The sequence below is a fragment of the Natrix helvetica genome (assembly GCF_964273705.1).
Source record: "Natrix helvetica genome assembly, chromosome: 4".
In the NCBI taxonomy this organism is placed as follows: Eukaryota; Metazoa; Chordata; class Lepidosauria; order Squamata; family Natricidae; genus Natrix; species Natrix helvetica.
The window spans coordinates 8,557,336-8,615,106 of NC_138550.1; the positions used below are offsets into that span (position 1 = coordinate 8,557,336).

General features: G+C 45.9%; 1 protein-coding gene across 3 annotated transcripts; it reads left to right on the forward strand.

The window, feature by feature from the left end:
* The first annotated feature begins 17,138 nt into the window (after nucleotides 1-17,138).
* Nucleotides 17,139-46,957, forward strand: PRSS23 (serine protease 23). 3 transcript variants are annotated; one of them, XM_081950005.1, is made up of 3 exons: nucleotides 17,139-17,893; nucleotides 20,813-20,945; nucleotides 45,165-46,957. In XM_081950005.1, exon 3 carries the CDS (start codon nucleotides 45,178-45,180, stop codon nucleotides 46,294-46,296), a length of 1,119 nt encoding a protein of 372 aa, XP_081806131.1. In that variant the 5' UTR covers nucleotides 17,139-17,893; nucleotides 20,813-20,945; nucleotides 45,165-45,177; the 3' UTR covers nucleotides 46,297-46,957. The 3 variants fall into 3 exon arrangements, with proteins under 3 accessions (XP_081806131.1, XP_081806132.1, XP_081806130.1); XM_081950006.1 differs by having other exon boundaries at nucleotides 20,813-20,941; XM_081950004.1 differs by lacking the exon at nucleotides 20,813-20,945 and having other exon boundaries at nucleotides 17,144-17,893; nucleotides 45,165-46,956.
* Nucleotides 46,958-57,771: the final 10,814 nt, after the last annotated feature.

A 57,771-nucleotide genomic window follows, 5' to 3' on the forward strand; every position in this document is an offset into this window, starting at 1 on the left:
TCTCATCATGCCCAGGGAGAGAAATATCTGCCTCTACCTAGGATCGAACTGCTTGTGAAGGGGATCCTATACTATTTCAGACAAATTGTTATCCACTCTCTTCTTGAAAACTCCCAGTGTTGTAGCACCCTTCTGGAAGCAAGCCGTTCCACTGGTCAATGGTTCTACCCAGAAATCCCTCCTTAGTTCTAGGTTGCTTCTCTCCTTGATTAGCTTCCACCCGTTGCTTCTTGTCCTGCCTTCAGGTGCTTTGGAGAATAGCTTGACTCCCTCTTCTTTGTGGCTTTTGTTCATGGGATTGTGTGTTAGGCATTTTCCACATTTGCAACACGGAGAGCCCCAAAGGTCCCCCCCCCATCCCTGTGCTGGACATTCTGACATATATTCAGTCAGAGTGACTGAAAGGCCATCACGCAATAGAGGTCATCTACTGCTTCCAACACCATTGAGTTGACAGTTCTGCATCGTAAGTAGACACAAGTCCAGGGCTACTCAGTTCTCAACCTTGAAGGGGGAAAAGTGCCTTTGAACTTGTGAAGCATCTCAAAGTAGTATCTATTGGCATCTCCAGAAGGAAAGAAGGAAAAGAGGGAGAAAACTGTTCGGATTTCTCCAGGTCTCACAATGCAAATTTAATATATTATTATTTATTTTAGGACTATTGTTTTCCCTTCTCCTTCCTCCCATGAAATATAATCTCACTCAATGATTTGGCTCTTCAGATCCAGATTATCCCTTCTCAGAGTCTTTTGTTTGCCTCGACTCTTGGATCAACTTCATAACTGGCTTGGCTGTGAAAGTTGCATGGCCCCAAAATTAATGCTTAACCCAAAACACCTCTTAAAACACAAGTGGAAATGGGTCAGTAACTTCTCCACCCCCACGCCTGTATCCCACTTCTTCTGAAGATTTCAGCAAACCTCCAAGCAGCTCTCATCTTCCCAGGAATGATTTAAATAATCTTGTTCTGACCGAGGCTTCCCAAGAGCATGAAGCAAACTCCTTGTCCCGACAAAAACCCCTTTTATTAATTCATTGTGAATTCTGCTCATTTACATCCAGCAAAGTCTTTCCAGGGAGGATTTATAGTCACAGACCTTATCTGGCCTGGAGAGCTGACAGGGCGATATCTGCAAAACTTGGCAAGGAACCTTGGAGAGTCATGAACCAATTAAGCGAACTAATTGTCTCCTGCAAACTCCATTCCCCTTTTGCTCCTCTTTTATTTCCTCTGGGAGGGGCCATTCATCGTCCACCTGTGGCCTTACTCCCAAGTTGACCCCTGTGCTTTAGCTGTTCCCTTCGTCTGGCAATTCTGCGCATGTGCACACTGGGAACAGGCTCCAGCTGTTCGTCTCCCTCACTGATCTCCGACTCCGAAGGTAGTTGATAACTGTCAGACAGTCCTAGCCCCCTCTCTGCCTCCGACACAGAGCTCTCATCAGAGCCTTCCCCAGACTCCAGGACTGGCCCATGTTCCTCCCCAACTTCCTCACTGTCCGAATATGCTGCCAGCTCTGCTGGCTGCTGGCGGGCTACAACAACTCTTGACAATTGTCCTTGTCATCTAGAGGGGTATTATAACATGTTGGCTGAATTTGGGGGTCCCCCAACTCAAACCAACTCCTAATGGCTTGAGTTGGGGGACAGAATGAGCAATAAATGGTGGAGTTTTGCTTTAGTTAGTAATGAAAGAAACGCTTGTTCCAATATTCTGGTTGTTTTCGTTCCAGACAGACTTAGGTGGGGGAATTCCGCATAACACATTTGGCACCAGCCTCGGAAAATTTGTGAGTGATTAATCAGGAATCTCCTTGAAACTCTCACTTCAAACTGGCAGCCAATGAAGGAACTTGAGTGCTTTGACATAAGCAGGTAAACTTCATTTATTTAGAATAATGAGCTGTTTATATCGACAGAGACAGTCCCGGCTTCTAATGATCCAAGCATAAAGGCAGGAAAGTTTTATAAATGCGTTGATAGAATATATAATTCGAATGAAGAAAAATGGGGAAAGATCGCACCGATGCTGACCACAAACGCTTCACGATTCCGGTAATTAAGGAATTTACAGTTACCTAAAGAGACAAATCTAGCAGTCCCAGAAAGATCTGGGGAACATATGGTGGCACTTTACTTTGTGGTGTAAAGTCCACATATTATAAGTGAACTTTGAGAAAATCTAAGTCATACCACAGGGGATTCTCGACTTACAACACTTCATTTAGTGATGGCTCAAAGTTGCAACAGCCCCGAAAAAAGTGACTTATGACCATTTTTTCGCACTTATGACCAGGGGTGAGCTTCAAAATTTTTAGCAAAGGGGTTCTCTGCCTGGTGGCTGGGTGGGCATGGCCTACTCAGCCGCCTGCACCACGGTGGGTAAGGGAGCATTTTTGTCCTCCCTGAGTTCCAGAGGCTTTCCTTGAGCCTTTGGGAGGGCAAAAAAGGGCTCCCCAGGGCCCTCTGGGGCCCATTTCCGCCCTTCCCAAACTTCTGGTAGGCTCATTTTTTGCCCTCCCCAAGCCTCTGTGTGTGCCCTGCACTTACCTGCATCCAAAACGGGCCGTGTGGGACTTGGGTGGGTGGCTCCCGGCATTACTGCTGGTTCAGCATTTGCACGCTTTGCTCGCATTCACGGCACTTGCACAAAAATAGGACTGTGCATGCACAAAGCGTTAAAAAATTAAATTTGTGCAATCACAATTGTTCTGAGCGTGAGCAGAACCCAAAACCAAAATGGTGGCCCCATAGGAGAACCGGTTCAGGGGCATCACAGGCTTGGGTCGAACCGGTCTGAACTGGTAGGAAACCACCTCTGGCGTGGGGACTCCTGGGAGGGGAGGGGAGGGGCGGGCGTGGCCAGCCAGGAGTGGGATTTGTGGGTTCTCCAAACGGCACAGAATCTTAGTTAGAGGTTCTCCTGAACCCCTGCAAACTGCCAGCAGCCCCACCCCTGCTTATGACCGTTGTACCATATCCATGGTCATGTGACCAAGATTTAGATGCTTGGTAACTGGCTCATATTAATGACGGTTGCAGTGTCCCGGGGTCATGGGATCACCTTTTGCGGCCTTCTGACAAGCAAAGTCCATGGGGAATCCGGATTCACTTAACAACAGTGGTGGGTTGCAGGCGTACCGAAGCCAGCCCGGAGCACCGGATACCATTCCAGTATGGTGCTCCAGAGGGCCCACCTGCCCACCCTCACTCCTTACTGGTGTTTTAAGTCTTCAGTGCTTCCATGCATGCGCACGGCGCGTACAGCGCCTGCGTGATTCTCCGCTGAGCAGCTGGAGCATCGTGGAGGCTCGCAGTGGCGCTAAGACACATGCGTGCACTGCACGCGGCCATGTGGACACCGCTGGGCCCGTTCCAATCCTACCGGTTGGAACAGGATCCGGAACCCGCCACTGCTTAACAGCCACGTTACAGGGAGTCCTCAACTTACAACAGTTCATTTAGTGACTGTTCAAAGTTAGAGCAGCACTGAAAAATGGGATTTATGACCTTTTTTTACACTCATGACCATCGTATTCAGATGCTTGACAACTGATTCATATTTTTGATGGTTGCAGAGTCCCAGGGATCACGCGATCTCCTTTTGTGATCTTCTCACAAGCAAAGTCAGATTCATTCCACAACAGGGTTACTAATTTAGCAACTGCAGTGATTCACTAAACAAATGCGGCATGAAAAGTCATAAAACGGGGGCAAAACTCACTTAACAAATTTTCTCACTTAGCAACGTAGGTTCTGGGCTCAGTTGTGGGTCGTAAGTGGAGGGCTACCTGTAGTAACTTAACAACTGCAGCAATTCCCTTAACACCTGCGGCAAGAAAGGTTGCAAACAGGGGCAAAGCTCACTTAACAACTGCCTCGCTCAGCGACAGAAATTTGGGCCTCAATTGTGGTCGTATGCCCAGGAACATCTGTATATGTGCTTGGTCTTTCAAAGGCATTTGGCACTTGGACAACTGCTTCTTGGGAAGATGTCACTTTGACCGAAGAGATGACCTTGCAATAACTTCTATCTACTTTATGACGATGAATAGCTGGATGAATCTTCAGCGTTGTCTCCAGGAAATTTCTCCACCGCTAAGACCACCTCAGATCTGCAACACGGAGTCTCCTTAGGGCAGAATTTTCAACTTGCTGCTCTCCAGATGTATATTAAACTTCAAAACTCCACGTAGCCTCCAGGCGAGCTGGCTTATCCTGAGGATTACGCATTGTCCAAAACATCTGGAGAACTCCAGCTTGGAGAAAGGCTGCTTTGAGCAATGCAGGTGTTCCCATCCTGGGAAAGTATCCTCTGCCCAATCTGGCCATTCGTCTCTTTCATGGAAAAGGAGAGGGAGGGTTTATGTTGAAGTTGGAAATTTGCTGGGACGCATTGAGGTTTCTTTGGCTCTGGCACTTGGCTTTCCATAATCCTTGACTTTATTTCCTGGCTCTGCTTCCTGGCTTGGTTTTTTGGTTCTCAAAATCACCGGCTCAAATTTAGAATTATAGCATTGAAAGGGACTGATGCCTCCATCCAGTCCAAGTTCATGCTCAGTGAGAGAAATCCAGATGAAAGTATTCGTCTGAAATGGTATAGGGCAGGTCTGTCAAACTGGCGGCCCACGAACTGGATGCATCATGCGCAGGCCACACCCGCCCCGGCTCCGCAAAGGTGGAATGGTGGCCTAGTGGTGAAGCTCACGGGTGATATTCAGCAGGTTCTGACAGGTTCTGGAGAACCGGTAGTGAAAATTTTGAGTAGTTCGGAGAACCAGCAAATACCACCTCTGGCTGGCCCCAGCGTGTGGTGGTATGGAGATTTTGCAATATCCTTCCCCCAGGAGTGAGGAGGGAATGGAGATTTTACAGTATCCTTCCCCCAGGAGTGGGGAGGGAATGGAGATTTTGCAGTATCCTTCACCCAGGAGTGGGGAGGGAATGGAGATTTTACAGTATCCTTCCCCCAGGAGTGGGGAGGGAATGGAGATTTTACAGTATCCTTCCCCCAGGAGTGGGGAGGGAATGGAGATTTTGCAGTATCCTTCACCCAGAGTGGGGAGGGAATGGAGATTTTGCAGTATCCTTTCCCTGGAGTGGGGAGGGAATGGAGATTTTGCAGTATCCTTCCCCTGGAGTGGGGAGGGAATGGAGATTTTGCAGTATCCTTCCCCTGGAGTGGGGAGGGAATGGAGATTTTGCAGTATCCTTCCCCTGGAGTGGGGAGGGAATGGAGATTTTGCAGTATCCTTCCCCAGGAGTGAGGAGGGAATGGAGATTTTACAGTATCCTTCACCCAGAGTGGGGTGGGAATGGAGATTTTGCAGTATCCTTCCCCTGCCACGCCCACCAAGCCATGCCCACAGAACCGGTAATAAAAAAGTTTGAATGTCACCATTGGTGAAGATGCGCACTTCCCATTTGGAAGATTGAGATTCAATCCTAAGTAGTGGCAGGTATTTCTTTCATAGAGCATAAAGAAAAAAAAATACTGTATCTGCTGCTGCAAACTCCATGTGGTGTCAGGAAGGGCATCCGGCTGGTAAATGCTGAGCTCCATCCAGTCACCTTGACTCTACCCTGAATTAAGGGATTACAGCAGTGGTGGGATTCAAACATTTTTACTACCAGTTCTATGGGCATGGCTTGGTGGATGTGGCAGGGGAAGGATACTGTAAGATCTCCATTCCCATCCCACTCCAGAGGAAGGATACTGCAAAATCCCCATTCCCTCCTGATCAGCTGGGACTCGGGAGGTGGAGAATAGATGGGGGCAGGACCAGTCAGAGGTGGTATTTACCTGTTTTCTGAACTACTCAAAATTTCTGTTACCAGTTCTCAAGAACTAGTCAGAACCTGCTGAATTCTGCCTCTGTGGCAGACGTTTCTCTCGTAGGGCACGAAAAAAAACACAACCTGCTGCAAACTCCATGTGGTGTCAGGAAGGGCATGTGGCCAGTAAAAGCCCAGCTCCATCCAGCCGCCCAACTCTACCCCGATTTAAGGGTCACAAAAAGGGAGTTACGTTCAACTGACATTTCTAATCTATAAAGATTGTTTTTAATTTTGTGCCTTCAAGGGTATTAGCAATCTCATCAAATTTGAGGTCATCTGCAAATTTGTTAAGCATTCTTCCATTTCTTCATTGAAGTCATTAGTAAAACCAGATCCAGTCTCTGGCGCTCCACTTGAACAAATCTTTCCAGACCGATGAAGGACCAGCGATGAGTGTAATTTTTAAGCCTGCGATGTATCCACTTAATTTTTCAGCCTACCCAGCCCATGCTTATTTAATTAACTAAACGCGGTGCTCTTTACTAAAATCCCTTGATCTTAGGTCTGAAGCATTTGCAAACACACTCAGGATGTGACTCGATCGAAAAAGGAGATTCAGTAAATTGAGCGAAAAAATTTTTTCCTTGACAAATCCATGCTACCTTCTGCTTTCTAAAAAAAAAAAAAGCAGAACATGTAAAAACTCCACTCTTATGTCAAAAGGGCCAGTTTGTTGTTCTCTGCATCCTCTTTAGCTCCCTTTTTGAAGACTGAGATATACCGTATTTTTCAGAGTAGAAGATGCTCCCTTTTCCCCCTAAAAGAGAGTGGAAATGTTGGTGCGTCTTATCCACCGAATACAGCCATTTTTGGCCTCCCGAAGCCCCGCCCCCACATCCCATTTTTGCAAAAAAATTGAGGTGTTTTGCCTTCCCCCAGTCCCCAAAAGCATTCTGCAGGCTTCAGCAGGGGTGGGGGGAGGAAAAAATGTCCCCGTTTTTGTGAAAAACGGGCAAAAAATGGACCACTTTGGCAAAAATTGAAGGTTTTTTGCCTTCCCCCAGCCCTGCTAAAGCCTGCAGAATACTGCTGGGGGCTGGGGGAAGGCAAAAACGTCTCTGTTTTTGCAAAAACAGCCCATTTTCTGCCCATTTTTTGCAAAAATTAGGGCATTTTGGCCTTTCTCCAGCCCTGCTGAAGCCTGCAGAGTGCTCCTGGGGGCCAGGGAGGACAAAAACTTTTTTTCTTACCTACCTCTTCAAAATCTTGGTGCATCTTATAGTCTGAAAAATATGGTATGTCTTTCTCTAATCATTTATTGTTTCATCTGTTCTCTTTATTATATATATCTACTAATATTTAACCTATTATTGTGCTTCTCTTCTATTGACCTTTTCCTGATTATCCCTCATCTCTTACTCTTTTAAGCATCCCATTTTTAGGTGATTTTTTTTAAAAATCTGCCTTTTATCCCGCTCTCTTGAAGTCTTATTTCTCTTTTTTTATTTGTGTTTATATGTATAGCGCTTTCTCTTCTGTATCCCTTTTATCTTTTTTAGTTGTATTATTTGTACACACCCCTCAACAAAACTCCCACTTGTCTCTGCCAAGTATGTCCCTTGTTCTCAAAGATATCTCAAGATATCTCATAAAAATTCATTGCGAACATTAACAAGTTCATTCAGAGCTCTCAGATGTCATCTGACTTGGGTAGGGTAACGATTCTTCTTTTATTTTGAACATCACCAGCTGAACAAGCTCTTTTTTTATTATCCTTAGTCAACCTCTGCTCATTTCACCTCTGCTAGCAGCAGTTCCAATCTCACTGGCTCCAGGTTGACTCAGTCTTCCGTCCTTCCAAGGTCGGTGAAATGAGGACCCAGATTGTTGGGGGCAATAGGCTGACTCTGTAAACCTTAGAGTGGGCTGTAAAAGCACTATGAAGCGGTATAAAAGTCCAAGTGCTATTGCTATTGCTAAGTGCTATTTCACACTCCAAAACTTACTCTATTGTTCTATACCAGGGGTGTCCAAACTTTTTGCAAGGAGGGCCAGATTTGGTGAGGTGAAAATGTGTGGGGCCGATCATTCAGCCTGACATTCTTTGAACCCTTAACATTAAATGCGAATTAACTACCATATTTTTCAGAGTATAAGACGCACTAAGATTTTGAAGAGGCAAATTAAAAAAAAGTTTTTGCACTCTCCCAAAAATGGCTCATTTTTCACGAAAATGGGCCTTTTTTTTAAAAGAGCATGAATAGCCTTTAAGAGGCTTCTAGAGTGCTCCTGAGGGCTAGGGGGGGCAAAGTTGAGCAAAAAATGGCCTGTTTTTTGCTCATTTATGCCCTCCACAGCCCCCAGGAGCACTCTGAAAACCTCCTAAAGGCTATGCGCAGCCATTTTGGTGAAGGGGGCAGAGTTTTGGGAGGCAAAAAATGCTGTATTCAGTGTATAAGATGCACCCAGATTTTTAGCCTCTTTTTTGAGGGGAAAAAGATGCATCTTTATACTTCGAAAAATATGGTATTTTATGAAAGACTAAACATATAACTCCAGTGGGGAGAAGAGGCTGCGGGCCGCTTGAAATTTGAAAAAGGGCCACATTTGGCCCCCGGGCCACACTTTGGACATGCCTGTTCTATACTATCTGTCTGGTTCTTTCTTTTCAACATGGTCCTTTTTTGGGTTGCAACTATTTGTTTAGGGACCATCCGAAGTTACAACGGCAGTAAAACAAGTGATTTATAATCTGGGTAAAACCAGGCTTAACAGTGACGTGCGGTGAGGGTTATGGCTGGGGAGGCTGGTGACGTCATCAGGAAGGCGGGGAATGGGACCACGTGTGCAGACCACGTGTGCAGACCACGTGGTCTCGTTCTCCGCCTTCCTGAGTGAACATTAAGGGGACCGCGGCGTAGCATTACTTCCTCCACCGGCACCAGTCCCTTTCACCCCGCTCAAGCCTTGCCGCCTGCAGCCACCGCCTGCAGCCACCGCCCGCCCTCGCTGCTCCTTTCGTTGCTTGCCCGCCCGTCTCTAAGGCACGCCAAAGCCTCCTTCCCCCCCCCAGCGCGCGCCCTTTTTATTTCCCGCGACACCCCCCCCCATTTCGGGAAAGCTTTCCCCATTGCCTGGGGGGTGAGGGGGGCGGCTCCTCTCCCCCCACTCCCTCCGTCCCTGCCTCTCTCCTCAGCCCCAAAGCTCCGTCCGCGCGACTCACTTCCAAGGCGGTGGCTGCTTCATCCCGCTCCGGCTCTGGAAGCGACCGAAGATCAGGCTGCGTCGCTCGCTCACTCGCTCGCCGGACTGCTTCGGCGCCATTCTGGCTACCTTCGTCCATCCGCGCCCGGGAGATGCGGAAGCAGTCCGGTGGACGAGTGACCGAAAATCTCGCTGCCTCGCTTGCTGCCTTGCTCGCTCACTCGCCGGACTGCTTCGGCGCCATTCTGGCTACCTTCGTCCATCCGCGCCCGGGAGATGCGGAGGGAGAAATGTTGTCGGCGCCTCCAGATGATGAACCAGTCGCTTGCTTTCGTCATCGGGAGGCCGATAACATTTCTGCCGCCACGTCTCCCGGGCGCGGATGGACGAAGGTAGCCAGAATGGCGCCGAAGCAGTCCGGCGAGCGAGCGAGCGAGATCTTCGGTCACTCGTCCACCGGACTGCTTCCGCATCTCCCGGGCGCGGATGGACGAAGCTAGCCAGAATGGCGCCGAAGCAGTCCGGCGAGCGAGCGAGCGAGGCAGCGAGATCTTCGGTCACTCGTCCACCGGACTGCTTCCGCATCTCCCGGGCGCGGATGGACGAAGCTAGCCAGAATGGCGCTGAAGCAGTCCGGCGAGCGAGCGAGCGAGGCAGCGAGATCTTCGGTCACTCGTCCACCGGACTGCTTCCGCATCTCCCGGGCGCGGATGGACGAAGCTAGCCAGAATGGCGCCGAAGCAGTCCGGCGAGCGAGCGAGCGAGGCAGCGAGATCTTCGGTCACTCGTCCACCGGACTGCTTCCGCATCTCCCGGGCGCGGATGGACGAAGCTAGCCAGAATGGCGCCGAAGCAGTCCGGCGAGCGAGCGAGCGAGGCAGCGAGATCTTCGGTCACTCGTCCACCGGACTGCTTCCGCATCTCCCGGGCGCGGATGGACGAAGCTAGCCAGAATGGCGCCGAAGCAGTCCGGCGAGCGAGCGAGCGAGGCAGCGAGATCTTCGGTCACTCGTCCACCGGACTGCTTCCGCATCTCCCGGGCGCGGATGGACGAAGCTAGCCAGAATGGCGCTGAAGCAGTCCGGCGAGCGAGCGAGCGAGGCAGCAAGATCTTCGGTCACTCGTCCACCGGACTGCTTCCGCATCTCCCGGGCGCGGATGGACGAAGCTAGCCAGAATGGCGCCGAAGCAGTCCGGCGAGCGAGCGAGCGAGGCAGCGAGATCTTCGGTCACTCGTCCACCGGACTGCTTCCGCATCTCCCGGGCGCGGATGGACGAAGGTAGCCAGAATGGCGCTGAGGCAGTCCGGTGGACGAGTGACCGAAGATCTCGCTGCCCCGCTCGCTCGCTCGCCGGACTGCTTCGGCGCCATCCGCGCCCGGGAGACGCGGAGGCAGAAATGTTGTCGGCCTCCCGATGATGAAAGCAAGCGACTGGTTCGTCATCCGGAGGCGCCGACAACATTTCTCCCTCCGCGTCTCCCGGGCGCGGCCGGACGGATGTATATAATATTATATATATAGTATATAATATTATATACTATTATTCCATGAAGAGAGGTGAGGCCGTGCCTCCCTTGCCTCTAGTGACCGCACGTCACTGAGGCTTAATAGCAATAAGTGAGAGAGGGATCTTAGAGCCTTAGTTTTAAATATGAGCCAGCAGTGTGTGGCGGCAGCCAAAAAAGCCAATGCAATCCTAAGTTGCATGAACAGAGAGATACAATCAAGATCAAGTGAGGTACTAATACCCCTCGATAAAGCCTTACTAAGACCACACCTAGAATACTGCATCCAGTTTTGGTCACCACACTATAAAAAAGATGTTGAGACTCTAGAAAGAGTGCAGAGAAGAGCAACCAAGATGATTAGGGGACTGGAGACTAAAACATACAATGAACAGTTGCAGGAACTGGGCATGGCTAGTCTAGTGAAGAGAAGGATCAGGGGAGACATGATAGCAGTCTTCCAATATTTGTGGGACTACCACAGAGAGGAAGGAGTCAAATATTTTTCAAGGCACCTGAAGGCCACACAAGGGATAATGAATGGAAACTGACCAAGGAGAGATTCAACCTGGAAATAGGGGGAAATTTTCTGACAGTGAGAACAATCAAAACCATTGGAACAGAAGTTGCCTTCCAAAGTTGTGGGAGCCTCATCACTGGAGACTTTCAAGAAGAGACTGGACTGCCATTTGTCAGAAATGCTGTAGGGTCTCCTGCTTGTATGGGGGGTGGGTGTTGGACTAGTTCACCTCCAAGGTCCCCTCCAACTCTGTTAAAAATGTAATCTATTAAAATGATTTGCAACTGGTCTTCATTCCTAAAACCATTTCAGCATCCCCACAATCACATTGCTCTTAATTTTCTTTATTTTTCTGTCCTTTCTCCAATGGTTTCTACGGGGTGTTGAAAGAAATGTCCTTCTGGGTTCGGCTCCAAGTGGGGAAAAAGACACTGGAGACACGGAGGCTGCTTGGAAAGATGGTTTAATGGCGGACAGGATTACATGGCTTGAGTCCTGAACAGAAAAGGTGATCACATGCTTCAATGTTGGGGAGAAGAAGAGAAGGAAGGACTGAGATGTTGAGTCCCTGGTTTTATGCCCTCTCTGGCCTTTGATCTTGATCTTGTCTTCTGATTGGTTGTCAGACTCCTATGGGGCCATGCAGGGGCAACTCTCTGCATTAGGCTGCGTTTTGAATCCGCTGCGTTTGGTTGAGTTCTCAGATGCCATGTGGTGAGTTGGGTAAAGGGCCAATATTATCATGCCTTAATCCCATCCCTCTGGAGCTGAAAGGGAGAACTCTTTATTATGTAAAGGGCCTGGCTCAGGCTTTAATGGCTCATGGACAAAGTGGGTGGGGGCAGGAAGCTGCATGGAGATTTACTTTGTCTTTTTGAAACATGTTTCTTCCTTTTCACATCCAGGAAAGTATAATATTCTGCCTTTTCAATATTTTCTAGGATATTTCATTTTTCTAGGAGAGGGCTAGGTGATAACTTTCCACAGGGGGAAGAAAGTGTGTTCTTTCCAGGCATCAAATCTCATTGCTTGCTCAAGGGTTTTAAGATTAGTCTAAAGTCCACAAAAGACCCATGCTCTCCGTTTGTCTGTGTTAATGAGAGAGGTTTACTCCTGCTTTTTAAACTCAACTGATGGAAATCATAAGATCCAGTGTCAATGAATTCTAATTCTAAATTCTTCTATATATATTACTGTATTCTTTCAGACAGACAATTTAATAAACTGGTTTGAAGTTAACAGTTAACTTTACTAACCCCAGCAAAACTCACATTCCTGAATAAAATATTTTGGAAACATCTGAAAATCTTTAAGTTTCCTTAATTCTTCAGAAGCTATTTCAGAAACTCTGCATGTTCATTGGAGGGTGGGGACCCACAATTCTTCAAAATCTGAAGTAATCCGCTTTAAAAATAATGTTTAAAAGTAGATTTTGTGGGAATAGATTCCCGGTAAATTCTTGGAGAAGTATGGGATTGATTGAGCCAACTTTTCAATTTATATGTAAAATATGTGTGCGTTGTATTGTAGGAAGTTATCACCTAGCCCTCTCCCAGGAAAATGAAATATCTAGGAAATATTGATAAGGCAGAATATTATATTTTCCTGGATGTGAAAAAGGGAGAAACACATTTTAAAAAACTAAATTCCTGCAGCTTCCTGCCCATCCCCACTTTGTCAATGGGCCATTAAGAGGACCAAGCTAGTCCACTTTACATAATAAAGAGTTCTCCTCTTCAACTCCAGAGTGATGGGATAAGGCAGGATAATATAAGCCTTCATTCAACTGACCACATGGCATCTGAACTCAATCAAACCTGAATTCAAAACAGCCTAGAGGGTTGCCCTTGCACGGGCCCATGGGAGTCTGGCAACCAATCAGAATACATTTCTTACACAGGAACAGGAAACAGATAGGTGGGGCCGAACAGATTATAAAAATCCCTGCAAGCCCTTCTTCAGCCCTTCTCTTCCCTTCTCTTCTTCTCCACCAACATTGAAGCATGTGATCACCTTTTCTGTTCAGGACTCAAGCCATGTGGTCCTGTCCACCATTAAAACCATCTTTCCAAGCAGCCTCCATGTCTCCAGTGTCTTTTTCCCCACTTGAACCCAGAAGGACATTTCTTCCAACAGTATTTTAACTCCATTTTATGGGACATTAGCTTTTAATGATTGTTCTGCTATCTTTGATGCAGTGATTTCAAACCATTTCTGCTTTCAATGAATTTACAGATCTGCAGATTAAAATGCTTAAATAAGTAAGTGGGACCAATTCAGAGTTAATGATTAAATAACCAAAATGATATAAACATGGATTGTATAAACAAGCATTTATTAGAAGTCAGATACGTTTTTGATGGGCAGCTGGTAGTAGAATTCATATTTTAGGAAGTCAAAGGCTGCAGTGGATATAGCAATGTGATTTGTATTTGTTATTATTGTTTGGGGTGTGTGTTTACAGTATTCAACAAAAACACTTTAAGTCTAGCTTATTTTTTCAGTCTTTTGTGTGTTTCCAATCTCAAGTACTGGGAAAACTTTCAGTCTTTACGTGTTTTCAACAGTAAATAGTAGGAAAACATACTGTTTTTTAGAACAGGATATCTACAATAAAGATTTGGGGGCCATGTACAGAAATCCTTTTGTTGTATTGATTGATTAATTAATTGATTTTGTTTGTTGGTATCCTGCCTTTATTATTTTTACAGATAACTCAAAACAGCAGACAGACCTATTTCCTTCTTCTGTTTTCCTTGCAACAACAACTCTGTGAGGTAGGTTGGGCAGAGAGAGAATAACTGGCCCAAAGTCACCCAGCTGACATTTATGCCTAAGGCAGGACTAGAACTCACAGTCTCCTAGTGATTGGCTCAAAGTCACCCAGCCAGCTTTCATGCCTAGGGTGGAACTAGAATTCGCCATCTCCTGGTGATCGGCCAAAAGTTACCAGCTGGTTTTCATGACTAAGGCAGGACTAGAGCTCACAGTCTCCTGGTTTCTAGCCTGGTGCCTTTACCACTAGACTAATTTGACTCTCAATTATGTGCTGTTGAGTCATATTTGACACCTAGCAATCACATAAATAGTTTTTCTCCAGAGACTTGAATTTTCTGATCTCAGACTATATAATCTTTCAGTCAATTTCTCCATTCTGAGCAATAGCAATAGCACTTATATACCGCTTTATAGTGCTTTACAGCCCTCTCTAAGAGGTTTACAGAGTCAGCCTATTGCTCCCAACAATTTGGGTCCTCACTTTACCGACATCAGAAGGATGGAAGGCTAACCTGGAGCCTGGTGAGATTCAAACTGCCAAATTGCAGGCAGCTGGCAGTCAGCAGAAGTGGCCTGCAGTACTGCACTCTAACCACTGCGCCACCATGGCTCATATCATCCAATATTATCATCCAATAATTCCCTTTCAGAATGGTTTTTATTGTTTGGCATTTATGGGCCCTGCAATTTATAACACCAAGAAGGTGTTTGCTTAGCAAATATTGCTCTGGGTATTCAGAGGCCAGTGAGATGGAGCAATATCAGGGGTGAAATTCAGCAGGTTCTGACAGGTTCTCGAAAACCAGTAGCAGAAATTTTGAGTAGTTCGGAGAACCAGCAAATGTCACCTCTGGCTGGCCCCGGAGTGGGGTGGGAATGGAGATTTTGCGGTATCCTTCCCCTGCCATGCCCATCAAGCCTCGCCCACCAAGCCACTAAGCCATGCCCACAGAACCAGTAGTAAAAAAAAAAAGAATTTCACCACTGAGCAATATGTACTCAGTGCTCAGTTCTTAAACAGGTAGCGTTCAACATACAACCATTTGTTTCAGCAACCGTTCGAGTTACAACAGAAGTGAAAAATTGCGATTTTGACATTTTGCTGTGCTGAGCCAAATGTTATGCCTACATTTGGCAAGTTAGATTTCTCTGCTATCTTGGTGATTCAACGTGCTGCAGCTGGTACCCCCGGAACCTGGCAATCTCTGGCATGTTCATTTCCTACAATAGACGTTAGCTAACCATGGGATTTTTAAAACCTTCGTCATAGCCACATTCCGTTCCAGGTGGCAAAGATGGGATTTTGTGCCAATACTTTGACTTGGTTTGGCTGTCAAAGTTCTGTGTGCAAAAAAAATCATTTGAAGTCTTACTTGAGTTCCAGGTTTTATCTGGATCTTTGGAAACCACTTTAGAATACAATACAATACAATAGAATAGAACAACACAGTTGGAAGGGACCTTGGAGGTCTTCTAGTCCAACCCTCTGCTCAGGCAAGACATCCTATACCATTTCAGACAAATGGTTGTCCAACCTCTTCTTAAAAACTTCCAGTGTTGGAGCATTCACAACTTCTGGAGGCAAGTTGTTCCACTGGTTAATTGTTCTAACTTAGTTCTAGGTTGCTTCTCTCCTTGATTAGTTTCTACCCATTGCTTCTGCTTTCAGGTGCTTTGGAGAATAGCTTGACTTCCTCTTCTTTGTGGCAACCCCTGAGATATTGGAAGACTGCTATCATGTCTCCCCTAGTCCTTCTTTTCATTCAACTAGACATACCCAGTTCCTGCAACCGTTCTTCATATGTTTTAGTCTCCAGTTCCCTAATCCTCTTTGTTGCTCTTCTCTGCACTCTTTCTAAAGTCTCCACATCTTTTCTACATCGTGGTGACCAAAACTGAATGCAGTATTCCAAGTGTGGCCTTACCAAGGCCTTATAAAGTGGTATTAACCCTTCACGTGATCTTGATTCTATCTCTCTGTTGATGCAGCCTAGAACTGTGTTGGCTTTTTTGGCAGCTGCTGCACACGGCTGCCTCCTATTTAAATGGTTGTCCACTAGGACTCCAAGATCCCTTTCACCGTTACTACTACTGAGCAAGGCACCACCTACACTGTACCTGTGCATTTTTCTTGCCTAAATGTAGAACCTTGCTTTTTCCACATCTTCTTTCACTTCTGGAGCAAAATGGAGTCATTCCAATGTTTCTGGAGTTAGATTAGTTCAATGACCTGCTCCAAGAAACTTCCCATTGCAAAACAGGCAATAAATATATGCGTACCATAAGAAAAAACCCGGCATGCCTCTTTATGGCAATCAATGTCACCTCTGAAAAATATGATGGAGTCCTTTCTCAGCCAGCTCTGTCCACTGTTCCTTTTTTTCAGTAATATTAAATCTTTCCACCTTTCCTTTTCTCTCGTCTCCCTCCCTCCATCCCTCTCTTTTCCTGTCCTTTTCTCTCTTCCTCCCTCCTCCTCTATTTCCCCAGCCAGGCAGTTGATCCATTCACCTAATCGTTGATCAAGAGCGCGTGTCTTTCCATTAGTGGTGCTCCCCACTCCCAGGGCCAGTTTATTCCCCCCCCACCGTTTCCATGGGACTTATTTCCCAGCAAACCCGCTGCGAGGCTGGGGACCCTGATGCCCTCCTTGGGAAAGGAAGGAGACCCGAATGGCATTCCAAGCATCATTCATTCCTTTCCCTCCTCAACACCCGCCCCCCCCCCACCGCTGCTCCTGGTTGAATGTCCCCTTCAACAATCCTTAAAACAGAAACAGACAGCAAGAGGCTACTTACGACCACCTCTCTCCCTCCCTCCCTCTCTCATTCACTCCCCCACTGTCCTTCTCACCTTTCCTTTCTTTCCCGCCCTCCCTGTCACTGTCCTTCTTTCCCTTCTCTCTCTCCCTCATTCACTCCTTCCCTCTCCCTGTCCTTCTCTTTTGCTTTCTCCCTCCCTCCCTCCCTCCCTCCCTCTCATTCCTTCCCTCCCTCTGTCCTTCTCTCCCTCCCTCCCCCATCTCTCTCACTCATTCACTCTCTCCCTCTCCGTCCTTCTCTTTTCCTTTCTCCCCCCTCCCTCCCTCTCATTCCCTCCCTCCCTCTGTCCTTCTCTCTATTCCTCTCCCTCCCTCCCTCTCTCTCATCCCTCCCTACGGCAACCCTCCTGGGGTCGAGACGGAGCAGGGAAGCCTCCCCAAACGTCGCGCGCTCTTTTAAGGCAGCTCAGGCTGTCCATGGAGCGGCGGGAGGTGAAGCAGGCTGGGGAAAGCTAAGCGGCGGAGGGCTGGGATGGAGGGAGGGAGGGAGAGGAGAAAGTCGGAGAAAGTGGTCGGGGAGGGGGGGGGCTTTCCGTGGCCTTTGAGCCAGGGACCAGAGTCTTTTCCTCCATTCCTTTCATGCTGCCACCCCCGGCACGCATGGATTAGTTTTGGGGACCAGAGACAAGCGGCGACTCCGAATCCGCCTCGGGATGCGCAGGGAGGGAGGGAGGGAGGGGCGGGTGGTGCACCCAGATGGGGAGGAGAGAAGGGGGGAGGAAAACCGTGACAAAAAGGCTGGGTTAGGTCACAAGGCGCCTGCGCCAGGCTGCCGGCTGCCGAGCCGTCCCCAACTTTTCCTCCGCCTGCCCAGCGCCTCCGCCCCCCTCCCCTTGGCAAGCGGGGCTCAGCCCGGAGCTCGCAGAAGGAGCGCGGCGGAGCTCCCAGTTCGCACCTCCGCCGATCGCGTTCCCTTCTTACCTCCTCCTGCTCTTCCTCCGCGGCTCCCCTCCTTCCCTCCCTCCCACCCGCCCAGAAAAAAGAAGACCCCCCCCCGCGGGAGAAAGGCGCTCGCCCACCCCCCGCGGACTCCCTCGCGCGTGGGGAAGGGGCTCCCCCTGCGCTCCTGGGGGAAAACCCCCTCCGGAAAAAACCCTTCTGATTTTTTTGTAAATTTATTTTGGGGAGGGGGCAGCCGGGATCGGCAGTGCGGGGAAACCCCGCGCGAGATGGGCTTTCCGCGCCCACCTGCCTGATTCGTTGTTATCGTCACTTTTCAACCCAGACCAAACTTTGCTTTGAGAAGCCCAGAAAACTTTCGGCGCCCTTAAAAGCTGCGGCGGAGGTAAGTGGCGAAGGAGAGAAAGAGAGAGGGATAGGGAGGGTGAGAGGGAGGGTGAAAGAGAGAGGGAGAGAGAGGGATGATGAAAGTAGGGAGAGGGAGAGAGGGGGTGAGAGGGAAGGAGAGAGGGAGGGTGAGAGAGGGAGGGTGAAAGAGAGAGGGAGAGGGAAGGAGGGTGAAATAAGTGAGAGGGAAAGAGAGGGAGGGAGGGTGAAACAAGGGAGAGGGAGGGAGGGTGAGAGAGGGAGGATGAAAGAGAGGGAGAGGGAGGGAGGGTGAAATAAGTGAGAGGGAAAGGGAGGGAGGGTGAAACAAGGGAGAGGGAGGGAGAGAGGGAGAAAAAGAGGGAGAGGGAGGCAGAGAGGGGGAGCGGGAGGGAAGATGAAAGAGAAGGGAGAGAGGGAGGGAGAGTGAAGGAGGGACACACACACACACACACACACACACACAGAAAGAGAGAGAGAGCAGGGTGGGCAGTGGGGATCGGCGCCCCCACCCCCACCCCGCAGCTGAGGCCCTGGAAAGTCCCATCCCGTGGACGATATGGCCAGTGATCAGGGATAATGGGAGGTAGGGTCCAACCGCTATGAAAAGAGTCTCTCCCGCGCCCGCCCCCGCAGCCTGAACCACAACTGCAAAACACCCCCCACCCATCTACCCCTGTCTGGGTTTTGCATTGAAGCCTCTCGGCGCCCTGAGACTTCCCCCTGGAAGATCCCCCTTTGCATTGAAAAAGCAGCTGGAAGCCGCCAACAAGGAGGAATTTCCAGGGGTTGCATTTGAGGGCAAAATACCCCGATCGAAGGCGGTCCTTCCTTTCGGCCGCTACCGGTGATGGTTGCCGGTGAGACTTCTGGCTGAAACAAACTTCGCTTTTCCCGAAGTGGCCATATTCGGTCATTGGAAAGGCGGCTACTTGGTGGTATCAATGAAAGGAGGCCAACGAATCCAAGGAACTAGACGGAGTCAAATTTGGTGGCACAGCTAATGCTCTAGAAAACAGAAAGGGCACTTCAAAAATTTTCAGTAGGTTGGACTGAAATTAACAGGGTGAAAATGACTAGAAACAACAACAAAGTTGTTTTATCTCATAGTTGTGTACCGCCCAGAGTTCCTTTTGGTGATCTGGATGGGTGGGTGGATAGATAGATACATGATAGATAGATGATAGATAGATAGATAGATAGATAGATAGATAGATAGATAGATGATAGATAGATAGATAGATAGATAGATAGATAGATGATAGACAGACAGACAGACAGACAGACAGACAGACAGACAGATGATCGATATAATGTAGATAGATAGGATAAATAAGATAGATGATAGATAGATAGATAGATAGATAGATAGATAGAGATATAACATAAATAGATAGATATAACATATAGATAGATAGATAGATAGATAGATAGATAGATAGATAGATAGATAGATTGATGATCGATATAATGTAGATAGATAGATTGTAGATAGATAGATAGATGATAGATAGATAGATAGATAGATAGATAGATAGATAGATAGATGATAGATAGATGATAGATAGTTTGATAGATGATAGATGATAGATAGATGGATAGATAGATAGAGATAGATATAATGTAGACAGATAGGATAAATAAGATGATAGCTAGCTAGCTAGCTAGCTAGCTAGCTAGCTAGCTAGATAGATAGATAGATAGATAGATAGATAGATAGATAGATAGATAGATGATAGATAGATAGATAGATAGATACATGATAGATAGATATGGATGGATGGATGGATGGATATATAAAGATATAGATGAAAGGGATGACAATGATGAAGATATCTAGATGATATAGATATAGATGCTGCAATGGTGTGAAAAATGATCATGTCATTTTTTTCAATTGATGTAACTTTGAACAAACTTTTGAACAAACGTTTTGGCAGCAACCAAAAAATGCCAAGACAGAGGGATAGAATGAAGATCACGTAATTGCATTATAAAGCTATAGTAAACCCACACATTGGACTACTGCATTCGGTTCTGGTCACCACAGTTTAAAAAAGATGTGGAGACTCTGGAAAGAGAGCAGAGAGGGGAACAAGTATGATTAGAGAGCTAGAGGCAAAACATATGAAGAATGGTTGCAGGAATTAGGTATATGTAGTCTAATGAAAAGAAGGACTAGGGATGACAGGATAGCAGTGTTCCAATATTTGAGAGAGTGTCACAAAGATGAGGGAGCATCAGATTATCTTCCAAAGCAAGATGAGAAATGATGGATGGAAACTTATCAAGGAGAAGAGCCACCTAGGGATAAGGAGAAATTTCCTAACGGTGAGAGTCTTCAGCTAGCCTTCAGAAATTGTGATGCTCCTCCATCACTGGAGGCTTTTAAGAAGACATGAGACAACCATTTGTCTGAAACTGTATAGAGTCTCCTGCTTGAGCAGTGGGCTGGACTAGAAGACCTCTAAGTTCCTTTCCAACTCTATTATCCTACGTTACACGAACAGTCACTAAAAAAAATGTTTGTAAGTTGAGAACTACCTGTGCTTTTTCCTGCTTGTCTGAACTTAGATTCCGTATACATCTTGAATTGTCCCTACATATGGCTGCCAAAGTTAAAAGCAGTTGATCTCATAACACAGCCTTTAGCCTCCCCCATCTGATTAAGGCAAGCATTCCCAGAATTCCTCATTAGCAGGGCTGGGAATTCTGGAGGCTGAGATGTTTAGACGGTATTGGAGCGGAGAAATCTGCAGAGACGTATTTCATCTTGGCTAACGTCCTTCTCTTTCCACTTACCTAAAGTTCAGGGACCTGATTTGTAGGAATTTGCTCTTTTTTCCTTATTGTTCTTTGGATTTGCTAAGGAATTTAAGAAGCTACTTCTGTAAGATCAAAGTTTGTCTCTCTCTAATATTCTTTTATTGTCTTTTAGGCAGGACACGTATTCAGTGGGGAAACTTTTGCAGGCAAAATCTGGATTTTGCTCTTGGTTACCCTCCTTCTCTCTATGAGAAAGCTACGTTGTTCTGTGCATGTCCAGTAATTCACCTAGCAAGACTTAGTAGGTACACCAGAAGTGAAATTAAAAAGTGTGGCATTAAAATTAGGAATGCTTCTTATGATTGCTAACTTATGAACAAGCATGCTTTCATGCTTTTAAAAACTGGCACAAAATAAGGCACCTCTCGCCAGATGTCTATCATCTTGTCAGCTGATTGCTTGCTATTTGGTAGTATCTCTGGAATTTGCTCTTCTCCAATAGCCCTGTAAAGTAGGCCAGCACAATACCGCAACATTGCAACGAATGTTATTAGACCAAGATGACTAACTGGCAATTTTTCAGACAAGACAATTTGAAACAATTGTCTAATTCATGCTCTTGCCGCTCACATTAAATTATGCGGTTTCTTTGACCTTGGCTGAGGCTGAGGCTTTGGATTCTTAAATTGGAATATGTCTAGAAATTTTTGGCTTATTTGGGAATGCTTGTTTTAAATGTGTTTTTAATGAGGTACAACAGCATATTTTTCCTTCCTAGAGATAAGGGTTTTCTCCGGAAACATATGTTCTCTATGTGAACAATTTTTGTACTTATTTTAGTTTAATTATACTAAGCCAAGACTAAAACGCAACACAACACAACACACACACACACATAACTCAAGGAAAAACAGGCAAGATTTACAGCTGACGTGCAATTTTTCTTATTTCTTTGAAGGAGTGTCTATTAGGTCCAATGATTTGCCAGCCACAGCTTCTGCACATAGCATGACTTTAAGCCAAACAGATATTATGTTCATGCAGTTTCCATGCAGACTGGCCTTAGTATTTCCCCCTGATTTTGAGATTATTTCCATTTAAGGAGGCATGTCCTGTTTGACCCACCCGTTTGAGTTATTATCTGTTTGTTTGCTAATTTGATTTACACCCTGCTTTTCCAATCTGGCAAGTTCTCAAGGCAATTAATTAAATGAGCCCTTTTGGCTGAAGTATTGTGAGGGTTTGCCCAGGAAATCATTTTCTCTCTCTCTACTTGGTGTTTTGCTGAAGTTCTCAAAATACAGGTTTGAGAAGAGGTACTTCAAGAGTAAGTGAAGTCTCTTTCCAGTTGAAGTGAAGTTCTTGTGACTTCATGAACAATAAGGATGGTAGTCTGGAGATTAAATTGTATGATGAACAGTTGAGGGAACTAGGTATATCTAGTCTATCAAAGAGAAGAATCAGGGAGACATATCAGATCAACAGCGTTGGAAGGGACAGTAGAAAAAGCGTTTTTTGGGAACTATTGGAGGAAAGAAACAAGGGTCAATGAAAGAAACAATAAACCCCCAAAGTAGAAGTTAAGGAGGATTACCATGTATATATGTACACAAGAGAGTTTAAACTTATTACCCAGTATATCAGATAGATAAGTAAAATAAGAGGGTTAAAAATGGTGAAACTCAAACGAAATATATTAGAAGGGGAAATAACATAAGGAGAATTGTACCAATTTGAAATTGCTAAAAGAAGGAACACGAAGTTCCAATGTAAATGTAGTTTATGTCTAAGTTTTGTTTTTGTATATTTTGTATGTTTGAAAATAAAAAAATAAATTAAAAAAAGAGTTGGAAGGGACCTTAGAGGCCTTCTAGTCCAACCCCCCGCCCAAGCAGGAGACCCTACACCATTTCTGACAAATGGCAATGCAATCTTTTCTTGAAAATCTCAAGTGATGAAGCTCCTACAACTTCCGAAAGGCAAGCTGTTCATAACTGTCAGCCAGTCCTTGACAGGTTGTTACAAAGAAAAGGAGATTGACTTCTCGCCATTATTTAAAAAAAAAAAAGTTGAAACTTTAGAAAAAGTGCAGAGAAGAGCAACAAAGATGATTAGGGGACTGGAGGATAAAACATACAAAGGTCAGTTGTCGGAATTGGGTATGTTTAGTTTAATGAAAAGAAGGACTAGGGGGTGAGATGGCAACAGTCGACTTGTTCTTCAAAGCATCTGAAGCAGGATAAGAAACAATAGATGGAAACTAATCAAGGAGAGAAGCAACTTAGAACTAAGGAGAAATTTCCTAAGTGGGAACAATTAATCAGTGGAACAGCTTGCCTCCAGAAGTTGTAAATGCTCCAACACTGGAAGTTTTTAAGAAGATGTTTGTCTGAAGTGGTGTAGGGTTTCCTGCCTAAGCAGGGCGTTGGACTAGAAAACCGCCAAGGCCCCTTCCATCTGTTATTCTCGAGGGCATCAGAAGTCAGGAAAAGAAGTAATGAGTGGAAGCTTGGTCAAAGAGAGATACCACCTAGAAATAAGGGTAAATGTTTTGACAGTGAGAACAATTAATCAGTAGAATAGCTTGCCTCCTGGAGTTATGGGTGCGGTATCACTGGAGGTTTTGAAAAGTAGGCTGGATAACAGTGGTGGGATTAATTTTTTTTTACTACCGGTTCTGTGGGTGTGGCTTTGTGGGCATGGCATGGCTTTGTGGGCATGGCTTTGTGGCGTAGCAGGGAAAGGATATTGCAAAATCCCCATTCCCTCCCAATCAGCTGGGACTCGGGAGGCAGAGAATAGATGGGGGCGTGGCCAGCCAGAGGTGGTATTTACCCGTTCTCCGAACTACTCAAAATTTCTGCTACTGGTACTCCAGAACTGGTCTCCAGAACCTGCTGAATACCACCTCTGCTGGACAACCATTTGATTGGGTAAGAAACACCTGACTTGAGCAGGAAGTTGGACTGGAAGACTTCTGAAGTTCCTTCCAGCCCTATCATTCTATGTTCTATGACAATATGGAATATTTCTTTCTTCCAGGGGATTTTCTTAACTTCTCAGGCTAGTCTAATGCCGTGAGAATCCTTCACGTTCTCCCATTCAAATAGTCTTTAGGTTTCATCCCGCTTATCTTCTTTAGCTGGAGAAGGGCATTAAAATATCAGCAACAGCCAGTTCATTGGTAGTGGAGCGGATAGAATCTACATAGCGATGGTTGGTAGATCCCACCTCCTTCCCATTTAAGTGTTGGTCCCTCTTATCCAGTTGTTGTTGTTAATTGTCATGTTTTAACTTTGAATGCTCATATGTTTTTAATGACTCCTGATGTTGGAAAAGACTGAAGGCAAAGGAGAAGGGAGTGGAATAGAATCGAATAGAATAGAATAGAATAGAATAGAATAGACGGTTTTGATCAAAGAAGAAAGAAATACTTTTATTTCTACTTGGAAACCACTTTGTGCTTGAGATGGAAAAAAACGCCAAAACTTCGATTTTGGGTTTAGTGATTAGATATATTTGCTGTTATAGAAATGGTTTAAACTATTATATAAAAGTAAAAAAATGAGGTTTGATATTAATGTCTTATTCTACTACACCAGGGGTGTCCAAACTTGGCAACTTTAAGACTTGTGGACTTCAACTCCCAGAATTCCCCAGCCAGAATTCTGGGAGTTGAAGTCCACAAGTCTTAAAGTTGCCAAGTTTGGACACCCCTGTACTACACCAAAAGGAATTGAAGTTAATGTCTTTTCTTTCTTTTTCCCCTCCTTCCCCCTTCCCCTTCCCTTTCCCTATTTTTCCTTTTTCCTTTTGTATTTTTTGTATGTTATTATAACCTAAACTAATAAAAAATTGAGATGTGTGCTAAGTGTGAGGACCAGTTGTAAAGTTAGCTTTTCAGCACTGTTATACTTCCAGATCAGTGGCGGTATTCAGACGGTTCAGATTGGTTCGGATCGGTTCAGACGAACCGGTAGTGGCGACTTGCGGGTGGGTCCAGCTTTCCTGGCTCTATGTCCATGATGGCCAACCTATGACATCCGTGCCCTAAGTGGTTCATGAAACCATGTTGCTCGGCATGTGCGGCCTTGCCTGTTTGTCTTCTGGGTTTCTGGCGATCAACTGTCCTTCGGCCACATGGCAGTGCCAAAAAACGGTGTGCGCATGCGTGCCTGCTAGCTGATTGTCGGGTGCACATGTGCGCCAGAATACGGAAGTTCGGCTTTTTGGGAGCACAATCCCCTCGCATGCGCAGCAGTGCTAAAACCCAGCCTGCACATGCACACCGGACAGCTGATTGTCGGATGTGCACTAAGACACTGAAGTTTAGCTTTTCCAGAGCACGGCCCGTATGACTGTTCATGCATGTGAGGTTTTCACCCTCACTGCTCTATGCTGTCCTATTTAGCCACGTTTTCTAAGCTGTGCGCATGCAAGCAAGCCACGGGTGCAAGCAAAGCGCACGGGCAGAAGGCACAAAGTGAGCATGCACACGCTTACAGTTTTTGTGTGCGACAAACCGGTGGTAACATTATGTGAAATCCACCTCTGTTCCAGATGGTTGCTAAACAGCAGCAGTGATTAAGTGAGGCCTACCTCACAAAAGTATTTTTCGGAGTATAAGACGCACCTTCTCCCCCCCCCCCAAATGAGGGTGAAAACTTGGGTGCGTCTTATACACTGAATGTAGCCCCACCAACCCACCGGCCCCAACCCTTTGGGCTCTGCCTCCCAGCAATTTACCTTGTTGCAGCAAAGGGCGGGGGGGGGGGAACTTGTGGAGGCTGCAATAGGCTATAGCAGCGATGGCGAACCTTTTTTGATTCGCGTGCCATAAGGGGTTGGAGCGCAGGGGGGGGTCGTATGTGGGCGTGCCGCACCCATAATGCAGCGTGTGACACCCCCCCTCCCAGTGTGCATGCACGCATGAGAGGTGCTCCCCCATTTTGGGGATGCTTTTTTTGCCCTCCCCAGGTTCCAGAGGCTTTATAGGAGCCTGGGGAGAGTGAAAAAAGCCTCCCCTGACCCCCTGGGGCTCTCCAGAGGCTTCAGGGACCAGAGGGCTTAAACCGACTCTACGAGCAAACCGGAAGTGACTTCCGGTTTGCTCATCGGGTCCTTTTTAGTCCTCCTGAGCCTTCAGGGAAGCTTCCTGAAGGTCCCTGAAGCCTCTGGAGGACTTAATCCGACCCTACGAACAAACCGGAAGTCCATCCCTGAACTTCCGGTTTGCCGATAGGGGTGGCTTTTTGGCTCTGGAGGCTTCAAGGATGTTTTTGAAGCCTCCGGAGGGCCTTGAGGGGGAGAGGCTCTTTTTGCCCTCCCCAGGCTCCTATAAAGTCTCTGGAGGGCGTAAAATGGCTTTAAAAAAGGCTGGAAAAAAAGGCATGCATACTGGCCAGCTGACAGGGCAATGCCTCGCGTGCCCTGACAAATGGCTCTGTGTGCCACCTGTGGCATGCGTGCCATAGGTTTGCCATCCTGGGGCTATAGCAATCCCTGCAGCCTGAAACAGGAAAAACTGAAAGTGAAACTTGCTGTTTGCTCCACTAAGCAAATTGCTGGGAGGCAGAGGCAGATTTCCCCCCCCTTGTTTTCCTCCCCAAAAGCTTGGTGCGTCTTATACTTCGGAGCGTCTTATAATCTGAAAAATACGATAGGCTTTTTAACAAAAATGGTTCAAAGAGGTGATGCCAGATTTCTGGATAATGAAGGCCTTTTTTCCTACAAATTCTAGAATGGGTGGGGCATCACATTTAATCCACTTTTGTTCTTTTTAAGGGCCAAATGGGCATGTTAAGCCTCGCAACCACTTAAGGTACCCACTTCACCCTTGAACACACCTTTGAACACACAACACACCCAAACCTCACAGCCCTGCCAGATTTTGGAGCGCAATCTTTTTGGCCAGCAGAATTCCACACCCTTAAGGTAAGGCCTGCAAAAATGTATACAGGTAGTTCTGGACCTACGACCACAACTGAAGCCTTTCTGACACCAGTGAAAGAGGTGAGGACCTCCTACTTACTAGATCAGGGGTCAGCAACCACAGGCTCTGGAGCTGCATGTGGCTCTTTCATCCCTCTGCTGCGGCTCCCTGTCGCCGGTTTGGTCAGCACCACAATATTGAGAAGAGCTTCTGTTTGGGAGTAGGGGAAAGCACAGCGCATCAGGAGGAGACTCTATGGTCATCTCCACAATTGATAGGGCTTTCGGTTAGGAGAGGTAGAGGAAAAAGGACGCCGCGCTAGGAGGAGACTCTATGGTGGGGAAACCGGACTTCCAGTCGGCTCCAGAATTTAATGGAGGGCTTCCAGTTAGGACTTTTGTCGCTCTTTGAATCTTTAAGGTTGCTGATCCCTGGATTGGATGTATTCAAGTAGAGGTTGGTCAGACATGCTTTTATTTGGATTTTTGTACCAAAGAAACATTGAATCCCCGAGCCCCGGATGTATTCTTCCAATTCTGTAATTACAGTTTTAGATCATTATAGTGGAGACTTTTTGAGTGGGTTTCATTATAGGTCGTCCTTGACTTACGACCACAATTGAAACCAAAGTTTTGGTTTCTGAGCGAGATAGTTGCTTAAATGGGTTTTGCCCCATTTAACAACCTTCCTTGCCGCTGCTGTTAAACGAATCCCGTGCAGTTGTTAACTTAGTAACCTGATTGTAAAGTGGCTTCCCCGTTGAAATGTGTGTGCCAGAAGGTTGCAAAAGGTGACTGATCCCATGGACCCTGCAACCGTCATAAACATGAGTCAGTCGCCAAGCTTTTGAATTTTGATCGCTTGAACATGGAAACGTCGCAGCGGTTGTAAGTGCGAAAAAAACCCCAGCCATAAATCCTGTTTTTTCCATGCTGTTGGAACTTCGAATGGTCACTAAATCAAAGTTTGTAAATTGAGGACTACGTGTAGGATGTGCGGTGCTCAAACATATCCATGTATTTCATTGGAGATCAAGTAAGAGATGTGAAGGGGGCAGGCGATCCAAGGGCTGGTTAACCTTCCTCTGTGCTTCCCGCACGGGAAATAACTTTGATATCCTGATTTTAACTGGAGCCGGTGACGTGCAGTCAGGTGAGGCAAGTGTGGTCTAGCCTAACCTCTCATCATCAGGGCAGCGAGTCATTCGATGGGAAACTTGCCTTTTGGGAGGAATGGACCCAGCTTGGCTCCTGCTTTCGATCTGCCGCCCAACGACCGAACGGAGAAGCGAAGAGGAAGGAGAGACAAAGCAGGAGCCAAGCCGAGTCATTCCTTCCAAGAGGCAAGTTTCCTATTGAATGACTCGCTGCCCTAGACTCGAGGGGGGGGAGAGGCTTCCTCCGCTCCGTCCGCTCCCCATCTGCGCTGCCCTCGCCCGACAAGCACGCCCCGGATTCCGTGCAGCTCTGGCAGGCGGTGCCGTGGCCGAATCCCAGGGCGGAGGGCGGCAGGTCGCAACTGAGCATGCCTGACTGTGGAATTCTGGGAGTTGAAGTCCACAAGTCTAAAAAAATTGCTGCCTCACTAGCTATAAACCTCACCGCACGTCACTGACTGGAGCAGTGTCCAGAGCAGCGCTTGGCAAACATGGCAACTCTAAGAGGTGTGGATTTCATATTATTACATTCTACAGAGCTGATGTAAACATGAATGATATTAAGGATGCAAAATACAGTAACGCTGTAATGAGTGGAAATTTGTGTTTTGTTTTTAATGTTTAAATAAGTTTAATAAAAAAATATTTTTAAAAAAAGAGGTGTGGATTTTAACTTTTATAGTCTGTCTCCCCGCTCCCCTCCCCTCCTTAGCCAGCATGGGCAAGAACAGGGCTGTCTAATTCTACAATGTTTCTGGAGATTCTCAGGGTTGTCCCCAAAGTGGTTTTTCGGAAAGACTTCCAGAAAGTCTTTCTGGAAAAAGCACCTTTTGGGACTAATTCTTTAATGTTTAGCAGATTAAAACAGCAGCCCCCAATCTTTTGGGCATCAGGGACCGTTTCCATGGAGAAAGGTTTTTTCCCCTGGACGGGAGGGGGCGTGGCTTTGCATGGTGCCTGCATCCCACGGATGGAGCTTCGGTTGTTCCCGTGGACCAGTGGTACCCCAGTTGTCATGCCCCCATCAGAGCCTGAATCTGCAGAGGAGGACGATCAGGAGCTGGAGCCAATGGAGATCAAGGGGACAGAATTCTTGGCTTCAGAGGAATGTGGGGAGGAGCAGGCCAAGGCAGCCCAGCTGGCCCCCTCAGGATTGGGACAGCTTGGGATGAGGCAGCCTAGGGCCCCTCAGGGAGGAACGGGGGCAGGATGACTGAGAGAGGGAAAGCAGTGGACATGAGGAGCAACGGAGCTCAGGCGATGAGCAAGGACTGCCGTCTCCTGATCCCAGAGCAGAGCGGGTGGAGAGAAGGCAGAAACAGCACAGGCTGACCCGAGGACTCAGGAGGAGAGCGCCCCACCCCGCTTTATAAGGCACACCTGAGGACTGAGATTTAAGGAAATTCTGTGGGGAAGGGCGTTTGTTGGGAACAAATGCTGAATTGGTAGAGTTTGGTGTGCCGATACACACATTTGGAGTTTGTAGAGCTGCTTTCTTCTTCCTGATTTTGTGGACTGAGTGCCTTGTTCCTTGCTTCGTGGACTCATTGTTTGTTCCTTGCTTCGTGGACTCATTGTTTGTTCCTTGCTTCGTGGACTCATTGTTTGTTCCTTGCTTCGTGGACTCATTGTTTGTTCCTTCGTAGACTCATTGTTTATTCCTTGCTTCGTGGACTCATTGTTTGTTCCTTGCTTCGTGGACTCATTGTTTGTTCCTTCGTAGACTCATTGTTTGTTCCTTTCTTCGTGGACTCATTTGTTCCTTGCTTCGTAAACTCATTGTTTGTTCCTTCGTGGACTCATTGTTTGTTCCTTGCTTCGTGGACTCGTTTGTTCCTTCGTAGACTCATTGTTTGTTCCTTGCTTCGTGGACTCATTGTTTGTTCCTTGCTTCGTAGACTTATTGTTTGTTTCTTGCTTCGTGGACTCATTGTTTGTTCCTTGCTTCGTGAACTCATTGTTTGTTCCTTGCTTCGTGGACTCATTTCCCTGTTCCTTTACTGTGCATTGTGTGTGTGGGCATTGTGTATGTGTGTGTGCGCGCATACTTTGTTCTGGGACTTGCCTGGGAGCGTTTGAGGGGAAATTTGGAGCATTAAAGGGGAGTTTGAACTCTCAGCTGGCTGTGTGACTTTCATGCAGTGGTGCAAAAAAATTTTTTTACTTACCGGTTCTGTGGGCGTGGCTTGGTGGGCATGGTAGGGGAAGGATACTGCAAAATCCCCATTGCCTTCTCACTCCAGGGGGAGGATACTGCAAAATCTCCATTCCCACCTCACTCTGGGGCCAGCCAGAGGTAGCATTTGCCAGTTCTCCAAACTACTCAAAATTTCCGCTACCGGTTCTCCAGGACCTGCTGAATTTCACCCCTACCTTCATGCCTTGTCCCAGATAATTACACCGATCCACGGATCAGGGGTTGGCGACCACTGGCTTAGAAAACAGGCTGCAGGAAAAAAAACTTTCCTTACTCCTTCTTATCAATCATTCCCTTCGCATAAACTAACTGCCTGAGATCATACATCACACTTATCCATAACCTATGATACGCTTGATTTTTGCCTAAGTGGATTTTGCGAACTCAATTTTTGGGGCCTGCAGTAGTGCACAGAGGAGGGGGAAAGAGTGCAACCTAGTTGTGATACTTTGTTGCCACCTCTGCTCACAACAGTGGCCTTGTGGCAAACATTGCATGCATATGCACATAGTCCTTAACTTAAAACAGTTCATTTAGCGACCGTTTGAAGTGACAACGCCGATTTTAAAAAATGCCTTGGGGCTGTTTTTCGCATAGCATCCGCCTGGTCATCTGGTCAAAATTCAGACGCTTGGCAACTGATTCATATTTATGACAATTACAGGGTCCCAGGATCATGCAATCCCCTTTTATGACCTTCGGACAAGCAAAGTCAGCGTGGAAACCAGATGTACTTAACAACCGTGTTACTAACTTAACCACCGCAGCGACTTGTTTAACCATTGTGGCAAGAAAGGTCGTTAAAATGTGGCAAAAGCTCACTTAAGCACCATTGTGTTGAGCAACATAAATTTTGCGCTCAGCTGCGGTTGTAAGCTGAGGACTGCCTATACATAAAGGACGGTTGTGTCATGATGTCATAGTGCAATCTCATCGTTTTGATGAGATTATAGCTCGTGGCTGATGCTCCTCAACGCAACTCTTTTGTCATTTGCAAATTATGGCTTAGACGAGGGGTCGGCAACCTTAAAGACTCAAAGAACCACAAAGGTCCTAACCGGAAGCCCCCCATTCAATTCTGGAGCCAACTGGAAGTCTGGTTGCCCCACCGTAGAGTCTCCACCTAGCACGGTGTCCTTTTCCCCCTGCCAATTGGAGGTTCGGTTCCCCCACCATAGAGTCTCCTCGTAGAACAGTGTCCTTTTTCCCCTGCCAACTGGAGGTTCGGTTCCCCCACCATAGAGTCTCCTCCTAGTGCAATGTCCTTTTTCCTCTACCTGTCCTAACCAAAAGCCCTATCAATTGTGGAGATGACCATAGAGTCTCCTCCTGGTGCGCTGTGTTTCCCCCTACTCCCAAACGGAAGCTCTTCTCAATATTGTGGTGCCGACCAAAGCGGCCACAGGGAGCTGCAGCAGAGGGATGAAAGAGCCACACGCGGCTCCAGAGCCTGAGGTTGCTGACCCCTGATCCAGTAAGTAGGAGGTCCTCACCTCTTTCACTGGTGTCAGAAAGGCTCAATTGTGGTCATAGGTCCAGTCCACCCTAACTCAAGGGTGTGGAATTCTGCTGGCCAAAAAGATTGCACTGCAAAATCTGGCAGGGCAGGGAGGTTTGGGTGTGTTGTGTGTTCCAAAGGTGAAGTGGGTACCTTAAGTGGTTGTGAGGCTTAAGATGCCCATTTAGCCCTAAAAGCCTTCAAACAGGGACGTGCGGTCAGGGGAGGCAGGGGAGGCAGAGCCTCACCGCTCTCATCATGAAAAAAAAAAGGGAAAAGGGAAAAGTCGCTGAGGAGCCTCGGGGAATGGGACTGCGCGAGCTGCGCTCCCCTTCATGTTGACTCAGGAAGGCAGGGAATGGGACCACGTGTGCAGGACCGAGGGAAGTGCAGGAGGCTCCTCTAGCCTCAGCCTCCCTCCTGCACACGTGGTCCCATTCCCCGCCTTCTGTCGGGTTCTGACGCCGGAGCTCATGTTCCAGGGTGAATGCGCATGCGCGAGCGGCTCCCTTCCTCGCACTGAGCAACGGCAGGTTTACAGGAAGTTGCTCGCGAAAGCAGAAAGTGCGACGGACTTTTCGGACCCGTCGTCTACCGTTTCCCTGCCAGCTCGCTCGCGAAAGGACCCTGGAAACCGAGTCGTGGCCGGCGCCTTGTTAAGAATTCCCCGCCTTCCTGATGACGTCACCAGCCTCACCAGCCATAAACCTTACCGCACGTCACTGCCTTCAAAAGAACAAAAGTGGCTTCTCTCAAAACTGTGGCAGTGACCGGCGACAGGGAGACACAGCAGAGGGATAAAAGAGCCACATGCAACTCCAGGTTGCTGACCCCTGGCTTAGAGCAATATGCAGACCCAGGCATTTGTGGCTTACATAACTCATGGTTAAACCCTCATGACAGGGTGGTTGTGGGAATTGGTCCATTGTTAACAGGCTTGGATTTTTGCCTGATCTTTCCAACATGCCAAATATCTGCCGAGTGATTTTTCTTTTCCTACTGGGCAGCGAAGTTGTCCACGATGTAACTACCACCGCTCCAAAACAACAATTTTACAACCATGTTTATTCAAATGTGGCGCAAGCTTCCAAGGTATACACTAGGCGTGTGATCAAATCAGTTTGGTCTTTGGTTATAAATGTGGACATTCCTTTGGCATGGCTGCCTCTGGTGTTGGTGGGAAATATATCCTTGTGGTTTGAGAATTTGAGGGCGGAACTCGATTTATAGGTTTAATTTCGCTGGGTCTGTTTTTCATTTAGATATTTCCAGAGTGTTACATAAAATGGTACCTTTGGAGAAAAATTAATGTTTAACTTCTTATCTGAAAGACTGTAAACAGACCCAAATTCGTTCTCCAATCCATTCTCCCCCAACGGCCTTTTTGGTTTGGCCTCAAAACAATAGCATTTTGTTATTTGTTCCAATAGCAGATATTTGTTCCAATAGCAGATATTGGAACACTGCTATCATGTCACCCCTAAATTTCCTTTTCACTAAACTAGACATACCCAATTCCTGCAATCGTTCTTCAGATGTTTTAGTCTTCTAATCAGAGGTGGTATTCAGCCGGTTCAGACCGGTTCAGGTGATAGAATCATAGGGCTGGAAGGGACCTCAAAGGTCTTCTAGTCGAACCTCCTGTTCAAGGCAGGAATCTAATACCATTCCCAGTCAAATGGTTGTCCAATCTACTTTTGAACTACAGGAGGCAAGCTGTTCCACTGATTAATTGTGCTCGCTGTTGGGAAAAAAAATTCTCCTTGTTTCTAGGTTAGATAAGAGTTGAAAAACAAATGTCAAGAGGTAAAATTTGCCCTTTGAATGAGATAACAAACTATGTACTTAAAGCTGAGTGGGAAAGGAGGAATAGAATGGGATGGGATGGGACAGAAGAGGGCTAGAATAGAGTAGAGTAGAGTAGAGTAGAGTAGAATAAGGAACAGAACAGAACAAAATAGAATATAGAACAGAATAGAATAAGGAATAGAATAGAATAGAATAAAATAAGGAACAGAACAGAATAGAATATAGAACAGAATAGAATAAGGAATAGAATAGAATAAAATAAGGAACAGAATAAAATAGAATAGAATAGAATAAGGAACAGAACAGAATAGAATATAGAACAGAATAGAATAAGGAATAGAATAGAATAGAATAAAATAAGGAACAGAATAAAATAGAATAGAATAGAATAAGGAACAGAACAGAATAGAATATAGAACAGAATAGAATAAGGAATAGAATAGAATAAAATAAGGAACAGAATAAAATAGAATAGAATAGAATAAGGAACAGAACAGAATAGAATATAGAACAGAATAGAATAAGGAATAGAATAGAATAAAATAAGGAACAGAATAGAATATAGAACAGAATAAGGAATAGAATAGAATAAAATAAGGACAGAACAGAATAGAATAGAATATAGAACAGAATAAAATAAGGAATAGAACAGAATATAGAACAGAACAGAACATAGAATATAGAATAGAATATAGAATAGAATAGAATAGAATAGAATAGAATAGAATAGAGAGAATAGAGAACAGAACAGAACAGAATAGAATGCAATACAGAAAAAATGCAAGAGAGAACAGAACAGGACAGGACAGGACAGGACAGGACAGAACAGGACACTTTATTTGGCTAAATGTGACTGGACAAGGAATTTGTCTCCAGTGCAGAAACTCTCAGTGTACAGACAAAGCAACAGTCTAATACTGATCATCATCATCATAATACAGATCCTTGACTTACAACAGTTCATTTTGCGACTGTTCAAAGTTACAACAGCACTGGGAAAAGTGTCACGGCCGCTTTTCACACGTATGATCTTTGCAACATCACCTTGGTTTCAGGATCAACATTCAGACCGTTGGCAACTGGCTCCCATTTATGTCGATTGCAATGTCCCTGAAGTCGTGTGATCCCCTTTGGCGACTTTCTGACAATCCAAAGTCAATGGGGAAGCCAGATTCACTTCAACAACCTGCGTTACTAACTTAACAACTGCAGTGAGTCACTTAACCACCCTGGAGAGAAAGGTCATAAAATGGGGCAACGTTCACTTAACAAGGGGCTTGGACTAGAAGACCTCCAAGGTCCCTTCCAACTCTGCTACTCTGTTATTCTGTTAAGTTGACGAGTTTGGGGCATGTACCATATTTTTCAGAGTATAAGATGCACCTTTTACCCCCCCAAAAAGAGGATGAAAATCTGGGTGCATCTTATACACTGAATAGAAGCATTTTGGGCCTCCCAAAACCCCACCTCTTTGCAAAAATGGCACTGCATAGCCTTTAGGAAGCTTCCAGAGTGTTCCTGGGGGCTGGGGAGGGCAAAAATGAGTGGAAAACGGGCCACCCTTTGCTCGTTTTTGCCCCCCCTCAGCCCCCAGGAGCACTCTACAAGCCTCCTAAAGGTTATGCATGCCGCCTTTTTGACAAAAAACGGGCTACTTTTGGGAGGTCTGCAGAGTGCAAAAACTTTTTTTTTTAAATTTGCCTCTTCAAAATCACGGTGCATCTTATACTCCAAAATATACGGTATATCCATTCAGAGGATGCTGGAGAACATTCTCTTCTTCAGTTCAATCCCAGCATCTGGTAGGAGATCTATTACAGTTGACAAGCAGACATCACTGTCATCCGTCTCATAAGATGTGACGGTTGGTTTCTTCATCGTTAAATGTTTCCAGCTTCTATATTATATCCAATTCTTTTCCAGCGCGTATCCAAGCTCTTTTTTCAAAGAGAAGGAGGGGAGAAAAAATAAAGCCAGACTAAGTCATTCAACTTGCCCTGCCAGCTGCTAATCCAATAATATCACAATCCTGTTATATTTGTGTGTGGGGTGTGTGTTTGCAGTTGAGACCCATATATCTGATGTGCAACTACTGTATTTGCTGGCATGTAGCCCATACGCTTCCAGACAGCTTCGGGTGTTTTCCCCCCTGGCACATCTCCTCTCGTAACCTGCAAAGCAGTTGAGCTTTGGGGTAAAAGGGATCTGTGAGCCAGCTTCAGCTTTTCAGAATCATTCCCATGGATCGGTTGTAACAGATACAGCTTATGTTTTTTAAAATCCCCCCTCCCAGGTTTTAGAAGGGGGGGTCTGGTTCCCTTGATTGCACCCCTTAACTAGCCTCAGAAAAGGTTTGCTTCACTTGGCAAAGGTAGAAGAGGTCTGGGGGTCAGTTTACACTCTACCATTGGTTTTAGGAATCTCTTTCTCATCCCCATCGTGATCCATTTCCCTCTACCGTCTACTGTTTTCCCTGGAAAAACTGCTTTCATTGCGAGCTGTAATGGAGATTACGGCTTTCAGACTCCTTTGCCCTCTTAGGAATTCTATCTAGGAAGTGGGTTTGGAAAAGGGCCTCCTAAATAATGGCTTAAAAAAGGAAAACAGGGCGCACAACATGCTGTCCCTTGTTGAAAAGTGATTTAATGGAATGATTGAGGTAGGTAGATACGTAGATAGACAGACAGACAGATGAATATGAGAGAGAAATGATGATGATGATAGATAATGATAGATAGATATAGATAGATAGATAGATAGATAGATAGATAGATAGATAGATAGATGATAGATAGATAGATGATAGATAGATAGATAGATAGATAGATAGATAGATAGATAGATAGATAGATGATAGATAGATGATAGATAGACAGGATAGGTAGGTAGGATAGGTAGGTTAGATGATAGATAGATAGATAGATAGATAGATAGATAGATAGATAGATGATAGATAGATAGATAGATAGATAGATGATAGATAGATAGATAGATGATAGATAGAGATAGATAGATGATAGATAGAGATAGATAGATGATAGATAGGTAGGTAGGTAGGTAGGTAGGTAGGTAGGTAGGTAGGTAGGTAGGTAGGATAGATGATAGATAGAGATAGATAGATAGATAGAGATAGATAGATAGATAGATAGATAGATAGATAGATAGATAGATAGATAGATAGAGGATAGATGGAGATAGATAGATAGATAGATGATAGATATCAAGATAAATGATAGATGAGATAGATAGATAGATAGATAGATAGATAGATAGATAGATAGATAGATAGATAGAAAGATAGATGATAGTGATAGATAGATAGATATTGATCAATCGATCGATTGATAGACAGAGATAGAGATAGATAAATAGAGATAGATAGATACTTAGATGATAGATAGATAAATAGAGATAAATGATAGATAGATGATAGATAGATAGATAGATAGATAGATAGATAGATAGATGATAGATTGATAGATAGATAGATGATAGATAGATAGATAGATAGATAGATAGATAGATAGATAGATAGATAGATAGATAGATAGATAGATAGATAGATGATAGATAGATATGCCTTTCATAAAACTCAGTTCAATTGCATCTACCCATCTTTTGAATTCATCCTTTGTGCTTTCACTGACTTGTAGCGAGGTTCTGCTTTTAGGGTATTTTAGGGTGTCAGACTCTGGAAAACCAAAAGGAGTTGTTGAAATTCTTCTAAGCAGTTTCCGTTACTGTTCCTCACCTACAGACAGCGATCTTGCCAAACTAAAGTAGACTTCCTGCATCCTTTAACACATACTCTTGGAACTATTAGGGAGGAACCATCTTCACCAGTGGTGGGTTCCGGATCCTGTTGCAACCAGTATGGTGCAACGGAGCCCAGCGTCTACCACAGGAATGTGTTCAGCACTCCCGCGCAGCGCATGTGTGCATCTTTGCCTTTGTGACGCACCAGTTGCATAGGCACCATACACTCCATGCGCTGAAGCGCTGAAGAGCTCAAATACAGGTAAGGAGGGCGGGCAGGTGGGCCTTCTGGAGCACCGTACTGGAACGGTACCTGGTGCTCCCGGCAGGCACTGGTATGCCCGTACCGGGGTGTACTGCCTACAACCAGCCACTGATCTTCACTCTCTTTCTCCCACACAGGATATTTAAGTTTCATTGTCTCTTGCTCCTCCAGAATGCCCTCCCTCCCTCCCTCCTAGGAATCCAGATTACATTCCGCCACAGTGGGTTCTCAATGCTTGCTATACCACGGTGATGGCGAACCTTTTCGGCACCAAGTGCCAAAAAGGGAGCAGGTGCGTGTTCATCAGGGCCACAACCCAGAAGAGGAGCTGCCCGTGGGGGCATGCGCGTGCCTGAAAATGAATTTCTGGTTTCCGGAGCATGCATGCACGCTAGCCAGCTATCCTCCAGTTACTGGCGCGATGATCAGCTGGCTGGCACGCACTCTCACAACGGAAAACGGAAGACCAGCTCTTCCAGTTTCTGGCACGGCCGCATGCACAAAGACCAGCTGATGGTTGTGCATGCATGTACACCAGAAACACGGAAAAGGAACAGGCAACACCATGTGTGCCTGACGACATGGCTCTGCATGCCACTTCGGGTACGCATGCCATAAGTTTGCCATCACAGCTGTGTCATAACCCTCAAATAACAAATTAATTAACACAGGTCTTATTGATTGTATGACCTTTTCACTCTGGGTTGCTCCTGACCCACAGTTGGGAACTTATGCTTGGACGTGGTGGGTTCTGACATATGCTGATAGATCCCTCCCTGGACTGCGGGCCTTCCTGTTCTGTGTACTCCTAAGCCTCGACACCCGCAGCTAAACTTCAGAAATGATACGAATAAGCGATGATACAAAAAGAAGCTAGAGAGTGCTAATTTTCTTCTGATTAGAATATACACTCAATCCCCCATCCCTTATGTCCTTCTGGGCGCTTATCCAACATTAGCTGGCTGAAAATAATGGTGGATCTAAGAATGAAAATGTCCTTTTTCTTTTTCTGAACTGGAAAACATCCATTTGATATTATTCATTCTGCAAATTGCATTCTCCATCAAGGCGATAGGTGCCGGGGCAATGCAGAAATAATCATGACAAGTTTTATCATAACTTCGGGAAATATTGGAGCAAAACCACAGGTAAGGTCAAGGGGAGGCCAACGAACAAAGCATCACAGTGCCTTTTTTATGCAAATTCAACTCTTTAGTACATGGAGCATGTCAGGCCTATAGAAAGTGGGCGGAGCTTGCATCACAAAGGGAGGATGCTGTCATCATCTGGAACAGTGCGGGCAATTCTGCAAATCACTCTGCAGCAAGCCACACATTTTACAGCAGTATCCAAAAAAAAAAAAATCACATCACAATGAAAGCTATGGCATTGCATAAAACATATTGGTAGTCCTCGACTTACAACAGCTCATTTAGTGGCAGTTTCTTTTTTTTTTAAAGTTTTTTTATTGAATACAAATCAAAACATTGGACAAAACCGTCCTGGCGAAATCTATGCTATACATGCTAAGATATAAAGATATAAAGTTATACATTGTAACTACAAGGCTTTTGAACATTTGATCTATTCTGTATTTACAAATATAGAAATATCATATTTGCAACCATGTTGCTTTGCATTGATCATATACATTTTCTCTATTATAGTTTCATACATAATTCTAGTCTCCATTTTATGAATCTTAGCCATTGCCTATTTTGAGTCTTTCCTTTATTGTCCCAAACATCGATAAAAATTATCCCAGATCTTATAATATTCTGATTCGTCTTTTTTCTTCAATTCCCATGTCAATTTATCCATTTCAGCACAGGTCAGAATTTTCCTAATTATTTCCCCTTCTTGTGGAGTTTCCCTGTTTTTCCAGTTTTGGGGAAAAGACTATTCTTGCTGCCGTAATAATATGCGTTGTTAAGTAAATTACCCCCTTGTTATATTTATTATTTATAATTCCCAAAAGACTGCAGCTAGTTCAGAATGCGGCCACGCGGGCTATCATGGGGAGTACTAGGTACTCCCACGTAACACCTCTCCTGCGCGAGCTGCACTGGCTGCCTGTGGTCTTTCGGGTGCGTTTCAAGGTGTTGATTACCATCTTCAAAGCGCTCCATGGTACAGGACCTAGTTACCTGCGGGATCGCATCCTACCTCATACTTCCCTGCGACCAATTCGCTCCCACAGGGAGGGATTCCTCTGGGTGCCGTCTACTAAGCAATGCCAACGGGCGGCGCCCAGGAGTAGAGCCTTCTCTGTGATGGGCCCAACCCTCTGGAATGACCTCCCCCCCCCCCCGATATCAGAACTACAACCGACCTCCGCTCCTTCCAACAGAAACTCAAGACCCACCTGTTCCAACTAGCTGGCCTGGCCCATTTATAGTTCCATTGTATATCTCCTGGCAAACATTTTACCCCGGGATAGTTTTTAGGGGTAGTTTTTTAATGCATTTTAAATTTTTAAATTTTAAATTGAACTTTAACTATTATTGTACAGTAAATTATATGTTACCTCCTCCAGACACACCTACACTTATTCTATATTTATATCTATGTATATTACTGTGTTTTAAATATGACTGTACACCGCCCCGAGTCCCTTCTGGGAGAGGGTGCGGTTTAGAAATCAAATAAAAGTTAAAGTTAAAAGAAATAGTTCCGATGTGAATTCTGTTTCCTCTTCGGTTATCTCTATCAGCCACTTTTGGATTTTCTGCCAATGTTCTTTTGTTTTTTGGCACAGCCACCACATGTGATAGCATGTTCCCAATTCATGGTCACATTTCCAACAATTTGGCACTGAGTTTCTAAACATTTTGGCAATTCTCACGGGTGGAAGGTGCCGTTTAATGACAGTTTCAATATTACTGGATGACTGAGAATCTCTACAGACTTTTTCAGACGTATGCAAATCACTGCCGTTTTTAAGTGAGTAACAAGGTTGTTAAGTAAACATGGCTTCCCCGTTGACTTTGATTCTCAGACGGTCACAAAAGGGGATCACGTAACCCTGGGGCACTGCAACCGTCATAAATTTGAGCCAGTGGCCAAGTGTCCAAATTTTGATTGTATGACCATGGGGATGCTGTGATGGTCGTAAATGTGAAAAACGATCATAAATCACTTTTTCAAGTTGTAAGTTTGAACAGTCCCTAACTCATTGTTCGTAGGTTGAAGATGTCTTGTGCTTATTTTCTTCCCGTCTACTGAACTTAAGTTACCTGTACATCTTTAATTCTCCAAAAAAGTGACCGCCAAATTTAACACCAGTTCATCCCATAACACAGCATTTAGCCTCCTTTATCTGAGTGTCCAAACCTAACTTAAAACCTATATTTCATGACTGTTCAAAGCTGCAGCAGCACTGAAAAAAGTGACTTATGACCATGGGCGCAGTCATAAGGATGAAAAACTTTCATAAGTCACCTTTTTCAGTGCTGCAGCTGCAGCTTTGAACGGTCATGAAATATAGGCTTTAAGTTAGGAACAACTTGTAACAGGTGGAAGATCATTAAAGAGATTTCCAACCTAGACCTAAGGAGAAATTTCCTGACAGTGAGGATAATTAATCTGGAATGGCTTGCCTCCAGAAGCTGTGAGTGCTCCATCAATGGAGGTTTAGGCTCTCCTGCTTGAGCAGTGGGTTGGACTAGAAGACCTCCAAGGTGCCTTCCAATTATTCTACGTTCCATGATTAGGGGACTGGAGACTAAAACATACAATGAACGGTTGCAGGAACTGGGCATGGCTAGTCTAGTAAAGAGAAGGACCAGGGGAGACATGATAGCAGTCTTCCAATATTTGAGGAGCTGTCACAGAGAGGAAGGGTTCAAGCTATTTTCTAAGGCACCTGAAGGCCAGACAAGGAACAACGGATGGAAACTGACCAAGGAGAGATTCAACCTAGAAATAAGGAGGGACTTTCTGACAATGAGAACAATCAACCAATGGAACAGAAGTTGCCTTCAGAAGTTGTGGGAGCTTTACACTGGAAGCTTTCAAGAAGAAACTGGACTGCCATCTGTCAGAAATGGTGTCTGGTCTGCTTGGGCGTGGGGTTGGACTAAATGACCTACAAGGTCCCTTCCAACTCTGTTCATTTGGAATATGTAATGATGCGTAATATACCTTACTACATTCCAATGGATTTTTTCCTTCTTCCCCTTGTGTCAGGGACCCTTTCTGTATGTTTCATTCATTTGCGGCATTTCAAGAATGAAGCTAAGCTGCTCCAACTATTATTGATTTAACTCCAGCTGGGTTTAAATATGTATAAGATGCATCTAATGGCGATGGATTGTTTGAATAAGCCTGACCAGGGAGTGGGCGAGATCCCCCCCCCCACTTTGCTGTGGGAATTCGGATGCCTGCGGTGCTTTAGCTGCCTGGCTAATTTTCAAATTAAATTTTCGTTCCCCACTCCCCTCTCTCAATCCTGTTGTTTTCATGCCTTTTTTTTTTTGTTCTTTGCTACTGAGCAGTTTTTTTTCCTCTTGGGTATTCACAACGCTTTGGCTCATGTGGCATTGATTCCCCGCGCCCGCACACCACCACCACCGCTCCATGATGAGTAGAAATGTGGGTAGCGGGTTTGAGTTTCACGATGTTTCGGCAGCCTCTTGGAAATGGGCAACCCAATCCTGTGGAGGTTCTCAAATTGTGGCTTGAGACACCTCCAGGGGGTTGCGGGCAATTTAAAAGGGTGGGGGTGGGTGGGTTGCAAAAAAAAAGTTTAAACATTGCCTTAAGCATCTTAAGGCATTTCGGATGTCTGAATATTAATAATTTACTGCTCCATTTTCAATAGAATAGAATAGAATAGAATAGAATAGAATAGAATAGAATAGAATAGAATAGAATAGAATAGAATAGAATAGGAGAAGAGAATACAGAATAGACTAGAATAGAATACAGAATAGAATAAAGAATAGAATAGAATGGGTATAATATAGAATAGAATAGAATAGAATAGAATGGAATAGAATAGAATAGAATAGGTAGAATAGAGAATAGACTAGACTAAACTAGAATAGACTAGAATAGAATAGAATATAAAATAGAATAAAGAATAGAATAGAATGGGTAGAATAGAGAAGAGAAGAGAATAGAATAGGAAAAGAGAATACAAAAGAGAATAGAATAGAATACAGAATAGAATAGGAGAATAGAATAGAATAGAGAATAGACTAGAATAGAATAGAATACAAAATAGAATAAAGAATAGAATAGAATAGAATAGAATGGGTAGAATAGAGAATCGACTAGATTAGAATAGAATAGAGGTAGAATAGAGAATAGAATAGGAGAAGAGAAGAGAATATAGAATAGAATAGAATAGAATAGAATAGAATAGGTAGAATAGAGAATAAAATAGAGAATAGAATGGAATAGGTAGAATAGAGAATAGAATAGGAGAAGAGAATAGAGAATAGAATAGGAGAAGAAAATAGAGAATAGAATAGAATAGAATAGAATGGGTAGAATAGAGAACAGACTAGATTAGAATAAAATAGAGGTAGAATAGAGAATAGAATAGGAGAAGAGAAGAGAAGAGAGACTAGAATAGAATAGAATGGGTAGAATAGAATAGAATGGGTAGAATAGAGAATAGAATAGAATAGGACAAGAGAAGAGAGAATAGACTAGACTAGACTAGACTAGAATACAGAATAGAATAAATAATAAAATAGAATAGAATAGGTAGAACAGAGAATAGAATAGAATAGAATAGAGAATAAACTAGACTAGACTAGAGAATAGAATAAAATAGAATAGAATAGATAGAGCTGGGGGGAATCTTGGAGGTCTTTTAGTCCAGCCCCCTGCTCAAGCAGGAGATCATATACCATTTCAGAGAAATGTTTATCCAATCTCTTCTTAAAAACCTCCAATGATGAAACACCCACGATTTCTTGAGGCAAGCTGTTCCACTGGTTAATTGTCTTCACTGTTAGGAAGCTTCTCCTCATTCCAGGTTGCTTCTCTCTTTGATTGGTTTTCAACCATTATTTCTTGTCCCGCCTTCTGCCACTTTGGAGAATAGCTTGACTCCCTCTTCTTTGTGGCAGCCCCTCAAACACTGGATGACCGCTCTCATGTAACTCCTAGCCTTTCTTTTCTTTAGACTAGCCAAACCCAAAACCTGGAATGGAATGGAATGGAATGGAATGCAATGCCATGCAATGCAATGCAATGGAATGCCATGCAATGCAATGGAATGCCGTGCAATGCAATGGAATGCCATGCAATGCAATGGAATGCCATGCAATGCCATGCCATGCCATGCCATGCCATGCCATGCCATGCCATGCAATACAATACGTGTGATTAGACACCTAGCATTTGTCTCTGGTGCAGAAGCTCTCAGTGTACATGGAAAACAAGGCAATAATAATCATAACATCAAAATAATCATAATCACAATAATGATACCAATAGAGAAGATAGTGAAACAAGAGAAACATGAATTATGTGAATTCCACAGCCCACAGCCAGATTCTCGGATTATTACTAAGCTACCGAGGGTTACTTTCAGATGAACTCCTGCCTGTGAATTTTATGAAACATTTACGTTTATCTGCCGAAATACCCTGCTGTGCCCAGAATGTTTACAGTTTTGAATTTTGCTGTGATTAAAGCAAAACATTTTGTGGCTGGGGAGGTGTATGTGAGTGTGTGTTGGTCTGCGTGGGGTGGAGTTGGAATGTGCGATGTTTGCCCTGATCCACTGAAACAGAGTGCAAGCTACACGTGGATTTTCAGAGGATGATTTCGAATGGTTTCTGATTCTTTTAGTAGTAGCTGTACTTCTGGAAGGCTGGTACACGTTACAGGTGGTCTCAGCTCACGAGCATAATTGAGTTCACAGTCTCAGTTGCAAGTTGTGAGTGTTGTTAGGCAGATCTTCACATGCCTTCACTCAACAGTGGTTCAGTGAAGACTCTGGTCATAAAGCGACCACTTTGGTCGTTAAGCAGACAGTGTAATCCTGAAGCGAATCCATTGTTGACTATCCTTCTGCTGATGCAGCCTGAGACTGCATTGGCTTCTTTTACAGAACAGCACACTGCTGTCTCCTATTTAAGCGATTATCCATTATGAGTTTGTGTCCCTCATTCTCGGGCCCTTGAATTTAAAGTCTCTACCTTCATTAAATCCCAGCTCCAGGTTGTAATAACTGAAGTGGAAAGCATGTACGGATCTATTCTTTTGGTGGTCAACCAAAACTTTATTTCTTCAGGACTGAAGTAGAGTAGTTGTTAATTCTTTACTCTCCCCTTTGGGGAGAGGGAGCGACCTAGTTACCTGCGGGACCGCATCCTACCTCATACATCCCTGCGACCAATTCGCTCCCACAGGGAGGGACTCCTCTGGGTGCCGTCCACTAAGCAATGCCAACGGGCGGCGCCCAGGAGTAGAGCCTTCTCTGTGATGGGCCCAACCCTCTGGAATGACCTCCCCCCCGATATTAGAACTACCACCGACCTCCGCTCCTTCCGACAGAAGCTTAAGACCCACCTGTTCCAATTAGCTGGCCTGGCCCATTTATAGTCCCATTTTATACCTCCTGGCAAACATTTTACTCTGGGATAGTTTTTTAGGGGTAGTTTTTAATGCATTTTAAATTTTAAATTTTTTAAATTTGAACTTTAACTATTATTGTACAGTAAATTATATGCTACCTCCTCCAGCCACATCTATATCTATATTTATATTTATATTTATGTATATTTATTGTGTTTTTATATGACTGTACACCGCCCCGAGTCCCTTCTGGGAGAGGGCGCGGTTTATAAATTAAATAAAAGTTAAAGTTAAAGTTAAAGTTATAAATGTAATAAAATAAATATAAATAAATAAATAAATAATCGTAACGTTTTTCTTCTTTTTCTCCAGATCTTTCCTCATCATGGTCGCATTGCAAGGCTTTCTCCTACTCCTATGGATAATAAAAGGAGTTGTGCCCTCGCATCCTCATGGGAAGCCAACTTGGCCAACTTACAAGGTGCCCGTCATTCTGCCTCAATTAACCATCCCTTTGGACAAGCCGCACTTCGACGCCGAAGCCCAGCTGGAAGTGGCCTCCCCTTGTGGCCCCTCTTGCCACAAGCGTTCCCCACTCCCAACGTACGAAGAAGTGAAAGATTATTTGTCTTATGAGACGTTGTACTCCAACGGATCCCGGACCGAAACCGAGGTTGGCATCTACATTGTTAGCAGGACCAGCACAGGGGGACAGAGCCGATCGCGGACAAAGAGGCAAATCTACAGCTATGACACCAGGTTTAGTATTTTTGGCAAGGAATTCTTGCTGAATTACCCATTTTCTACTTCCGTGAAGTTGTCCACGGGATGCACCGGAACGCTAGTGGCAGAAAAACACGTCTTGACGGCTGCTCATTGTATCCACGATGGGAAGAGTTACGTCAAGGGAGCCAAGAAGCTACGGGTTGGATTCCTGAGACCCAAGCCGAAAGATGGCGTCAAAAGGACCAACAACAGTAGCGCCCCCGAGCCTGAGAAAATGAAGTTCCAGTGGATTCGGGTGAAACGGACACACGTTCCTAAAGGATGGATCAAAGGGAATGCTAACGACATTGGCATGGATTATGACTACGCCCTGCTGGAGCTCAAGAAACCCCACAAGCGAAAGTTCATGAAGATCGGAGTGAGCCCAACAGCACGCCAGCTGCCCAAAGGAAGGATTCACTTCTCGGGCTACGACAACGATCGGCCTGGGAATTTGGTTTACCGGTTCTGTGACGTCAAAGACGAAACCTACGATCTCTTGTATCAACAGTGCGATGCCCAGCCGGGAGCCAGCGGTTCCGGAATCTACGTGAGGATGTGGAAGAAACAGAATCATAAATGGGAGCGTAAAATTATAGGGATATTCTCTGGCCACCAATGGGTGGACACCAATGGATCCCCCCAGGACTTCAACGTGGCCGTTCGTATCACGCCCCTCAAATACGCACAGATTTGCTTCTGGATCACAGGGAACTACCAACAGTGCAGAGATGGATAGAGCCAATTGAGGTCCCAAAGAGGCTTCGGCGGCTTGCTGGGGAGGGGCAGGAAAAGGGGGAGGCATGGTGGAAAGTGTACGCTTAACTGCTCTGTGGGCACAGTTCTGTTCTTAGAAATGCCAGGCGGCAGAAGTTGACCAAGAGTTCAACCAGGTTAATGTTTGCAATAAGCACAGTGTCCACGCCATGACACAGATCCTGGACCTTTGCATAGTTTTCGCCTTAGGGTAAGCAATAGCTGAGCTAAAAGGTTTGAGGTTGAAGCAAAGTCTCTCTTTTGCACCCTCTTTTAGGATGGGCCATCGTTCACCAACGGGGATGCTGATTGTCTGGCTCTTACATCATTCATGTAGCGCAGGATTGGCTAGGCCTGATAGGAGGATAACTGGACAGAGACACAGGCATCTGTTCTTAAATCCAGTGATGCCAAAATAGCAAAGAGTAGATTGTGACATCACAGTGCGAGCTCTGTGCTTCTAGATGTGTGTATCATCAGTTATTAGTATACAAGGCATTAATTTACTTTGGGATGTCATGGCACACTTTTCACCATTCCCCCTTCCTCTGGGGTTGGAGATTTTCCACAGTGGTGCTCCTTCTCCTCCTTCTCTCTCCTCCTCCTCCTCCTCTTCCTTCTCCTCCTCCTCCTCCTCCTCCTCCTCCTCCTCCTCCTCCTCCTCCTCCTCCTCCTCCTCCTCCTTTCACCATTCCCCTTCCTCTGTAGTTGGAGATTTTCCACAGTGGTGCTTCTTCTCCTTCTCCTTCTTCTCTCTCTCTCCATCTCCTCCTCCTCCTCCTCCTCCTCCTCCTCCTCCTCCTCCTCCTCCTCCTCCTCCTCCTCCTCCTCCTCCTCCTCCTCCTCCTCCTCCTCCTCCTCCTCCTTTCACCATTGCCCCTTCTTCTGTAGTTGGAGATTTTCCACAGTGGTGCTTCTTCTCCTTCTCTTCCTTCTCTCTCTCCATCTCCTCCTCCTCCTCCTCCTCCTCCTCCTCCTCCTCCTCCTCCTCCTCCTCCTCCTCCTCCTCCTCCTCCCCTCCTCCTTTCACCATTGCCCCTTCTTCTGTAGTTGGAGATTTTCCACAGTGGTGCTTCTTCTCCTTCTCCTCCTTCTCTCTCTCCATCTCCTCCTCCTTCTCCTCCTCCTCCTCCTCCTCCTCCTCCTCCTCCTCCTCCTCCTCCTCCTCCTCCTCCTCCTTTCACCATTCCCCCTTCCTCTGTAGTTGAAAATTTTCCACAGTGGTGCTTCTTCTCCTTCTCTCTCTCTCTCCATCCCTTCTCCTCCTCCTCTTCCTCCTCCTCCTTTCACCATTCCCCTTCCTCTGTAGTTGGAGATTTTCCACAGTGGTGCTTCTTCTCCTTCTCTTCCTTCTCTCTCTCCATCTCCTCCTCCTCCTCCTCCTCCTTCTCCTCCCCTCCTCCTTTCACCATTCCCCCTTCCTCTGTGGTTGGGGATTTTTCACAGTGGTGCTTCTTCTCCTTCTCTCTCTCTCTCCATCCCTTCTCCTCCTCCTCTTCCTCCTCCTCCTTTCACCATTCCCCCTTCCTCTGTGGTTGGGGATTTTTCACAGTGGTGCTTCTTCTCCTTCTCTCTCTCTCTCCATCCCTTCTCCTCCTCCTCTTCCTCCTCCTCCTTTCACCATTCCCCCTTCCTCTGTAGTTGGAGATTTTTCACAGTGGTGCTTCTCCTGCTCCTGCTCCTGCTCCTGCTCCTGCTCCTGCTCCTCCTCCTCCTCCTCCTCCTCCTCCTCCTTTCACCATTCCCCCTTCCTCTGTGGTTGGAGATTTTTCACAGTGATGCTTCTCCTTTCCCTTCTCCTCCTCTTCTTCCTCCCTCTGTGGTTGGTGATTTCCCACATTCCTCCTCCCCCTCCCCTCCCCCCTCCTCCATTCTTCAATTCCCAATAAGAATCAATGAGAGGTAGAAATGGGACGCCAAAAGTGCTTGAAAAGCAAAAAGACAAGAGGAACTTCAGCTAGTATCTAAAAGAAAAGTGGTCAACAAAATATGAACCTTTGACCAAATTGAGTGAACCTGAATACATCCCGTCTTTCCCTGAAAATAAGACTGGGTATTATATTATTTTTTTGCTCCAAAAGATGCATTAGAGCTTATTTTCTGGTTAGGTCTTATTTTCGGGGAAACAGGGTGTTTTAAAGTAGAATGCCATTACTTTCTCTGCTTTCTTTTTTTAAGGGTCTATCAAAGTATGAGATCCAAATGTGCCTTAGCTTTCTCTAAGGGTCGTGTTAGCAATAAGTCCAGTACGGTATATAAACACATATTTGATCACTGGACTCTGGGGATTCTGCAATGGTTGTAAGTGTGAAAAACAGTCATAAGTCACTATTTTCAGTGCCGTTGTGACTCCGAACAGTCACTAAATGAACATGTTGTAAGTCAAGCATGAGAACGGAACACTCTTTAATACCCTTACAATGGAACACATTAATACTCACCGTAAGCCTCTCTGTATTTCATGAAATCTTTTTCCTTTATTCCTAAGCATTTAGAAATGTATTGAGCTCTTCCCTGAAGCCCTCCTGCTTGAAAAGGTGTCACAGAGGGTCAGAGACAACTTGGCCAACATAGGAGCTTGTAAATATCTTATAAGCCCTTGGCTAGAAATGGAAAATTGCATTGTAATTCTACTTATTTTGTAAGGATGTTCAAATACAGCACGTGTTTAACACCTTGTGTGTTTCTTGTTGTGTTTCTTGGTTTATTTCCTCATTTCCTTCTTGTGAGAAAAGTGCAGGCTGTTAAGAAGATAAGAACAACCCGGCTACATCAAAGCAAGACCAATCTAGGGTCTTCAAGGTAGGTAGCCCACTATAACAATGGTCCCCAATCTTTCCGGCTCTGTAAACTTGCAGTGATGGCAGCCATGGGCAGCGGTGGCAGTGGTGGGAGGAGGGAGAAGGGGATGGTTTTGTACACACAACCCCATCTCAGACAAGCAAAGCTTTGTGTGCTCACTTGCCACTTGCTGTTGTGGCCCACCAGCGGCCGGCAGAGCTGGTGGCAGATTCAGAGAGTGAGGAGGTTGGGGAGGAACATGGGCCAGTCCTGGAGTCTGGGGAAGGCTCTGATGAGGCTCTGCGTCAGAGGCAGAAAGGGGCCCAGGGCCATACGCCAGTTATCAGCTGCCTTCAGAGTCAGGCATCAGTGAGGCAGACGAACAGCTGGAGCCTGTTCCCAATGTGCACATGTGCAGAGCTGCCAGGAAAAGAGAACAGCTAAGGAACAAGGGCCAACTTGGGAGTAAAGACACAGGTGGACGGTGAATGGCCCCTCCCATAGGGAATAAAGAGGGGCGAAAGGGGAGGGGAGTTTGCAGGAGAGAATTAGCTCCATTCATTAGGGTGAAGATCTGTTCCTGACTTCTTGCCAAGTATTGCCTGCTACAGAATGGCGTTTGGAAGATATCGGCCTGGCAGCTCTCCAAGCCTGATAAAGGTCTGCAGTTGTGAAATCTCATGAAAGACTGTTTGCAAGGAATTTGCTGGAGAGGAATTGACTTTAATCTAAATAAAAGAGGTTTTATCGGGACAAGGAATCTGCTTCATGATCTTGGGAAGCCTAGGCAGGATACACTTGCATACCTGGTTCCCAACAGGCCATGGACCAGTACTGATCTGTGCACCAGGGGTTGGAGATCCCTGCTCTATCACTTTGCCTTCATTTGTCCAAAACCCTTTCAAAGGCAACTAAATTAGTGGTCATCACCAGATCTTGTGGGAAGGCATGACACAGCTGAGTGATGCATTGGGTGGAGAAATGCCTCCTTTTATCTATATACTGCCATAGGTTCGCCATCATGGTTATAGGAGGTGTAAAAAATTGGGGACCCCTGACTCCAGAGGTAATGAAATTTGGGGAATTATGGCTGCTTCGGTGATTATGGTGGCTGCTCATGATCTCCATTTTTAATGTTCTGTGACAGTTTCCCAGCCAATCTCACAATCCCTTGCTCCTTCCCCACCCAGCAGCAGCCACTTGGGAAGGGAATGGAAGGGGAGGAAAAAAGAGAGGGAGGGAGGAAGTATGTAAATAAGTTACTAAATTGATAGGTTAGTAAGTTAATTTCCCGATGCTCTCTACTATATTCCTACAAGGAAAGTCAATGGGGAAGCCAGCAGGAAATGAGATATCGCTTCTAATCCTACTGCTTTTGGGTCATTTCGCTTCTCTGTTTAGGCAAGGAAACCCCTGTGAAATGATGATCTGATGGGACATAGGTCGTCTAACCTTCTCAACATTAAAATTTAGTCAGATTCCCTGGTTCTAGTGTTTGGGGAAACTTTCTCCTTGCCCACTTTCCCCAGGCTGTGTCTAATTTTATACGGCTCCATTCGTTTCCCACTATTCACTGTTTTTCCCTAAAAAGAACCCAAGCTCTCTCATTTTTTTTCCTTTTGCACCTATCCGTGAACTTTTCACCTCTATTAGTTGGCTTTTGAGCATGCAAAGTAGGTTCTCCTTCCAAAAAAGAGTGTGTTCTGCCGAGAGAAGGACGGGCCATCAGTTGTAAGATCAGAAATTCCCCACCTCCAATCCTCTTATGATAATAACATGAATTCATAATGCCTCTATTTATTGCTCCAGAGGTCCTTGGAAACTGTCCAGCTTGCATTTTTCTGGCTGGCAAACACGGCCTACTCGAAATTCTTCCCTGCTATTGCCTTTTGTATGGGTGTCCCTTGACGGAGAGTGCATTTTAATGCATAGGCATTAAAAACCGCTCAGGCTGCCCTTGAGAAGGGAAGCATTTGGGGAGTGGGGAAACATAAGGAAGACTGACAGCAAGGCAATCGGCACAAGGATGAGGTTGACATTTCCGTAGAGCCCGAGGGAAAACCCGACGGTTTCGTGTCATAAAGAAGAATGACTAGGAACAACATAACATTATTCATCTAACTCGGCAGCGGAGAACTATGACAACTTTATGATATATGGCAGTGACGGCTAACCTTTTTGTCATCGCGTGCCGAAAGCATAATGCAATGCGTGTGCAACACTCCCCCGTGCACTCCACCACCCTGTGCATGCACATGTGCACCCCCTGTGCTCCCCTACCCCTGCGCATGTGCACGTGATCCCCTGCCCCCCCTGCCCATGCGCGAAGACACACACAAACATCTCATTTTGGCCCTAATAGGCTTCCCTGCAGCCTCCTGGGAGCAAAAGCGGGCTGTGCGTGGGGGGGGGTGTCATTGCACCCCTCACCCCAGCGCCATGTTTTGGACCTAGTAGGCATCCCTGCATCCTCTTGGGAGCAAAAGATGCCCCCACCCCCTGTGCATGCATGCACGATCCCCACACATGCATGGCAGAGACCCGAAAATTAGCTGACTGACGGGAGGCGCGGACACATTCATGGTGTAGCTGACCTGGGTGACAGCTGGCATGCCCGCAGAGAAGGCTCTCCGTGCCACCTGTAGTATGCATGCCATAGGTTTGCCATCATGGACCTGTGGACTTCAACTCCCCAAATCCCTGGCTTCCTGAACATGGCTGGCTCAGGAATTCTGGGAGTTGAAGTCCACAGATGGTAAAGTTGCTATAGTTTCCATCCTGATCAAACTGGGTGTTGTTGTTCATAGTGTGTGTGTGTGGGGGGGTGCGCGCGCGCACGTGCGGTCTGGCCATTTCAAATGTGGCCATTTGGGCCCTTTGTTGATGGGGATGATGAGGAATGTCATTTGGGATTTGTTGTTTCTCACTTTTTAAGGGACGGGGTGGCTCAGTGGTTTAAGATGCTGTGCTTGTCGATCAGAAAGGTCGGCAGTTCGATGGTTCGAATCCCTAGCGCCACCTGACGGAGGGAGCTCCCGTGACTTGTCCCAGCTTCTGCCAACTTAGCAGTTCGAAAGCATGTAAAAATGCAAGTAGAAAAATAGGGACCACCTTTGGTGGGAACAGCGTTCCGTGCGCCTTCAGCATTGAGTCATGCCGGCCACATGACCACGGAGATGTCTTCAAACAGCACTGGCTCTTCAGCTTTGAAACGGAGATGAGCACCGCCCCCTAGAGTCAGGAACGAGTAGGGGGAACCTTTATATTTATTTCTCACTTTTGTCAAGTCTACTTGTTGAGCTGGGAAGTTATGCTTTGTGATTTCTATGTGCTTTGGGTTGCATTTCCCCAAACATGCACATTTTTATTTGCAATCTTATTTACAACTTATGTATCAGTTTTTATTTCGCCCCTTTTTCATTGTTGGGATCCTGTCATGTTCAGTTCTTCAGTTCCTCCATAACTGTACATTTGTGAAATCTGGAATGTCCAGCTTGAATTTTCTAATTATATGCATTTGGGCGCACATTTCCCCAAATGTATGCCAACACTTTCCTTGCATACAAAGCATAATCTTCAAGAGCATATGCCCTTTCACATGAACAGAAGAAGAGCAACAAAGAGGATTAGGGGACTGGAGGCTAAAACATATGAAGAACGGTTGCAGGAACTGGGTATGTCTAGTTTAATGAAAAGAAGGACTAGGGGAGACATGATAGCATTGTTCCAATATCTCAGGGGTTGCCACAAAGAAGAGGGAGTCAAACTATTCTCCAAGGCACCTGAGGGTAGAACAAGAAGCAATGGGTGGAAACTAATGAAGGAGAGAAGCAATTTAGAACTAAGGAGAAATTTCCTGACAGTGAGAACAATTAACCAGTGGAACAGAAATTGCCTCCAGAAGTTGTGAATGCTCCAACACTGGAAGTTTTTAAGAAGATGTTGGATAGCCATTTGTCTAAAGTGTAGGATTTCCTGCCTAAGCAGGGAGTTGAACTAGAAGACCTCCAAGGTCCCTTCCAATTCTATTATTCTGTAATATACTTGGTATTTGTCCCCGCCGCCCACTAGATGGGGCTAGAGAGCAACAACAGTATATAAAGAAACATATATTAGGGAATATTTGTCCCACCAGCCACTAGATGGGGAGAGAGAGCCTTCCACTGGCGGGTGATGCTGGGGTCTCTGCGGGGTGCATGCACAAGTCACATGGCGCTGCCCTGCGGCCCGTTTTTGGTCCCAGGAGGCTGCAGAGAGGCCTACTAGGCCCAAAACGGGGTGCAGAGGATCACAGGTGGAAGCACGGGGGAGGGCAGGGGGGGTCACACACACTTGCACAGGGGGGGCAGGGTATGCAGGGGGGGCATCGTGCGCACATTGCATTATGGGTGGGCGGGTGCTTTTGGCCTGTGATGACAAAAACGTTAGCCATCGCTGCCATAAACCAATAAAAAAGTACCAATAAAGGAGAATATTTGTAGCTCAGGGTTGAAGCAGAGGGTCCTTGGTGCTCTTTGAGCTTGATTGTTTTCTTGCAGACATTTTATTACCAAACTAGGTAACGTCATCAGGTAGAAAGAAGCCCTGGTGTCAACCATTGTCCATCTTTTTTTTTCTTTAAATAATATTATTCTATTTGGAACTATACATGTATTTGTCTCTTTTATTTTCTACTTCAGACCTGTTTCCCATCTGGTCCCAAGGCCTCTTAGCAAAGCCCTTCAGTTGGCTAGATAAAAGGCAGGGGTGGGGGTGGGGGTGGCAAACACTTGACCTCCGAAATCTTTCCGTATTCGTCTTATCTTAAGCTTCTCTATCGCAGCCTTTTGAACTCTTCTATTCTTGGGGCACTTCAGCATTTATCAGCTCCTGATAAAGATGTCTGATTAGGAAAGGATTTTGTAGTAATGTATTTAAACACAATGACTTTAAATGGTCATTAGTTTTCTCTCATTCAACATTCTTTGAAGATTAGGATCATTCTTTTTTATGTTTTTCTTCCTTCTCTTTTTTCCTTCCTCACTTCTTTTCTCTCTTTCTCCCCTTTTCCTTCCTTTCCTTCCTTCCTTCCTTCCTTCCCTCCCTCCCTCTCTCTTCTTTGCCTCTCTTTCTCCCTTCCTTCCATCTTCCTTTCTCTCTTTCTCTTTCCTTCCCTCCTTCCTTTCCCTCCTTCCCTCCCTCCCCCTTCTTTCCCTCCCCTCTCCTTCCTTTCTTCCTTCTGTCTTCTTGTCCTTCTTTCTCCCTTCTTCCTTCCCTCCCTCCCCCTTCTTTCCCTCCATCTCTCCTTCCTTCCTTCCTTCCTTCTTCCTGTTCCTCTTTCTCCCTTTTTCCTTTCCTTCCTTCCCTCCCTCCCTCTTCTTTCCCTTTCTCTCCTTCCTTCTGTCTTCCTGTCTCTCTTCTCCCTTCTTCCTTCCTTCCTTCCCTTCCTTCTTCTTTCTTTCCTTCCCTCACCTTCTTTCCCTCCCTTCTCCCTCCCTCTCTTCCCTTCTTTCCCTCCCTCCTTTCTTCCTCTTTTCTCTCTTTCTCCCTTCCTCTTTTCCTCCTCCCTCCCTCCCTTCTTCCTTCAATCCTTCCTTTCCTTATTTTTGATAATTTAAAGCAGTGGTTCTCAACCTCAGCAACGAGAAATGGCCTTCATTTTCCAGCATTCCCAGAATCCCCCAGCCAGCATTTCATTTCTTGGAATTTCTGGGACCTGAAGTCCACGCATCTTAAAGTCTCTGCGGTTGAGAACCGCTGGTTGGAAACACTAATTTCCCTGCATCTCCACATACTGTCAGCGCAATAAAACTCATTTTCCACAATATGATTTCTTGTTGAAAAGGATGTAATCTAAAATCTATTAAAATCCTCGGTTTTCATAAACACTTATCTTCCTTTTCATTCAGCTGTTAATAATAGTTCTGGAAGCCAGCATGCCAAGGACTGTTGCAGATTACATGCATTTGAGATGTTTTGCTTTCCAACTTGCTTGGAATAGTACAGTGCTATTTAATAAGGACTTAGCCAGTTGGTGGTAATCAGAGTGAGACCCTGGTCCAACAATTGACTAGCAAGCATTTCTCCCCTTCCCATGAGTTCTCCCAACCTCAGTTGGACAATGCAAGTTGTTCAGCCAAGAGCTTTCTAAATCTGAAGCAGATGTTCCACAGAACACAGAATAAGGGAAGGGACCTTGGAGGTCTTCTAGTCCAGGGGTCCCCAACCTTTTTTGATCTCAGGGACAACTAAATTCATAATTTTAAATCCCCTGGACCACTAATATGATCTGCCTAATGACTGGCTGGGTGGGCGTGGCTAGGTGGTCATGTGACTAGGTGGGCAACTTGATGTCACTCATGTCCAGGGGCGCCTCGCAGGCCTCTATCTGCCACTCCCCTCCCAGCCCCTCCTCGCCTCCCCGCCTGGGCTCCTTAGGGCCCCAACAGGAAGCAGTTGCTGAAGCTAAGCAGCCACCAGGAGAAAGAGTTGGCAAAACAGCTGGCTCAGTTCAAATTGGATCTGACCGAGAAGGAGGCTCAGCAGAAGTACCTCACTGAGGACTACGAGCATGGGCTTTCCAAGCAGAGTGAAGATCTTCAGGAGTGTAAGGCCAGGTAGAGGCGCCTGGAGGCTCAACGGGCTGAGATGGTCAGCCAGTTCCAGGCCATAATGCAGTTACACTGGAATGAAGCCCTCCGGCTCTTCGCCACCAGCAGCGCTTCCCTCCAGCCTTCGCCCAAAGCCCCGCACCAGGAGGCTGAAGCAGACCCCAAGTCAGAATTTCTGCCCCCCTCTGCCCCACACAAAATGACCCCGAAGGGGAAGACTCTCTGCAGCAACAGAAACGTTCATTGCACGTATCCGGCCTAAGGGCCATAGGTGGAGGACCCCTGATTTAGTGCAATATTAAAAATGCAAATAATTTTTCTGCAGACGAGCAAAATTTTCTTGCAGACCGCCAAGTCGTCCACAGACCACCAGTTGGTGACCGCTGTTCTAATCCACCCCCTGCTCAAGCATGGATCTCTCCCCACTGATCCCTGGTTTCATGGCCCTGATTGCATGGAGATGAACTCTGCAAATTGAGAAATGGTGTTAAATGCAATGAGTACAGGAAGATCTCAATTTACATCACCTAGCAAACAATAGGTTTGCTTAATGACCGTGCCATTTGCATTACGACCATGGCACTTGCTTTATGATTGGGGCATTCCCTTAAGGAACCGCAACAGAAAAAGATCATAAAATCAGGTGGCTAGAATTAGAAAGACTAATTTTAGTGTTAGATTGTCCTGGAGAAAATCGACCTTCGTGGTTGGTAGGAGTGAAAACAATTCCATAGCACATCATCAACTCTCAAACCGCATGACCAACAATTACAAATAAAAACAATCTGTGCCAGAGGTGGGTTGCTCCCAGTTCGGACTGGTTTGGGAGAACCGATAGTGGTAATTGGGTGTGGGTCGTCGAACCAGTAGTGATGGCTGGCTGGCCATGCCCCTGAACCTGTATGCTTGGACACTCGCCCTGCCTCATCTTCACCAAGTGCATCCACACAACTGGCTCCTCGTGCCTACACACACAGGTAAGCAGCATTCGTGCTAGCCTAGCCCCCCCTCCCCACCTGCTAGTGTCTCCTGAAGCCGCCACTGTTGCAACTTCATTTTACCAGGGGGAAGAGAGGCAGTTGTTTCAGCTCCCCTGGGCTGTCTGTCTCCGCTTGGAGCACCCACGTTAATATTCACAAACGAGCCCCATACGTACCCTTCGGCCCTCCCTCCCTCCTCCCAGCCTTTCTCTCTCACTCTCTCTCCCTTTCCTGGTCGTCTCCTCCCTCTCCTGCGCTTCTCCCTCTTCTTTCCCTTCACCCAGAGGAGCTCCGGATCAGGTCGGCAGACAGGCACAGTGCTCCTCTTGTGTTCTCTTGGATTGTTTGTTCAACCCAGCCCGGCCGTTGTAGCTGCAGAAGAAAAACAGACTCCCTCTCTCTTTGGGGTGAGACGCAACCATGAGCTCCAGGAGCTCAAAGACCACCTAAATGGCTGTTTCTTTCCTCCCCGGGCTCCGTCTCCCGGGCAGACAGAGCAAACTGAGCGCCCAGAGCAGATGGAGCAAGAGCCCAGGACCAAGCCCATCAGCCACAGCCACCACTTTAAGAGCAGGCTGCTCGACTCACCCCCAGCGCCATGTGAGAGACAGCGAAGAGCCCCAGCCTGGCGCACCCCCCCTCCCCACTTGTCAAAAATTTTCACCATCGTTTCGATGGGCGTGGCTTGGGGGGGTCATGTGACTGAGTGCGTGCGAGTGATGTCAAGTTGGCCACACCCACTCAGTCACATGCCCCCCACCTAGCCACGCCCCCCGAACTAGTAGTAAACGTTTTTGAAACCCACCCCTGATCTGTGCTGCTATAAACTGGAGTCCAAGGTGGTCTGTACGACCAGGGGTCACTTTTTAAAGTGCCGTTGTGGCTTTGAGCAGTTGCTGTTGTGTTGTCCCCAATTCGAGTCAGAGCCTGTTTCCAAAGATGATGAAGAACACCAAACACGAGGTGCAGGTTCTGTTCCCTCTTATCGAAATGCTTCAGCAAAAGGGGCCCCAAGCAGCCAAATGCCGGGACCCTGAACAAAGGATTCCACAAGCTTTTAGGCAGGTTTTCAAAGTGAGATAAACAAACGTTTGTCTACTTGGCATT

What these genes read in the sequence shown, in the direction of transcription:
- PRSS23 (XM_081950005.1), top strand. Translation starts at nt 45,178, where the DNA reads ATGGTCGCATTGCAAGGCTTTCTCCTACTCCTATGGATAATAAAAGGA.